The sequence below is a fragment of the Euphorbia lathyris genome, chromosome 4 (assembly GCF_963576675.1).
Source record: "Euphorbia lathyris chromosome 4, ddEupLath1.1, whole genome shotgun sequence".
Taxonomy (NCBI): Eukaryota; Viridiplantae; Streptophyta; class Magnoliopsida; order Malpighiales; family Euphorbiaceae; genus Euphorbia; species Euphorbia lathyris.
Genome location: NC_088913.1, coordinates 89,241,166 through 89,313,254, shown reverse-complemented (window position 1 = coordinate 89,313,254; position 72,089 = coordinate 89,241,166). Strand labels below are relative to the sequence as shown.

At 36.3% G+C, this 72,089-nt stretch overlaps 1 protein-coding gene and 2 long non-coding RNA genes across 4 annotated transcripts; 2 read left to right on the top strand and 1 right to left on the bottom strand.

The window, feature by feature from the left end:
• The first annotated feature begins 24,800 nt into the window (after positions 1 to 24,800).
• LOC136227393 (uncharacterized) lies at positions 24,801 to 28,051 on the top strand. Its single transcript, XR_010688039.1, has 4 exons — positions 24,801 to 25,048; positions 25,207 to 25,344; positions 25,458 to 25,621; positions 27,919 to 28,051. It is a non-coding gene; the product is annotated as an uncharacterized lncRNA (long non-coding RNA).
• LOC136227392 (vegetative cell wall protein gp1-like) lies at positions 25,628 to 27,860 on the top strand. The gene has a single exon (XM_066016043.1). The coding sequence runs from the start codon at positions 25,661 to 25,663 to the stop codon at positions 27,575 to 27,577; it is 1,917 nt and encodes a 638-aa protein (XP_065872115.1). The 5' UTR covers positions 25,628 to 25,660; the 3' UTR covers positions 27,578 to 27,860.
• Positions 28,052 to 37,931: 9,880 nt separating the features above from the next.
• Positions 37,932 to 41,733, bottom strand: LOC136226528 (uncharacterized). 2 transcript variants are annotated; one of them, XR_010687759.1, is made up of 4 exons: positions 41,075 to 41,733; positions 39,578 to 40,107; positions 39,372 to 39,461; positions 37,932 to 39,151 (listed from the first exon to the last, which is right to left on the bottom strand). It is a non-coding gene; the product is annotated as an uncharacterized lncRNA (long non-coding RNA). The 2 variants fall into 2 exon arrangements; XR_010687760.1 differs by lacking the exon at positions 41,075 to 41,733 and adding an exon at positions 40,190 to 41,067.
• Positions 41,734 to 72,089: the final 30,356 nt, after the last annotated feature.

The window sequence follows — 72,089 nt, the reverse complement described above, 5'->3', positions numbered from 1 at the left end:
AGGAACTATTTGACCTTTTTAAATGATTAGGGCAAATTTCTTTTTCTTAGGAAAAAGATTATGTGACAGCGGCGCTGAGCAATCAGCAAGACACTGGCTTAGTCAACTAGTGACTAGGTCAGTTTCGTTGCTTAAGTCAGGAAATAGCACTTAGAGTCTATTCCCGAACTAATTCGTTTGCAGCGCACAACTCAGTTTGACCTCTTTTACTTGGTCAGTTTTAGTTTGTTTTAAGCAAGCAATATATTAAGGAGTTAAGGATTAGAAATACTTCACTCAGCGGAGTTATCCAGGTTCGGCTTCTTCTAAGCCTACGTCCTGTCCCCGGAACACGTTCCGAGATTTCCAATTCACTACTGAGCTCTTTAAAGGTAGAGACTCGAAAACCCTTTACAAATCAGAAGCTGAGTATAACAAGAGTACCTTCCTCTATACCTCTACTCACTTCTATTCTAATTCACTAAGTACTTAAAACCGAGTACTCAGCTTCTCCTTTCTAATTCTAGAAATGATCAAGATTTGTCCTAAACAACAATTGCTAGAACACCTTAGATGATTGAAGATCAATCACTCTAGACTTTTACACAGATATGAAATTGTTGTGTAAGATTTGCTTTGCTTTTGTATGCAGAACTTTTGTATGCTTTTGGTCAGCGTAACGGCTATTGCTCAAAGTTCTGATTGAATGAGGATTCTGAATGCTCTATTTATAGAGAGCTGTGAGAGCTTCTGGTTATTTCGAATTTCAAAATAACCGTTGGAGGGAAACGGCTTCATGTCGCTTTCACTCAGTCTGTTCAGCAGTTCTCTTAGCCAATCAGATTCCAGCATCTTCTGTTCTTCGGTCAGTGTGGCAGTATGTTCCTCCAAATCGGGTAATGTCAAACAGACAGCTTCCTACATCTTCTGTTCTTTACCAAAAGAGGAAATACTTGGTCTGGAAGTTGCTTTGTGGTCAGCGGCTGTCTTGTACGTTTTGTCGAGACAGCTCAGCAGCTTCATACCGAAGTTGTCTACATGGATCTTCTCGATCCTTCATTGCTGAGCTGCGTTTCAATACTCAATGGCAGCGTTTTGAAACACGCGGGCTGAGTGGCCTTGGCCTTGTTTGACTTGGGCTTTGACTTTCATATAGGGCTTGGGCCTTATGATCTTTATATCTTATAACAATTATAAACTCAACATTGAACAAACACATTAGTAACAATAAATCAAAGCATTTAAACTTAATGTGTTATAGAATATTTAATTATACTTAAATAATTTTGTCAAATCAAAATCTTGTGGAAAGGTGTTTCAACAAACTCCCCCATTTTGATGTTGGCAAAACTATTTAGCAAGGAACTCAGCTTTGAGCTCCCCCATGATAGTTGACCTATTTGATTAAGTAAACTCCCCCGTCAGGGCTGAGCTACTGACTTAGTTTAATTCTAAACATTTTAAGGTTTAATTGAATAAGTCTAAGATCAGTTTTCAAATATAGGTCAGCTTATGGGATATATTCTATTTTACTCAGTATTCAGCGGAAGTAATGTATAGTAAAAGAGCGCTGAGTAATTAATTTGTTCAATGGTTTATTTTAGACAAGTTCAAACATTAATTTTTACGCAGCATGCATTTAATAGGTATTCTACTCATTTACTGAGTTTAATTTGTACTTAGAAGATGCATTAATGATACTTAGCATGGTATGATAAATAACACAAGTTGAATTGACAATGCAAGTATTATATTAGATAACATAGATAGTCAGCATACATAATATATGTTACAATAAGAAGGAAATAAACTAAGTATAGACTAAGTTTTAATGAGCTATCTATTTCTTCTTCTTTTGCTGACTGCCTTCAGCTTGAGTTCTTCGCTGATCTTTCTTCTCCCCCGTTTTGCCAGCACCAGGTGGAGGCAACTTGAAAGAATCCAAAAGAACAGCTCTGGAGAGCTCAGCAGAGAAGGTCTTCAAACGATCAGCACTTTCGTCTAACCCATCAAAAATAGGAGCACCGTTGCTGAGGACATCAGGATGAATGCCAATATCAGCAGCGCTAAGTATACTGAGCACATAAGCTTGTCCTTTTCCCAGCCATGTGATTATGTCTGTCAGCGCAGCAAAAGAGTTGTGGAAGGTTTTTAGAAGTGAAGTATCGTAGTGCTCGCGCTGAAGATTCGTATGTCTGACATGGTCAAATATTTTCTGGGAAGTGGTCAGTATTTCATCCTGTTTGAGCTGATCGGTGTCCATTTCCTCTTTGTGAAGGTTGAGTAGACGAACTGCCTCACTGAGTTGCTCCATTGAGCATTGAGATGTGTTTGCAAGCTGAGCATTGGTCTTGTGCTGTTCAGAATGCAGCTAAGTAAACAACATTTTTAACTCAGAAGAAGTGGCGAGATTGGGATTCACAGCTGACAGGTTCTGGATCTGGGTAGATAAAGAAGTGAGGCATTGCACCGTGGTCAGCTGGATCTCAGCCAGCTTAGCAATCGAATCCTGCCTGGCGTGTTGTGCTTGCGAAGATAGGAGAGTACTTAGCAGGTCTTTTAGTTCCTTAACTTCATTGAGAAGTTGAGTTACTTGAGAAGGCTGAGTAGACTCAATGTGAGAAATGGCAGCAGTAGGAGGAGTTGAGTGTTGAATGTCTCGAATCAAGGCCTGTACTGAGTCAATGATTCTTTGACTAGACTCAGTGACATTTGTTGTGACCTGGGGGATATCAGTTTGACCAGATAAAGAAGAGGTTACTGGGTCAGGGACTGGAGTTATTGTTGGGTTCTGCCCAAGTGTTTGTTGTTCAGACGTTTGGTGAGCAGGGTCAGCTTCAGTGGAATGGTCAGGTTGGATAGGTTCAGAGCTGACTGGTGCTATGTTTTCTTCGAGAGTTTGCTCGGTTTGGATTGTTGGATTTACAGGGTTAGGTTGTTCGGCGTGTTCCTGAGTAGAAACAGAGGCTTGTTTTTCTAAGGCCTGGGAAGGCTGAGGAGATGGTGCAGAAGGAACTGGCTTCCTAAAGAAGGTTATTTTGATCTTTGAAGGATCATTTACGGGAGCACTGACTGGTTGATCTAGAATGGTTGTCTTTACCATTCTTCTTCTTCTTGGCTTTTGTACAGGAGGAGGATCAGCCTGATTTACATCAGCTTGAGATGGAGAAACTTGTATGTTCTGATCAGCAGTTTGTTCTTGATGTTGTTCAACTCCATCGACTGACTCAGTAGTAGCTTGGTCAGCTTGATTATTTTCACTGGCTGTCCTTTCAGAGTCAGCTTCCTCCGCTTGCTCCTGTGCATTCCCTTCACCCTCAGTATCTTCATTTTCGAGCTCTTCCTCGAGCTGAGTGACGAAGTGTTCGTCTAGGTCTACCTCATCCTCTTGTTGCTCAGTTTCTCCAGCATGATGCTGAGCAAAGTGTGAGTCCGAAGTGACAACGAAGTCAAGTGGAAGAGCTTGGATGGGTGAAAGGGCAGAAGCCTTTTGCTTCTTCTGAGGAGCAGCAGCTATACCCTCAGTTGCAGGCTCATCTTGCCTGCTGCGCTTTTCAGCTGACTGAGTAGTTTCTAGGTTTGACTCAGCAGCTGATTTGGATTTCTTGGACTGAGGCTCAGTTTCCTTAGATGGGGTGCCAGTAGGCTTCCTTTTTTGGGTAGCAGGAGCTTTTGTCCTTTGTCCTTTTGTTGGAACAATCACCTCAGCAGGTAGCGCTTCTTCAGCTTGTTCTTCAGGCTGCTCAATGAACTTTCCCTTCTTTAAGGGCTGATTGAATTTGAGAGCACTTAGGGAGGCTGCAGTGATCTCAGATCCCTTAAAGCAAGTTTCTCCTTGAAGGTCAACTTTGTGATCAACTAGTATCTCAGTGATTAGTGAGCTGAGGCGAAGATTGTTTGTGCTGCGTAGAAACCCAGCTACTAGGAACACCGACATGTTAATTGGTTTGTAGTTCAGCATATGCCAGATGAAACACATCTCAAAATGTGATGCTGAGCTGGAGCAGTGAATCTTTTGATAGATCAGGTGGATCAACAAATAATGAGCCATTTTCTGATTCTGACCCATTGACGAACTGGATACTTCTCCAACGTACCCAGCAGGTTTACAAAAGGTTGGGTCATAGAAGATGTCCTCCTGATCACCATTCTTCCTCAGCTCCACACCCTCAGTTTTGAGGCTAAGTAGTGATCCCAAGTATTTTGGGTTGATGAAGATGGTCTTACCCCGTACCTCAGTGACTAAATAGTCATGATTCTTGGAGTCAGCTTTAAGGTTATGGTAGAATTCCCTAACTAGGTCAGGATAGGTTGGAAATCGTAGTGAGAATTGCTCGGTCCACCCATTTTTCTTTATCCATTCATAGAACGGTTGTTCTGAGTCGATGAAGGTCTGAGATACCCATCGAGAGGGTTCCACTTTCCATTCCCGTACATTCTCGAATACGCGAATGTATTGTCTCTGTTTAGCTTGTTTCTCCTGAGGTTGAGTGGTTTGTTCTTTACCATGTCCAACAGCTTTGGAAGGTGAAAGCTGAGTCGAGGGATTACTGTTAGATGGTTCATCGGTGGTGTTCTTGGAACGACCGGCACCGGAGATGTTGAAGGAGGCTTTAGTCATTTTAGGAGTTCTGAAGTTCTTAAGTGTTTAAGGAAAATCTGAAGCTTTCTGAAGTTCAGTCCGCGTAAAGAGAAGGTAGTGGGGAAATACCCACTATTTATAGATTTTTAACTTAGGTTTCCGTTTGAATTTAGGTCGGTTTTGCCCTTGGGTTGTCCAATCGGCAGAAACCCTGACATTTATGACACTTTAAGACGTATTCGGCGCATGCGTTGTACAGGTGTCATGACGCATGCATTTGCATTGAATGCTAATGATTACCTTTACTCAGCATTTGTTGGTACAAACGTTCCACATTTTGAGTAGTCAGTTTTATGCAACGGATAGTGAGTGTAATTAGCTACTCAGTTTGAGATAACTTACTCAGTATGCATGTGATTTTGAAAAAGAGTCAGCATATTATCATTCATTCAGCATGCATCATATCATATTTTCACTTAGGAATTTAAGGCAGTGGATTAAACATACCAATGGCTTCTCTCAGTATGCTGAATTGCTCTCGTGCTAAAGGCTTTGTAAAGATATCAGCGAGCTCCTCATCTGTTGGCACATAAGTCAGCTTAATTTCTTCCTTGAGTACATGATCTCTGATGAAGTGATGTCTTATGCTGACATGCTTCATCTTGCTGTGCTGAATTGGGTTCTTTGAGAGGTCAATTGCACTTTTGTTATCGCATTTGACTTCAATTGTCTTTGTTTGAACACCATAATCTTCAAGCTGTTGCTTAATCCATAGGACTTGAGCAACATAGCTTCCAGCAGCAATGTACTCAGCTTCAGTTGTGGACAGGGCTACTGACGCATGCTTCTTGCTGAACCAAGATACAAGACAACTTCCTAAGAAATGGCATCCTCCAGAGGTGCTTTTTCTTTCCAGCTTGTCCCGTCCATAGTCAGCGTCAGTGTATCCAATGAGTGTAAAGTCATGGGTATTTGGATACCACAAGCCTGCATTTACTGAGCTTTGCAAATATCTAAGGATCCTTTTTACAGCTATGTAATGGGATTCCTTAGGGTTAGCCTGATATCTAGCACAATAACATACTGAGAACTGAATGTCCGGCCTACTTGCTGTTAAGTAAAGTAAAGAGCCAATCATACCTCGGTACAACTTGCTGTCTACTGATTTACCATTTTCATCAGCACAGAGGACAGTGTCAGTGCCCATAGGAGTGGATATTGGCTTACAATGTTCTAGTTCATATTTCTTCAATATCTCCTTGGCATATTTAGCTTGACTGATGAATATGCCATTCTTTCCTTGTTTAATTTGAAGTCCAAAAAAGAAGTTGAGTTCTCCCATCACTGACATTTCGAATTCAGTCTGCATTTGCTTGCTAAATTCCTTGCACATAGATTCATTAGTAGCACCAAAAATGATGTCATCTACATATATTTGTGCCAGCAGGGTATCTTTACCCTTTCTCTTAATGAATAAGGTTGTATCAGCTTGACCCCTGACATAGTTTCTAGTCAGTAAGAAGTTGGTCAGCCTCTCATACCAAGCACGTGGTGCTTGCTTGAGGCCATACAAAGCCTTTTTGAGTTTGTAAACGTGGTTTGGGAACTTAGGATCCTCAAACCCTGGAGGCTGATTGACATAGACCTCTTCGTTTATTACTCCATTAAGAAATGCACTTTTAACATCCATTTGAAACAGTTTAAAATTCATATAAGACGCATATGCACATAAAATCCTAATTGCTTCTAGCCTTGCCACTGGGGCAAAGGTCTCACCGTAGTCAATACCTTCTTGCTGACTGTAGCCCTGAGCTACAAGTCTTGCCTTGTTTCTGACTACGTTTCTTTGTTCATCCAGCTTGTTCTTGAAGACCCATCTCGTTCCAATGGTCTTTTGGCTCCTTAGATGTGGCACTAGCTCCCATACATTATTCCTCCTGAATTGGTCGAGTTCCTCTTGCATGGCATTCATCCAGAATTCATCATGCTCAGCTTCGGCAAAGTTCTTCGGCTCCTGAACTGAGACGAAAGCTACATTGCCGAGATACTTCCTGAGTTGATTCCTCATCATCAGCGTATTTCCAGCTGAGTCAAGAATTGCATTTTCTGAATGCCCTCTTGGGACTCTTATCTCCTTGGGTAGATTTGTGTCTTGTTCTATTCGTGTTTCAACATTCTCTGCAGAAGTAGATTGGTCAGTGAAAGTAATTTTAGGTTCACTCTTACTCTTGGTCAGCCGTTTTGTGAAGGACTCAGTAGCTGGTTCTTGATCAGCAGATGCTGAGTTTGGTTCATCTTCTATCAGCGGCTGGTATCTTCCTGCAGGGTCAGTTTCATCGAATTGCACATGTATAGATTCTTCTAAATACTTGGGTTCTCTTATTAAAGACTTTGTATGCTTTGTTGTTTGTTGAGTAGCCTAGAAAAATAGCCTCATCAGCTTTTGAATCAAATTTAGCTAAGCTATCTTTGGTATTTAAAATGAAACATCTACAGCCAAATGCACGAAAGTATCCAATGTTGGGCTTTCGTCCTTTCCAAAGTTCATAAGGGGTTTTCTTAAGTATAGGTCTAACTAGAGCCCTATTCAGAATATAGCATGTTGTGTTAACAGCTTCTCCCCAAAAATACTTTGGAAGCCTATGCTCATCCAGCATTGTCCTGGCTATTTCAACCAAAGTCATGTTCTTCCTTTCTACAACCCCATTTTGCTGAGGAGTTCTAGGAGCAGAAAAATTGTGGTCAATGCCGCTGGCTTCACAGAATTCAACAAACTTTTGGTTTTTGAATTCTCCACCGTTATCACTACGGATATGAGCTAATTTTAGGTCTTTCTCATTTTCAATTTTTCTAACCAAGTTTGAAAATGTCTCAAAGGTCTCATCCTTGCTGGTCAGCAAGATAACCCACGTATACCGAGAGAAGTCATCTACAATGACCAAGGAAAATCTTCTTCCATCCAGACTCAGCGGCTGGACTGGACCAAAGAGATCCAAGTGTAGTAACTCTAACGAACGTTTAGTTGAGACAATGTTTTTACTATGAAAAGATTGTTTGGTTTGTTTTCCAGCTTGGCAAGCGTGGCATAGTTGATCTTTTTGAAATTTAAGTTCAGGCAGTCCCTCAACCAATTGCTTTCTTGCTAATTTGGCCAGGAGGTCCATGCTTACATGACAGAGTCTCCTGTGCCATAGCCAGGAATTTTCTTCCTTTGTGACTAAGCATCCAGTTTTTGAAAACTTCTTTTCTAGGTTCAGCATGAAGACATTGTCTATCCGAGGGGCAGTTAAAATTAACTCATTTGTTTTTCCCTCATATATTTTACATCCAGTATCATCAAATATAACTTTTCTCCCATTATCACATAGCTGAGCTACGCTGAGTAAGTTATATTTGAGTCCGCTGACTAGGGAGACAGATTCAATAGTGGGATTACCTCCAACGGTGCCTGATCCTACTATCTTACCCTTTCTGTTGTCTCCAAAACTTACGCTTCCTCCTCGTTTACGTTCAAACGTGATGAACTGAGTTTCATCACCCGTCATATGCCTTGAGCATGCGCTGTCAATATACCACATTTTTTACCTCTCGGCACATCTCAGGCTTACATGCATTGTGATCAGTTTCCTTTAGGTACCCAATTCTTTTTGGGTCCTGACTTGTTAGGTTCAACAGGTAAAGCATCATATTTTATTTTGTGGCGACATATATTAATAGTATGGCCACTTTTTCCACAGAAGTCACAACTGACTTTCTGTTTAGGATTCTTTACTGACTTATCAGCACCCCAGTGCTGAGCGTGCCAGCACACCTTAGTGGTGTGTCCTAACTTCCCAGAGGAAAATTGTTTTTGTTTGGAACCTTTAATTGGTTTTGAATGGTTGTGACATCCTTCCTCAGTTTCTTTGAAACTGACTGGACTTCAGAGACAGACTCATGAATGGTTTTCATATTTTCATGCAAAACTGAGTTGTCTTGAAGAAGGTATCTGAGGTCACTCAGTTTGACCTCTTCCACCTCATCACAGCGCCGGCTGAGTGCTTTAATCTTCTTGTTACACTTTTTGACAAGTGTATAAAGATCACTCAGGGCATTACCCATTTCATTTCTGAGTTGAGAGAGTGAGATTACCTCATTAGATTGCTCTTCATTATCTGACTCATCAGATTGGTCAGCATGCTCAGAAATGCATGGTTCAGCAAGTTCGTCAGCCATGAAACATATCTTTGCTGACTCTGTGGCCTCAGCTTCAGTTGATGAAGAATCATCACTGTCACTCCATGTTTCCACCATTGCCTTCTTCCCATTCTTTTTGTCTTTCCTCAGCGTTGGGCAGCTTGACTTGATGTGTCCGGTTTGATGGCACTCAAAGCATGTAATGGGCTTTGAGCTGTCCTTCTTGAATTTGCTGTCACTTGAGTCAGCCTTATACTTGTCAAATTTTCTATAAGGCTTTTTGGAGTATTTGTTATTTCTTTTGAACAGCCTCTTCATTTTCCTCGTGAACATAGCCATCTCCTCATCGTCAGTTGAGCCATCATCAGTTGAGTCAGCTTTCATGACAAGTGATTTTTGCTTCTTGTCTTCGGATTTTTCTTTCACCTCGAAATTCTTCATGGATATCTCATGGGTCAGTAGTGAGCCGATGAGTTCATCATATTTATAGGTGGTTAAATCCTGAGCTTCTTCAATGGATGTCTTCTTGGCTTGCCAGTCCTTAGGAAGACTTCTGAGTATCTTCTTGACTTGTTCTTCCTCAGTGAAGATTTTTCCAAGTCTTTTGAGCTCATTTATGATGTTGGTGAATCTTGCATTCATCTCAGAAATCCCCTCATCATTGTTCATTTCGAACAGCTCATACAGTCTCATTTGCCGGTTGACCTTGGACTCCTTCACCTTGTTGGTTCCTTCGTAGGTCACCTCCAGCTTCTTCTAGATCTCCTGTGCTGACTCACAACCTGATATTTTGTTGTATTCTGCAGCATCCAGCGCACAGTGAAGCATATTTATAGCCGAAGCATGATTTTGTAGCTTCTTTAGATCATCCTCTGTCCATTCAACCTCAGCTTTAACAACTGACTGGCCAGCAACAACTTTCACAGGTACAAACGGGCCTTGGACTATAGATAGCCAGGCACTCATGTTTGTAGCTTGAATGAAGTTCTTCATCCTATTCTTCCAAAAGGTATAGTTTGACCCGAAGAATAGGGGAGGCCTAGTAATGGACAGCCCCTCAGGTAATATCTGAGTTGTCTGGTTTCCAAGGAGAAACCGAGTGCTGTTTTCACCCATGGTATGGATCAACTCAAGGTTGTTAGACCTTTAGTAATGAGCTTTTAAGCTCTGATACCACTTGTTGGTCCCTTGTAAGGTTGCAAATATAGTTCCAAGGGGGGGGGGGGTTAGGAACTATTTAACCTTTTTAAATGATTAGGGCAAATTTCTTTTTCTTAGGAAAAAGATTATGTGACAGCGGCGCTGAGCAATCAGCAAGACACTGGCTTAGTCAACTAGTGACTAGGTCAGTTTCGTTGCTTAAGTCAGGAAATAACACTTAGAGTCTATTCCTGAACTAATTCGTTTGCAGTGCATAACTCAGCTTGACCTCTTTTACTGGGTCAGTTTTAGTTTGTTTTAAGCAAGCAATATATTAAGGAGTTAAGGATTAGAAATACTTCACTCAGCGGAGTTATCCAGGTTCGGCTTCTTCTAAGCCTACGTCCTGTCCCCGGAACACGTTCCGAGATTTCCAATTCACTACTGAGCTCTTTAAAGGTAGAGACTCGAAAACCCTTTACAAATCAGAAGCTGAGTATAACAAGAGTACCTTCCTCTATACCTCTACTCACTTCCATTCTAATTCACTAAGTACTTAAAACCGAGTACTCAGCTTCTCCTTTCTAATTCTAGAAATGATCAAGATTTGTCCTAAACAACAATTGCTAGAACATCTTAGATGATTGAAGATCAATCACTCTAGACTTTTACACAGATATGAAATTGTTGTGAAGATTTGCTTTGCTTTTGTATGCAGAACTTTTGTATGCTTTTGGTCAGCGTAATGGCTATTGCTCAAAGTTCTGATTGAATGAGGATTCTGAATGCTCTATTTATAGAGAGCTGTGAGAGCTTCTGGTTATTTCGAATTTCAAAATAACCGTTGGAGGGAAATTGCTTCATGTCTCTTTCACTCAATCTGTTCAGCAATTCTCTTAGCCAATCAGATTCCAGCATCTTCTGTTCTTCGATCAGTGTGGCAGTATGTTCCTCCAAATCGGGTAATGTCAAACAGACAGCTTCCTGCGTCTTCTGTTCTTTACCAAAAGAGGAAATACTTGGTCTGGAAGTTGCTTTGTGGTCAGCGGTTGTCTTGTACGTTTTTTCAAGACAGCTCAGCAACTTCATACCGAAGTTGTCTACGTGGATCTTCTCGATCCTTCATTGCTGAGCTGCGTTTCAATACTCAACGGCAGCGTTTTGAAACACGCGAGCTGAGTGGCCTTGGCCTTGTTTGACTTGGGCTTTGACTTTCATATAGGGCTTGGGCCTTATGATCTTTATGTCTTATAACCATTATAAACTCCACGTTGAACAAACACATTAGTAACAATAAATCAAAGCATTTAAACTTAATGTGTTATAGAATATTTAATTATACTTAAATAATTTTGTCAAATCAAAATCTTGTGGAAAGGTGTTTCAACATGTAACATGCCCAAAACCCTAACATATGAGTCTTCCCACATTTATATATATTTTCATGATTGAATACATACATTTTAGATTCATCTCATTGGCATTGGAAGTTTCGTATGCATAATGCGATTATCATGCAATTAGTACACGATTAGTGTGTCGTTAAGATGTAACAATTGGTTAATTGAATTAGGACTTAAATGAATGAATGAATATGTCCTTAATTGATTAAATTAGACTTATGGAGGGCTGGAAATGAAGTTAAGTAATTAAGCACCTCACAAAGCATGATGTCACCCAATATGTAAGACAAATTATACCTCTTCATTTCAAATGGATGTACACAACTCATTCTTTATGCTTTCCAGCCACAATTTCGACCAAAGCTTCAGCAAACCTTCCCTTTTCATACCCTAACATCCTCTAAAGAAAACTCTTCCAATTTCTTTCATTTTCAAGCCAAACAATTCAAGTTAGGAAGCATACTAGGTGATAGACACAAGTTGAAGGTTAGTATGTTGTTTTAGCTTGTTTTCTATGAGTTTGAGATTCTGAAATACCTAGGTATGATCATAGGATTTGTTGTGGGTGAGTTTTTATTGAGTTTGTTGAGTTTTGGTGTTTTTTGAATTGGTTTTAGGCTGTCCAAATGAAAGATATGTATCAAGTGCCCTAAACAGAAATCTAGGGTGCTGCTTTCAGTCATTTTGGAGCATGTTTTTCATATTGATATTGTTCGAATTTGAAGATACATAAAGAATAAACTATGTTCCTATATGTGTTATGAAACCCTTTGTAAAATATGGGACTTTAATTCCATATATAGATGAAGAAAACCTAGAAGGAACATAACTGCCCCGAAATTGAATGTCATGTGAGTCAACCATGTTGATGTAGCATTTTGAGGACTTTAGGATCATAATTTGAGAATGTTTATCTATAAAAAAAGTGTTCCTAACTACTTGAAGTATATGTCTGTAAAAGGATTTGACAATCCATTGTGTTTAGTGTGAGCTAGGTTGAGTGAATTTTGGTAGATGCAAATCTGGATAGTCTGTTTCTTGGCTGGAAACAGGACAGAATCATTTTGCATGCCATATATTATGTAGAAGTGATATTAAAGTGAATTTGGATATGTTATACCCATATATTTCTAGTTTCAGTAGGTTCAAGAAACAGGGCATTTGGATTCATATAGAGAAAGTTATGGCAGAATGTGTGCAAGTAGGTCATGTGATGATTTAAGACAAAAGGATTAGATTGCATGAACTTTGTGGAGTTAGTGTCTTGTAAATCATATAGCATTCATTAGTTTATATTTTTATTAAGTTTATATTAAGGCTAATTGTATAAATGTTATGTGACATTAGGAGGGAAAGGTGCAATTAAACGCACACCCGATCGTGTTGAATAGATCGAACCAAGTGCGACGGTAAGCATATTGCTTATATATGTGTATGAATGTATTGTGCCTTGTGACTTATTGAGTGTGAGATGTGGTTGAATCTGATGTGAATGATGTGGATAATGTTTGAGTGTTTGTGATACATTATGATTGATACGAAAGTGATATGATTGAGTATGTTGCAGTGTAATGAGTAAATACGGCATGTTGAGCCTTGTGCACATACTAGAACTGGATAATGGTTGGATTATAAATGAATATGAGCTTGATTAGATGGATATGTGAAATGGTCCAAGTTGAGAGTGCTATCCGAATATTGTGATCCAGAAGCACATGTGTTGAGATATATGAGTACGTGAGTTGAGTTTAACTCCTCCGTAGCGTAGATGATTGTATTCCGAATTTAGTGAGCCGAAATACAGATTGGGCCCAAGGACCATTTTACATATATTATCTAAGTACATCAAGGCCTTTCTAAAATAAGTATTACTATACTAAGTGAAACAACTAACTAGGTACTGATGAGATATTTTGATCTATGTTCTTTACATTACTTTTGTATATACATATATGCGTAATATGTTTATTGAGTAGGCATCTCACCCCTTGCCAATAGATTTTACAGGTTAGGTGGAGTTCTTCTTGCTTAAGGTCGCACCGGCAGTGTCAGTCGATTCTCATCTAGGCATTTTGGAGTCTTGTGATGTACTTTTATTTTGTAAATCCTCTATGTAGGATAATGACGTAAACGTGTATTGTAAATTGTAAATGCTTTCTCTTATGTATAATATGTAAAGTTTATATGAGATTGAAGTTTATATGATTGATAATTGAAAGCATGTCTATAACTGATATTGTGTGAGATATCATGTGATCCTAGTGAGGGGGTTACATTTTAGTGGTATCAGAGCGGGTCTACTTTCCTAGGGATTAGGTTGTGTATGACTTGTTTTGGATTCCTAGGTTAAGACCACATAACCATGTTTTCTTATTCTAAAGCATGTTGTCATGGTCATGTTTCATGTAGGGTTATGGAGTCTGATGGTGAGAATGGATAAGCCGGTAATGTGTCTATTAGTGGTTCAGTTGGTCATATTCATGTGTCTGGGAGCTCAGAACATATAGGAGCTTCAGAACATGCAGGTTATCCTCAGGGTTACAACCAGTTTGAACAGATGATGGGAATCTATTTGGCTCAAGGTCAGCCTCAGCCACGTGTTCAAGCTCGTCGAGATGCGCCAATCTTTGATAAAAAATTTGAAAGGCTTAAAAAGATGGGTGCAACAAAGTTTGAGGGTAGTACACATCCTGATATAGCTGATAAATGGTGGACCAAGATTGAAGATATACTTGAGAACACACAATGTCGGCTAGACTCAATGGTCAAATATGTTTCGAATCTTTTCACTGATGAAGCTTTAGAATGGTGGAGATCTATAAAAAGGACAAGAATTAGAACTGAAATGACATGGGCTATTTTCAAGAAGTTGTTCACTAATAAACACATGTCAATGATATATAAAAATAGGAAACAAACAGAGTTTTTAACCCTTATGCAGGAGGATATGTCTGTGGCTGAATACGAGCTTAAGTTTAACACTTTAGCCAAATATGCACCTGCAAATGTGTCTACAGAAGAAGCAAAATGTTGTAGGTTTGAACATGGTCTACACCCAGATGTTAGAATTGGGATTCATGCACATGAAACTAGCTTTAGATTGTTAGTAGAATCTGCACTCAGAGCTGAGGAAATTGTGAAAGATAGAAAACAACTTTTTGTAACAAAAAAGGCTCGATTTGATACAGAGGGCCAGTCTAGCAGGCCATCAAAGAGAGGTGGATTCTCAGTTTCTTCTAGAGGCTATTCTCAACAATTTAGAGGTAGTAGTAGTATCCATCATGGTGGGACTAGATCACGAGGCGGATTTGGAGATGTTTTGAGTATTGCTCCATCTGTTGGTAGTAACAGATTTTCAGGTGGTCGGTTTAATAGTGGGTATAGAGGAGCGAGAATAACATCTTTTCCAACTTGTCAGACATGTGGATGGGTACACAGAGGTGAGGGTTGGGGACCTTCCCTGGTTTGTGGCAGATGTGGTCGATCTCACACAGGAGAGTGTTATGGTTCATTTAAGAAGGGTACATGTTTTGAGTGTGGAGAAACATGCCATTATCATAATGATTGTCCCTTATTAGTTGATAGAGGAGAGAGAGTTCAACCTCAGTCTAATATAGGAGGTGGTGCAGCTGGAGTGGATAGAGGCAGAGGCAGAGGTCGAGGAGGAGGTAGAGGGGGTAGACATGATGCTCCTATGGGTGGACAGACACAAAATGTACCACGAAATAGAGCCTTCAATATGACGAGGGGTGAAGCTCAAATAGCACTAGAGGTTATATCCGGTACAATTTCTATCCTTGATACCTTGACTTTTGTTTTGATTGACCCTGGATCCACTCATTCATACATAACACCTGAGTTTATATTGAAAATAAATGGGAAGGTAGAACCATTAGGATATGATGTGGGAGTTATCCTACCAGTTGGGAATAATGTTATTGTAAATCAAGTTCTGAGAGATTGTCCTATAAAAGTGAGGGGAAGTGAGTTCCCTATAGATTTAGTAGTTATGGGCTTTAGAGAATTTGATATTATTTTGGGGATGGATTGGTTATGTAAATATGAAGGTAAAGTTGATTGTTGTTCAAAGGAAGTTGTGTTACATTTTAATTCAGAATCAACTGTGTTATTTGTTGGGGAGAGAAAGGTTGTGCCGTCTTGTTTAATATCTGCAATTCAAGCAATCAGATGGATTAGAAATGGGTGTGAGGCATATTTAGCTCATATTGTGGACACTAGGGAGGATGGAGGCAAATTGGAGAATATTCCAGTGGTGAGAGATTTTGTAGATGTATTCGTAGATGAACTATCAGGATTACCACCTCATAGGGAGATTGATTTTCCTATTGAGACCATGCCAGGAGTATCTCCTATATCAATTGCTCCATATAAAATGGCTCCAGTGGAATTATAAGAATTGAAGAAACAAATAGAAGAACTACTTGAGAAGGGGTTTATACGACCTAGTACTTCACCGTGGGGAGCACCTGTATTATTTGTGAAGAAGAAAGATGGTAGTATGCGACTGTGTATCGATTACAGATAATTAAACAGGATGACAGTGAAAAACAAGTATCCATTGTCTCGGATTGATGATTTGCTAGATCAGCTTAGAGGAGCTCGTCATTTTTCAAGGATCTGCCTAAGGAGATGGATTGAATTATTAAAAGATTATGATTGTACAATATATTACCATCCAGGAAAGGCTAATGTTGTTGCAGATGCTTTGAGTGGAAAGAGCGTTGATATTGTGGCTAGTAAGAAGAGTTATAGTTTGAATTCACTAGTGGAGATGCGAGCCATGGATGTGGAGTTAGAAGTAAATGAAGTAACAGGTTTGATGGCTACACTATGGGTAAAACCAGATTTGAAAGAAATGATCCAAGAAGCACAATGGCATGATCCTTACTTACAGAAAATGAGAGATCGTGTACAACAAGGTAAAAAACCTGATATTTCTGTGGAAGATGATGGAACTATGATGATAGGTAGTCGATTATGTGTTCCAGATGTAGCAGAGTTAAGATCAGAAATTCTACAGGAAGCACATAATTCTCCTTATGCTATGCACCCAGGAATGACAAAGATGTACAGAAATTTGAGACCTTTTTACTGGTGGCCTACAATGAAGAAAGATGCATCTGATTTTGTTTCCAAATGTTTGACATGTCAATAAGTTAAAGCTGAGCATTAAGCTCCCATAGGAAAACGAAAACCTTTAACCATATCAGAGTGGAAATGGGAGAGGATCACTATGGATTTTGGGGCAGTTTACAACACTCCTTGGGAACAAAATTGAATTTCAGTACAACTTTTCATCCACAGACAGATGGACAATCAGAAAGAACTATTCAGACCTTAGAGGATATGATGAGAGCTTGTGTTATTAATTTCCAAGGTGAGTGGGATATACATTTACCTCTTATGGAGTTTGCTTATAATAATGGTTATCATTCGAGTATAGGCATGGAACTTTATGAGGCATTATATGGAAGACCGTGTAGAAGCCCTATATGTTGGGATGTTGAAGGAATGAGGCAATTAGAAGGACCTAAGTTAGTCCAGGGAACTGTTGAGAAGATCAATGTCATAAAGAAGTATTTAAAAGCTGCACAGGAACGTCAGAAAGCCTATGTGGATCAGCACCGGAGGGAGATGGAATATAAAGTTGGAGATAAAGTGTTCTTAAAAATATCCCCATGGAAAGGAATAGTTCATTTTGGCAGAAGAGGGAAGTTGAATCCAAGATACCTCGGGCCTTATGAGATCATTGAGAGAGTTGGACCATTGGCTTATAAGTTAGCTTTACCACCAGAATTGTCTTTAATACATGATGTATTTCACGTGTCAGTATTAAGAAGAAGATCAGACCCAAGTCATATGATTCTTGAACCTGGGATTGCAATAGTAAACACAGACTTGACTATTCGTGAGAAACCTTTAGAGATTTTGGGAGGAGAAATAAAACGACTCAGAAACCGTGAAATTCCGATGGTTAAGGTGAGATGGAGTCATAATCAAACACTTGATGAGGCAACTTGGGAGGTAGAAGAAAATATGAGGACACAATATCCTTACCTATTTGAAGCTTCTGGTAAGTGAATTTCGGGGACGAAATTCTTTAAGGGGGGAAGAACTATAACATCCCCAAAACCCTAACATATGAGTCTTCCCACATTCATATATGTTTTCATGATTGAATACATACATTTTAGATTCATCTCATTGGCATTGGAAGTTTCGTATGCATGATGCGATTATCATGCGATTAGTAGACGATTAGTGTGTCGTTAAGATGTAACGATTGGCTAATTGAGTTAGGACTTAAATGAATGAATGAATGAATATGTCCTTAATTGATTAAATTAGACTTATGGAGGGCTGGAAATGAAGTTGAGTAATTAAGCACCTCACAAAGCATGATGTCACCCAATATGTAAGACAAATTATACCTCTTCATTTCAAATGGATGTACACAACTCATTCTTTATGCTTTCCAGCCACAATTTCGACCAAAGCTTCAGAAAACCTTCCCTTTTCATACCCTAACATCCTCCAAAGAAAAATCTTCCAATTTCTTCCATTTTCAAGCCAAACAATTCAAGTTAGGAAGCATACTAGGTGATAGACACAAGTTGAAGGTTAGTATGCTGTTTTAGCTTGTTTTCTATGAGTTTTAGATTCTGAAATACCGTATGATCATAGGATTTGTTGTGGATAAGTTGTGATTGATTTTGTTGAGTTTTAGTGTTGTTTGAATTGGTTTTATGCTGTCCAAATGAAAGATATGTATCAAGTGCCCTAAACAGAAATCTAGGGTACTGCTTTCAGTCATTTTGGAGCATGTTTTTCATATTGATATTGTTCTAATTTGAAGATACATAAAGAATAAAATATATTCCTATATGTGTTATGAAACCCTCTGTAAAATATGAGACTTTAATTCCATATATAGATGAACAAAACCTAGAAGGAATATGACTGCCCCGAAATTGAATATCATGTGAGTCAGCCATGTTTATGTAGCATTTTGAGGACCTTAGGATCATAATTTGAGAAAGTTTATCTATAAAAAAGTGTTCCTAAGTACTTGAAGTATATGTTTGTAAAAAGATTTGACAATCCATTGTGTTTAGTGTGAGCTAGGTTGAGTGAATTTTGGTAGATGCAAATCTGGATAGTCTGTTTCTTGGCTGGAAATAGGACAGAATCATTTTGCATGCCATATATTATGTAGAAGTGATATTAAATTTAAGTTTGGATATGTTATACCCATATATGTCTAGTTTCAGTAGGTTCAAGAAACAGGGCATTTGGATTCATATAGAGAAAGTTATGGCAGAATGTGTGCAAGTAGATCATGTGATGATCTAAGACAAGGATTAGATTGCATGAACTTTTGTGGAGTTAGTGTCTTGTAAATAATATAGCATTCCTTAGTTTATATTTTTATTAAGTTTATATTAAGGCTAATTGTATAAATGTTATGTGACATTAGGAGGGAAATGTGCAATTGAACGCACACCCGATCGTGTTGAATAGATCGAACCAAGTGCGACGATAAGCATATTGCTTATATATGTGTATGAATGTATTGTGCCTTGTGACTTGTTGAGTGTGAGATGTGGTTGAATCTGATGTGAATAATGTGGATAATGTTTGAGTGTTTGTGATACATTATGATTGATACGAAAGTGATATGATTGAGTATGTTGCAGTGTTATGAGTAAATACGGCATGTTGATCCTTGTGCACATACTAGAACTGGATAATGTTTGGATTATAAATGAATATGAGCTTGCTTAGATGGATATGTGAAATGGTCCAAGTTGAGAGTGCTATCCGAATATTGTGAGCCGGAACCACATGTGCTGAGATATATGAGTACGTGAGTTGAGTTTAACTCCTCCGTAGCGCAGATGATTGTATTCCGAATTTAGTGAGCCGGAATACAGATTGGGCCCAAGGACCATTTTATATATATTGTCTAAGTACAGCAAGGCCTTTCTAAAATAAGTATTACTATACCAAGTGAAATAACTAACTTGGTACTGATGATATATTTTGATCTGTGTTCTTTACATTACTTTTGTATATACATATATGCGTAATATGTTTATTGAGTAGGCAGCTCACCCCTTGCCAATGGATTTTACAGGTTAGGTGGAGTTCTTCTTGTGATGTACTTTTGTTTTGTAAATCCTCTATGTAGGATAATGACGTAAACGTGTATTGTAAATTGTAAATGCTTTCTCTTATGTATAATATGTAAAGTTTATATGAGATTGAAGTTTATATGATTGATAATTGAAAGCATGTCTATAACTGATATTGTGTGAGATATCATGTGATCCTAGTGAGGGGGTTACATAGTAACCACTGGCCACCAAGTCATATGCCATAACACCCTGTTTCTGTGATCCCAAATTGTCTTCAAAGCACAGCAAATCCGGATTATGATATCCTGGTTTGGACCATATAGCACCTGTAACAGCCAATCAGCAAAGTTCAAACCATCAACTTGTGGCATTGGTATTCCAGCTATTCACCAAACATCACCTGCAAAGCAACATTCAACAAATAAATGGTTATCTGTTTCATCCTCCTCAACACACACCAGACACTCAATAGTGATGGGAACTCTTCTTTGGGCCAAACGCGCTTGAGTGGGTAAGCAACCTGAGTAGATACGCGAGATAAATTGTTTTAATTTAGGAGGTATCTCCAGTTTCCACAGTCTTTGCCATCCCTCCTGCACCACACCTTCCTCCATAATCCCCATCCATACAAGATAGCCGGAACGCACATTGTAAAACCCATCGTTTGACTAATGCCAAATTCTCGTATCCTCCCCCACACTGAATGGTAGTATAATATCACTAATAGCACACACTTCAGCTTCACTGAAGCAACCACTAAGCCTATCCAGATCCCATCCCTTACCATTCTCGAGCAACAGGTCTGCTACCTTCAATTCCTCCATCCTAGGGACCATAAAAGAGTTTATACAAAAATCTTCTAGTTGAGGTACCCATACATCTTTCCAAACTCTAATAGATCTACCATTCCCCACCCGCCACCTTAGCCCTTTTCTAAGTATGCTAAGTCCTTCCCAGATACTTATCCAAACCATACTAGGATTATTGCCTAATTTAGAGAAAAGTAAGTCCTCCATTGGAAAATATTTAGCTTTAAACATTCTACTTACTATAGTATTTGGGTATTTAACTAATTTCCACCCATGCTTCCCTAACATTGCCAAATTAAACATATGCAAATCTTTGAAACCCATTCCACCTAGGTCTTTTGGCCTACATAATCTTCCCCAATCAAACCAATGGATATTTCTTTTCCCCTCAGGTTTCATACCCCACCAAAAAGAATTCATTAGCTTTTGCAGCTCATCACAAATAGATAAGGGTAGAAGGAACGTACTCATACAAAAAGTAGGCAAAGCCTGAGCAACTGACTTGAGCAGAACCTCCTTTCCCGCCTGAGATAGGAATCTGAAACCCCAAGTGCCAAACTTCTTTCGTAGCCTATCAACCAGGAATGTGAAAATCTGACGTTTAGATCGACCAATTGGTGAAGGCAGTCCTAAATAGCGACCCGTGTCTAAAGGTGTGCTCACCCCTAGCAACCATTGGATCTCAATTTTCAGATCGTCTTTCACATTTGCGCTGAAAAATATGCCAGATTTGTTCAAATTCACAGCCTGTCTAGAAGCTACCTCGTACTCGGACAGAATACTCATCACCTTCCTAGCTTCATTTGTCGTTGCTCCAAAGAACAAGAAACTGTCGTCAGCAAAGAAAAGGTGTGTAATAGATGGATCCCTACGGCAAATTCGGCATCGAGTTATTAACCCCTCACCTTCTGCCTTTCTTATCAACTTAGATAGAACCTCTACACACAGAATAAACAGGCATGGGGATAGCGGGTCTCCTTGTCTGAGCCCCCTACCTGGGACTATTTGCTCGGTGCATTCTCCATTCACTGCCACCCTAGATTTCACTGTTGTTATGCATAACATCATCCAACTGACCCATGTCTCGTGAAAGCCCATGCAGATCATTACTAATTTCAAGAAATCCCAATCTACCCTGTCATAGGCCTTGCTAATGTCAATTTTGAGAGCAACATATCCGTTCTTTCCTCTATTCTGCCTTTTCATGAAGTGTATACTCTCAAAAGCCACCTGCACATTATCAGTTATGGATCTTCCAGGGACAAAAGCAGATTGTGTTTCTCCAATAATTTGTGGGAGGACCCCCTTTAAACGATTGGCTAGAGCCTTTGCAATTACCTTGTAAATCACATTATATAAGGATATTGGGCGAAAGTCTTTCAACATTCTAGGATTGTCAATTTTAGGAATAAGGACAATTGTAGTGTCGTTGACCCCCCATAGGAAACTCCCCATCCTTTAGCCATTTTGCACATGCCAATCCCAATTCTGCGCCCATTGTGTCCCAAAAGGTTTGAAAAAATCCTGGATTCAGTCCATAAGGGCCAGGGGATTTGTTCGGGCTCATTGAGAACAGGGCTTGCCTAAATTCCTCCTTCGTAAAAGGTGCCGTGAGTAGTTCATTTGTCGCTGGATCAATCACTGTATCAATAACATTAACCATTTCAGTACCATCCATACCCGACGCAGAGAATACAAACCAGAAATACTGCTGCGCTAGACCCAACATCTCACCCTGCTTATCAAATTCTCCCTCCAACTCATTGATTAGAGAGGAAATCGAGTTCTGTTGTCTTCTTGCTTTCACGCTAGCATGGAAAAACTGAGCATTTCTATCTCCCTTTGTCAACCAGAAAACCTTAGCCCTCTGTCTCCAGTATCTCTCTTTTGTTTCCAGGATGTCATTAAGTTTTCTTTTGCATAAGAAATACTGAGCTATTGAGTCCCTATCACTTTTACCATGCAGTTTCTCCATTTGATTTCTCCATCTCCTAATCTGGCTCTTGAAACGTACATTCAAACCCTTTCCCCACTCAGCCATCTTATGCACACAGTCCTTCAACTTTTCAGGAGCAAGCATGCGCCCCTGCCCCTCCCAATTTCTAACTACTAGCTCCTTAAATTCCTGCTCCTTTAACCAACTATCCTCAAAGTAGAATCTTTTTGCTTTGTTGTTTACTTTCTCCTTCTCCAATTTAAGTGAGATTGGTAGATGGTTCGAATACCCGGCCATGCAAGATTGGAAATGGTAGTTAGCAAACCGGTTCAGCCACTCTACCGATGCAAAGCCCCTGTCAAGCTTTTCTCTCACCCACAACTCAGAACCCCTCCCTCTTTCCCATGTAAATGGGTTGCCTTTCAGCTCCAGTTCACTCAATCCACACTCCTCAATTGCTTTAGAGAACTTATGCCTCAAATGGGTAGGGAAATCAGCACCCCCACTCTTTTCATCGTCTTTCAGGATACAATTAAAGTCCCCCAACACCACCCATGGGATCTGGGAGTCTCTAGCAAGTCTCCTCAACAACTCCCATGATTCACCATGTCTATTGAGCTCTGCAAAACCGTAAAACCCTACCAATCTCTAATCTCCTCGAACATTATCAGATATTATCACATCAATATGATGTTCAGAGAAACTTTTAACAACCACCTGAATTCCTGCTCTCTATAACATTGCTAGTCCACCAGTACGACCTCTTCTGTTTACCGAAAAACCCCCTTCAAAATTCAATTGTTGTTTTATACTACACATACGCTGATCATCTACAAGTGTTTCCATTAAAAATAAAATTAACGGTTTTTGGGACGAAACTAACTCCTTTAGTGAACGACCACAAATATAGCAAAAAATTCCGAAACGTTTATATTTAAATGTAGCCAACGACCAAACATTTCCTGCGCTCTTGAGTTTCTTAAACCTCTTCAATGGCAATCTACTATCTAGGCTCACTCTAATACACATAAACTGCCTATGGAATCCCAGGTTATTGTTTAAATCATATTCCTCAAATTCTCCCAGGAAATTCTCCAACTGCTTCCCTACTACTTCAGATATAGTCCCCACTGGCAAACCATAAATTTGGACCCAAATTGAAACATTTATCAGTGTAACATCATCCAGATTAACCCCGAAGCTCCACGTATTCATAATTAGATTATAATTGTCAAAAGACCAAGCCCCCCAGCAATCACTCTATCCCTATCAATAGGATGGAAGAACTCAAAAGAATACAGATTGGGACTAACCTCTTGAATTTCCACTCCCCTGCCCGCCCTCCACAGCACTGACAAGCGATCCCGCATACTCAGAAAATTTAGCGGCCTATCAGCCGCGAAACGTCCTAGGAAACGTAATCCCGAATCCTCCATCCCCTCGGCAACCGGCGACAATTCCAGTTCAAGATGGCTGGCCTCATCTCCCTCAATTCTCAGCCTCGCCATTTCCTTCTCCATCTCACAATTAATGTTTCTAGAATAGGATACCAGCACTAGAAACCCAAATGCAAAAGAAGACCCAAACCACCACAAAACCGATGTAGGAACAAAAGTTATTCAAACCCGAGGAAACAAATCCCAACCAAAGACCAGCGAATAACCAGCCCCAAACGAAATTTGTGGATCGATTACATTCAAGAAAGACTGTGAGAAAAGCATCCAAACTCAAAACTAGCAGATAAACGCTAAACAAATCGCAACAGCCAAGAAACTGTTCTAAACAACGAATAAAAGACGATCACTCAAAGAGAGCTTGAGACTAACCTTCACTCTGGCGGAAGGACGCTCTCACCGGCAAAAGAAGACTAGGAACGGTGGCCGACGGCACGACTTCGTGCAAGTGGAGACGACGGCGACTCAGATCTATAGTTTAGTTGGTAGTACTTTTTGTGTTTTTATATATTATACGAATCAATCGATATATTCTTAAAAATAATTATATAATTTTTTTAATTTGTTTTCGTAAATTTTTTAGTCTTTTTTATTAGTTTACATTTATAATTTTATGTTAATATTTATCTTCTAATTGTATAATCGGATCATTATTTCATTATTTTTATATAATTTTACTTTTCTTTCCATTATTTCATTATTTTTATATAATTTTACTTTTCTTTCCATCAGTATAAATTGTCAAATTGTATCAAACAAAATATTTATTAAATACTTATATAGTCGAAATAATTGAAAAGATAATTAAAACACTTTTTTTCTAATTCTACTGATGAATTTGGATGTTATTTTATGGTTCAAAGAATTATCCAAAAAAATTACCAAAAAGAATTATCCAAAAATATATACTCGGACGAAATAATTGCAAGTTAAAGCTCTAATTTCAACAGAATTCAGCATCCCTCTAAATTCTATCTTAAATAATTGCAAATTACAATAAAAAAATAAAAAAATAAAAAAGAAAAGAAAAGGTAGTTATGATATTTCAAATCATAAATATCTGCCAGAACAGAACCCTAAGATATATTTTTATTATTATTTTTTTTAATTTAAAATATTTTATTTGCCTAAAAAATTAATAAATTTTTTTTAACAAAACCCAAAATATACAAAACGTTTGACAGAACAGAACCCTAAGACTCTACCTAAAAAAGAACAGAACCCTAAGATCTCAAATCGATTACCCAGCCCCTGTTTCATCTTCCCCATTGCCGCCACCCTCCTTGCTTCCTCCGCCTGAAATCCTTGATTCCGCCGCCTGAATACCTTGCTTCCAGCGCCGCCTCAAAGCCTCCGATCGGTTCGTGGAAATTTCTCCTACTGCACGGCTACTCCTACACCGCTTCACAGGTTTGTGGACATTTTTTTTTTTTTTTTGAGGAATGGTTTGTGATTTCTACTTTACTGTATATGTTGAAAGTTTTTAATTAAGTAGAAGAAAGATGTTTGCTGTTGGGTTTGTTGATTTCATTTTAATATACTTAGTTTGTTGATTTCATTTTCTACAGGTTTGTACTGTAGTTTACCGACCCTCCGGCCCTCCGGAAAACCCCACAGTAGGGGTATTTCGCCCCTGGTTCGAACAGAAACCGCCATGGCTGGGAGCCCCTAGCCATGCCGATGTAGAAGATGGAGCCTCCATCTGTGTAATTTCAATTTTCTTTTTTTAAATGTCATAAGCAAAACGTTGTAGTTTTAGGTGTATGTTAGGGTTTTTTAAAATTTGGGGAAATCACTTAATTGCCCTTAAACCTTGCAGCAAAATATTTGGCCTCCACACCAACTTTTTCGCGATTTGCTCCTGTGTGCGAGTGGAGAGATTGCTGCCGGCGCCGTTGAACCTGCTGCCGGCGTTCGTCGCTGCCGGTGAGGGGGGATTCCGCTGCCGTTGCTGCCGCCGGAAGTTGGAGAAGAGAGATAGAGGTAAGTTTTTAATTTAATTTTTTAATTTAATAATTTTGAATGACAAATTATCATTTCAGTCCTTTTGTTTTTCTTTTATTATTTTTTTACCTTTGTGGTATAGTTACGAGAATGAGTGGGTGTGTAACGGTCAAGGTCATTTTTGGCTCATTTGGCTCTCCTTCTCTTCTCTTTCTTTCTTCTCCTCCTCCTTTTTCACCACCACCACTTTCTTCTCCTTCTCCTTCTCCTTCAATGCCATCATTTGGCTCTCCTTCAGCTCCACCACCACCACTTTCTTCTTCTTCTTCTTCTTCTTCTCCTTCAATGCCATCATCTGGCTCTCCTTCTACTACTACACCCACACCTCCACCTCAAGCAGCTCCACAACCACCACTTTCTTCTTCTTCTCCTTCAATGCCATCATCTGGCTCTCCTTCTACTACTACACCCACACCTCAAGCAGCTCCACAGCCACTACTTTCTTCTTCTTTTTCTCGTTCAATGCTATCATTTGGCTCATTTGGCCCTCCTTCAGCTCCACCACCACCACTTTCTTCTTCTTCTTCTCCTTCAATACCATCATCTTCAATACCATCATCTGGCTCTCCTTCTACTACTACACCAACACCCACATCTCAAGCAGCTCCACAACCACCACTTTCTTCTTTTTCTCCTTCAATGCTATCATTTGGCTCATTTGGCCCTCCTTCAGCTCCACCACCACTTTCTTCTTCTTCTCCTTCAATGCCATCATCTGGCTCTCCTTCTACTACTACATCAGCACCCATACCTCAAGCAGCTCCACAACCACCACTTTCTTCTTCTTCTTCTTCTCCTTCAATGCCATCATCTGGCTCTCCTTCTACTACTACACCCACACCTCAAGCAGATCCACCACCACCACCACTTTCTTCTTCTTCTTTTCCTTCAATGCCATCATTTGGCTCATCTGTCTGTCCTTCAGCTGCACCACCACCTGGCTCTCCTTCTACTACTACACCAACACCCCCACCTCAAGCAGCTCCACCACCACCACTTTCTTCTTTTTCTTCTCCTTCAATGCCATCATCTGGCTCTCCTTCTACTACTACACCAACACCCCCACCTCAAGCAGCTCCACCACCACTTTCTTCTTCTTCTCTTTCAATGCCATCATTTGGCTCTCCTTCTCAAGCAGCTCATCTTCCTCAATGGCCTCAAGTTTTTTTTTCATCAACTGCTGACATTTGGTGTGCTGCATATTGTGTTGGTTCTATTATTTTTAATATTGCCTGGAGTTTATTGTTCATTCTTAAGGCTGAAATAATTCAGTTTGAGAAATCAACAACACAAACAGCTGTTCTATTAATTGCTGTTATTATAAACTTCTTTTGGATTTGGGTAAGTTTTTATATCTTTAAATCTAAAGATGTCCAGAGAAAACTGAATTATGAAGCTGAGACATCTGGGGTTATAATTTCTGTTGTGTTGGTGATTGAAATATCCCTAAGCGTTGGATCTTCATTTTTCCTAAAATACTTAGGTTCTGTGTTGGATTATTACTTAATGCTGTGTCTTTTCCTTTTTGCACTTTATTCCCATTGCATGTCTAAATGCATGGGCAATCCCAATTTCGGTGTGACCATTGCTGCTGGCCAAGTAGTTATTTCTATTGGTGTGACTATGGGAGGCACAGTTGGTTATTTATGTGGAATTTCCTTTGGAGCTGTCATATTTGCTTTGAACAGTTACCACCAATGGAGACACGTTGTTTTCTTGAGAGAACTTCAGCGAATTAATTCTATGAATGAACAACAACCGAATGCAGTAGGAGGAGAAAATAAAAGTGTAGGAGAAACAATTACAAGGCTCGGACTAGAAATTACAAGGCTGGCAGAAATTACAAGGGTGATAGAAGAAAATAAAAAGCTGATGGAAGGAAAGCCAAACTGCAATGTTGAAAGAACTAATTGGAAATTTGGAAGAACGAGCTGATTTGGATGAAAATAGAAGGCTGCTAGAAGAAAATAGAAGCCTGGGTCTAGAAATTACAAGTCTTGGAAGACAAAATGAAATGTTGGAAACACAAGCTGAAGGTTTGGAGCAAAAAACTGCAATTCTTCAACGCAAATATAGCAATATCTTTAACTTTATTCAGACCATGCCATAATGTAATTAGTTTTTTTTTTTATTTTCTGATTTAGCAGTTATTTTATTGAACTGGGTTTGTTTTTACATTACTGTTTAAAACTTTTAATATAACTTTTGATTGTTGTTTTACACTACTGTTTATCAATTTTCAACATTCTATTTGGTCTGGGTTTATCAATTGTCAGCTCAACATGGCAGAATTTTCCATCTTCAGTTGTGATAGAAAAGGATCCATCTGTTGGAGACACTACGGTTTCTTGTAGCTGGGTTGTGATTTGGGGGCTTGTGATCTTACCAAGCAGAAAAATGAGGCTTGATGCAGTGTTGGGAGGGGGTCTTTATGCAGTGTTGGGAGGGGCTTATTGGTATTTATTTGGTTGCTGTTTGTTTTAGGCTCATTCAAACACTTGTTCTTTGCAATTTCAAGACATTTATATGCACTTACAAAATTAGCCAACCAATTATGTAAATTTTTATCGCAAAAAAAAAAAATTATGTAAATTTCAATCAGTAACCTAGTTTATATATATAGTTATTGATTAGTTTTTTTGACGTGTGATAAGATTATGTTCTGCTTCTGCACAATGAAAGAATATATAATTGGCATAAAGCTCATATTAGCCCTTAAACTATATTTTAAAAATCAATTAGGTCCCTAAACTATTAAAATCACCAATCAAGTCCTTAACTTATTTAGAAATTAACAATTCACACCCAATTTTTTTTAATAATCTTAAGAATTAATAATAATCTAATCCTAATCTAACAATTAAACACATAATTAGGACTCTTTACGATTTTTACATTTTTCTCTTCGTTTTGGGGTTTACTTCCTATTTTTCATTGGTGAAAGAGATCTCTTGCTTAATAAAATTTCTAACCTTGTTTCCTTTTTCAAATTTTTTATTTATATTTTATCTTGGATCCTTTTTGGAACTTGAGATGAATATATCTCATACCTCTACAATATTACTTATGTGTTGAATTGTTGAATTAGAATTAATTACTATTAATTTTTAACATTATTAGATAAGAGGGTGAGAATTGTTAATTTCTAAATAGGTTAAGGGCTTGATTGGTGATTTTAATAGTTTGGGGAGCTAATTGATTTTCAAGGTATAGTTTAGGAGCTAATATGAACTATATGCCTATATACTTACATTCATAATAATATTTTATTTTATGCTGTGTTGGTAATTTACGTGGTAAAAGACTTGAAGTCGTTTAAAATAGAGCTCTCGATTGTGAGTGTAATGAAGTCTAAAATAGTATGTAATAAAATAAGGGTAATTAATTTATGGGTAATGATATATACAGCCCTTAGGGTTGTATATAAGCATTTATTAGCGAACATATTTACGTGTATTTCTAATATTTATAATATATTATTGCATTGAACTTTTAAATAAATTAAATATAATTGTATACTTCCAATATTTACATTAATAGATTTTGTTGTATTTAGAACTTCAATGTAATAATAAATGTAAATAATACAACAATAAATATAAATATGTTCCCTATTAAATGCTTATATACAGCCCTAAGGGCTGTATATATCATTACCCTTAATTTATTAGTCTCTATATTTTGATAAAACACACTGTTTAGTTCCTGTGTTTTTAAAAAACACACGGTAAGGTCCCTAACGTTTTTCTCATTGAACTATTTAGTCCTTCCGTCTGTTTGTTAGATTTTTTTACCGTTTATGAATTCGGAAATGACTAAATTATCCTTTACTATTTATCAGTCAAAAGCAATTCACGTCTCTATGTCTTTCTCTCACAACTGGCACTTACAAAAAAAATGGAGAAAGGATTGAATCCCTAACCTATAAATGAAAGGAAAATAAAGGAAAAGAAAAACGCAGATATAAGAAACAATGAAGACAACGGTCTTATATATTTGATTTTGTGATAAAGGGTAGTTAAAACATTACATTTTTATTTTAAATAGATTTGGACTCAAATCCAAATTTACTAACAGAATCTTCATGAGAGTCTAACGGAAGGGACTAAACAGTTTACCGAGAAAAACGTTTGGGACTAAACAATTCATCGAGAAAAAGATTAGAGACCTTACCATGTATTTTTGAAAATACAGGGACTTAACAGTATGTTTTATCAAATTATAGGGACTAATAAAATAATTACCCTAAAATTACTTAGTAATTATTTCATACTTATAAACTCAATAGTGCATATATAATAATTAGACTGAACAAGTTGCACCAATAACGAAGTTAAAACAATAATTTCAAGAGAATTCATCATCCCTCTAAATTTTATCTTAAATAATTGCAAATTACAACAAATAAAAATAATAATCTATATTTATTAAAAGGTAGTTATGATATTTCAAATCATAAAAATCTGATTCTACCTCTAAAAATAGAATTAATACCTCTAAACTTGTTAAGGTTGATTAGACCCTGAACTTTTAAAGTGTTTCGATAATCCTCTGAACTTATATAAAATGTTTAGTTAGCTCCTAAACTTGCATAAAATGTAATCAATTGATCACTCGATTGTATAAAAATAAATTAAATGCGGAAGATGTATTCCACGTGTCTTACAATGTTATTACATAATTCAAGAATAGAGTAAAAATGAAGTTATTACTTGCTCAATTATAAACTTTGTATTCTCTAATATTACAATCGCAATACCCTGATCTTGATTGTTTTACTTTTTTTTAAGACGCGTTCAACACATTTTCCGTATTCAACTTGCTTTTTTTTTTTTTTTTTTAACTGAGTGATCAACTTATTACATTTTATGCAAGTTCAGGAAACTATCGGGATACTTTAAAAGTTCAGGGGGTCAATCAAGCTTTTTGGATAAGCTTACATCACTAGCTCTCTGAACTTGTCCATAATAGTAGATTAGCTCCCTGAACTTTGTTAGTGTCTAATCAGCTCTCTAAACTTGCTTATTTCATGTAGGAATGTTTCTAAACTTGTCCATAAAAGTAAATTGACTCCCTACACTCTACAAATATCTCACCAGCTCACTGAACTTGCTTATCACATAACAACTAAATACATTAGCTTATTAATTAAACATTTTCTTGTCAAATTAGTTAGTAGTGAATATCTAATTCGGTTAAATTAGGGCTTTTATGGTTTCTTTATAGTCATATTACAGTTTGAATTAACATTTTCAAATAAGATCAATTTTAGCTTTAAGTTTCTGAAAATTGAAAATATTGGTTTGACTGTTATTTAACTGTCACATCGAACCATCCAAACGAGTTTTACTTATTTATTTTAACTGTTATTTAACTATTACATTAAACTTTCCTAACGAGTTTTATTTATTTATTTTAACTGTTCATAAATAAATAAATAAAACTCATTTAGAAGGTTCGAATTGACAGTTAAATAACAGTCAAAAATAAATAAATAAAACTCGTTTGGAATGTTGGAAGTGACCGCTACTATTATGTGGTTGGAAATAGAATGAATGACAATCATAAATTATATCGGGACTTACAAAGTATCTAAAGGGTGAGGTACTAAATTAAATTATGCTTATTACCCAATTGAGTCGTTCAACTATTCACCCAAAATTAATTGGATGCATATACTTTCAAAATCATCAATCACCTCCCCATCATCCTCTCAAAATATCAAATTAAACATGCAACTAACACGGTTCTGTGAAAAGGAATTGGCAACAAATTTTTAGTATCCATTTCGATACCTAAACTAAAACTTTAAAGTTAATTAGAATCTTAAACTATTAAAATTATCAATCAAGTTTATAAATTAATAAAAAATCATCAATTGAATCTCCATTTTAAACAAAAATCTTCAATTGAGATCTCATAAAAAATCATTCGGCTGAACAATTTTATACTCTCTTGTCTAAACCCATTTTGAACCAACATAAAGATTATTACAGTCTATGTCAAATAGTCACAGTTTCTGACTTTAAGATATGATGAAGACTCAATTGATGATTTTTGCTTAGTTTATGAACCTAATTGATGATTTTAATAGTTTCTAATTAGCTTTGAAGCTTTACTGTGGGGATCCAAATGGGTATAATGTCAATTTTTAGCCTTTAGCCTTTATCATTACTTATTACGCCCCCTTTTGGACACTTTTGTTCTTTTTATTTTTTAAACTCAAAAACTGAAATTCTTTTAGAGGTTTGAATAGTTTAATTTGGACGCAGTGAATAGCAAAACCCGTTTTGGTTTGAATAGTTTATGACAAATTTAAACCTCATTTATCTTTAGTGTACATGTAGTAATTATATTGAAAATAATATATTTTAATAATTAGATTATAAAATAAAGTAATAAGTAGTAATTATTTTATTAAAAAATGGAGCATAATGATTCAAACAACATTTTACTTCATAATACATTTTGTTTCAGGCAACATTTTACTTGATAGGTAATAAACTTTATAAATTCCACATTAAAAAATCGTATGTGTGAGTATTCATTATAAATAATATAATATTTAACTGAATTTTTTTAAAATAGTTTATAATAATCTAAATAAATTTATATTGTATTAATATTTTTGTCCATTTTTACATGAGAACTCATTTATTATTATCCTAATGTAATTAAATACCTTTTTAGTAACATTTTTTATATAATAATTAAAAATGTATATAGATAAATTCATGGATATAAAAGTTAATTTAAAAATTTGTAATAATTAAATTTTTTTAACAACCAAATCTTATAAGATCTTAATTTTTTTTAAGGGAAAACTACCAATAAATAAATAAATAAACCTTATGGTTACATCTGTTTTCGATCGGCACCTTTATAGTTTAAAAATTTATAAAATGGTACAATATACTTCAATCCGTTAGCAACATAGACATTTTTGTCTTACGATATTAAAAATGATGAGGTGGCAGTCAAAGTAAAAAAGTAAGAGGGCATTTTTATCATTTCATTTATTTTCTATTTTATTATATTTTAAAATTTTAAAGTTTACCCGATACCCAACCCACACCTCATCTCTCCTCGTTCTCTCAACTTTATCCTATATTGTGTTGAAAAGCATATAAAACTGCTTTTTCTTCTTTCTTTCTCCTCTCTTTTCTTTTTTATTTTCATGAAAAAGCAAACCTGAGAATTAATGTTCTTGCAATCCGGTGACCGTCTCCGCCACAATCCAACTGATCATTTTTTCTCAAAAGTCCATGGATCTAACGAAGTTAATGATTAAAAAAGTCAGTTTCTTCTCAACTGATCATAAATTGTCGACTATTCGTCTATGTCAACTACTCTTCTCGATTCTAGCGGGATAAACGTAAGATTTCAATCTAAAATACACATGTTGTTTAATGATTTTTGCTTAGTTTAGGAATCTAATTGATGATTTTAATAGTTTAGGATCTTAATTGATTTTGAAGCTTTGACTTTGAAGCTTTACTGTGAGGATTCAAATGGGTATAATGCCAATTATTAGCCTTTAGCCTTTATCATTTAATATTCAGTATTTTACTTTTGTGGGAAGAGAAAGTTAACTACGTATGAGGGAGGGGGCCAATTTGGAGATTGAAGAAATAACAATGGGGTGGGGTGTTGATTGATGGTTCTGAAAGAATGGAAATCGAATTAATTATGAGAGGATACGTTAAGGATCAAATCAGACTTTAAGCCTTAATATAAACTAATATTGTTCTCATGTGTTGCGTGAGTCAATTAAATTTTTGTACAAAAATTTAATATTTTTTAATTATATATAATATTTAACTGATTTTTTTAAAATAGTCTATAATAGTCTAAATGAACTTATATTGTATTAATATTTTTATCTCTCTTTTATATGGGAACTCATTTATTATTATCTTAATGTAATTAAATATCTTTTTAGCAAACATTTTTTATATAATAATTAAAAATGTATATAGATAAATTCACAAACATATTTATGGATATAAAAGTTAATTTTAAAAATTTGTAATATTTTAATGATAACTAAAATTAAAATTTTTTAAACAACCAAATTTTATATATTTTAATGATAACTAAAATAAATCTTATGGTTATACATGTTTTCGATTGGCACTTTTGTGGTTTAAAAATTTACAAAATGGTATAATGTACTTCAATCCGCCAGCAACATAAACATTTTTGTCTTACGGTGTTAAAAATGATGAGGTGACAGTCAAAGTAAAAAAGCAAGAGGTCATTTTTGTCATTTCATTTATTTTCTATTTTATTATATTTTTAAAATTTTAAAGTTTACCCAATACTTAACCCAACCACACCTCATCTCTCGTGGTTATCTCAACTCTATCTTATACTGTGTTGAAAAGCATATACAACTACTTTCTCTTCTTTCCTTCTCTCATCTTCTCTTCTATTCTCTTTTCAATTTTCATGAAAAAACAAACTAGGGAATTAACATTCTTGCAATCTGATGACCGTCTCTGCCACAATCTAGCTGATCATTTTTCCTCAAAACTCCATATATCCAATGAAGTTAATGATTAAAGAAGTCGGTTTCTTCTCAACTGATCATAAATTGTCAACTCATTCGTCCACGTCAACTACTCTTCTCGATTCCGGTGGGGTAAACGTAAGATTTCAATTTAAAATACACATGTTGTTTAATTTTTCAAAGTTTTTTCATGGTTTAATACTATTTATTTGCTACAGACAGGACTGAATCTGCTCATGACTCCCAGCAGAGAAACATGAATTAAACTGCCAAACATGAATCTGATCACTTGGTATTATTTTGTAAATTTTTAAACCATAAAGGTACCGATTAAAAATAGATATAACTATAAGATTTATTTTTGTATTTTTCTCATTTTTTAATCACTAATGTAAGAGTTTAACAAAGTAATACCGAGTTGGGTATAAGACATGCAACATTAGTACAATATATTAGGTTTTACAAATGAGTTTCATTTTCCATTGAAGATCAATTGTATATCTGAAAATTAGGTACATGATGGATCCTGGGCCTAAGCTAGGAATGTACTGCATCTAGGACCTATAGCTATGGGGGGCCCAAATTTTTTTTAATTAGATATATGTATATATTTATGCTGTAAATTATTTATATTAAAACTAATATTCACAATCCCCATTAAAAGGGGCTATAAGTTCAACCTTCTCTCACTGTATTTTTTTTCTAAAAAATAATATTTTAAATTAGATTAAACTAATAAAATCATTATTTTTAATATATTTTTAAGATTATTACTTATAAATTAAGGGTCTAGAATATATTTATTGAGATTTAGAATTTATGAATTGGAGCCTAATTTTTTTTTAATTTGAATATAAAATTATACTTTATTTCTTATATATAAAAATAATAATATATTTAAAAGTAATTTTGATGATATGATTTAATTGTAATTTTATAACCAATTGTGATATTTATGTAAAAAGTCCTAAAAATTATTTAAGTTTTAAAGGGTCAAATTGTCACACCCGACCCTAAACGGCATCGGGTATGAAAGGAAAACAAGATAATAATCTACGAATTTGACTCATCAATTATTAACTCGTTAAAAACTTAATTTCCTAATAACTTAACTTAATTCCCAAATAGACCAAAAACGCTTATTCATACCGCCTAACATTTATTTATTTCTTTGGCTTGGACTTGATAATTCTATCAAGTTTCCTACGTATCCCGAATTGTCTTTGAATCTTTAAATCGAGAATCAAAGCCACGTAGTTCTACCAACCTTTTACTGTACACTATTTCTATTTCGTTTATACTTGTATCTTCGTAAATAACAATAAAAAAATTATAATTTACATCTTTAACTATTAAATTTGGATAATTTCACTTATGATCCTACCAAATTTTTATTTTATTTAATAATGCCAAACAATTAATTTATGTTAGAAAATTTACATAAAGAACAATTTTAACGTTGCGCACCACATCCTATAATGAAAGGTTAATATCAATTATGAAGCAATTTTATATTTAACTTTATACCGACTCTAATTGAAAAATATCAGTATTAATCCTTTATAAAAAAAATTTAATTCGACAAATTAAAATCACTTAATTATTATATAAAACTAAATTTTAAACCAACACTTTTATCAGACTATTTTTATATCAATATAAATATAACTTGTAACACTAAACTGATATCGTTAATTCCGACCGAAGGTTCAGTTAGACTCGTGACACTGTTAGGAGTCTATCCATACAAATTTTATTTTCAATTTCTTTTTATTATTAACATCTGATGAGAATTTAATAATTTACTAGCGTTAATTTCTTCCGTGATCAAAACCTCTAAATAATCGTTTAATTTAATATATAACCGTCTAATTAGAACCCTATTTAATATTACCTCTTGAATGTTACAAATTTCAATCTGTCCACACGAAACCGTTTGCTTTAACTCGGGATCAATCAGAACCTTGATCCAACATTTCCTTTAATATATTTTTTTTCATATTGAAAGCACTCTAAACCATATATATTCAGCAAAAAATAAACCAAATCCTCACCTTCTCTTCCATATATTTATATTGATTAGAAAAGAATATATATTTTTATGTTAAGTAGATTAATCTTGCAACATGTGTTTTTATATTTAACCATGTGTTTTTATATTTAACCAGTATGTGCACGTTTTCTTTCTGTTTATTATTATTATATTAATTATTCCATCTATACATCACATTCCACTTTAACCATAATTATCTAATAAATATAATTAACTGTACAATATTGAAATATGTCAAAAGCTTTAAATAATCCTTCAAGTTTATATTTTATTTAAAACATTTCCCTTCAAACTTTTGATTTACACTTATAAACATAAAATTAACCTTAGAACTATATTTATAATATTAATCAACTACAAATTAAAGGCACAGATGTGACACAAATAATTAATATTTTAAACTTAAAAGAGGTCCAATTGATATTTTAATATAGATTGAATGTTAATTTAAAAATTAAACTCATATTTAGCCTATGTGAATGTGGTATGCAAAATTTTATCATACCATTTTGTAACCTTTTCCCCAAATATTTCTATAAGTGACATTTAACTTGGATGAAAAATTAATTGATTTTATTAATTTTTTTATTAAATGATACAATTTTTGACATGTGATATATAAATATTAATATTAAGAAATTTATATAAAAATTTACTTTTTAAAATTTATTTACAATTATGTCAAATAATACTTTAAATTAGGTCAAACTAATAAAATCATTTTTTTAATATATTTTAAATTGAGCTTATAAATTAAAGGTCTAAAATATATTTATTGAGGTTTAAAATTTATGAATTGGAGTCTACTTTTTTTATTTGAGTATAAAATCATACTTTATTTCTTATATATAAAAATAATAATATATAAAAAGTAATTTTAATAATATGATTTAATTGTAATTTTATAACCAATTATAATATTCATGTAAAAGTCCTAAAAATTATTTAGGTTTTAAGGGTCAAATAATTAATATTTTAAACTTAAAAGAGGTCCAATTGATATTTTGAGTATAGATTGAAGGTTAATTTAAGAATTAAACTCATATTTTGCAACATTTTTCTCTTAAAATATTTCTATAACTGACATTTAACTTGGATTAAAAATTAATCAATTTTGTTATTTTTTTTTTTTTGCCAAATGACATAATTTTTGGCCTGTGATATATACACGTCGCAATTGATTTAATTTCTTTTTACCAAATAGATTTAATATGTAGATAAATAAGGAATTAATGAAATATCTTTCTGTTTATCATGTACTGAATATTTTGTACGTAAAATATTTGTATTAAAGGGGCTCTTATATTTTTTTTTTGACAACTAAAAATGGGCTCTTATTTATTATTTCTGCCTGGAGCTCATGAATTATCACCGGCCTGAGTAGTAGACGTCACTAGAGGTGGCAATTTCAGACACGAAAACACGATTACAGATCCAACCAGACTGACACAACACGATTGACACGAAAATCATTTTTCTAGCATTTATAACATATAAAACCATATTGAACATAAATATGAGATACCACGATTCACTACAAGAAATCTGCTCTATAAAGAGAGTAAGTCCCGTCGTTATTAACTTTAACGAGAGTGTATACCGTCGTGGCTCCTCGTTAAAACCTTTGAAATTAAACGTTAATGTATACATGGTCCCGTCATTAAAAACAAACAACGACCGCCAATGAATCGTCATTACAACTCAATAAATAAGATAGTACTTACTGTCGTTAAATGAAATTTATAACTAAATATCTTTACAGCAAAATACAAATGTACTAATTTAACCATAAATTCAATAAATTCAATGAAATATAAACCAATTTGTCTTTTTAACAAAATTGAAAACAAAAATGGATAAAAGTGTATAACTATGAACCGAAATGGTGGTTCTTCTAACATATCAAAACAAGTCATCAACTTTTTTTTTTTTTTTTGAAAGAAATAGGAATTTATTTATTGATCGTCACAAATTAAATTACACAAAAAATCAGGGGGTGAACTAGTCCACTCTGCCGGACCAGACATAAGAGTCAGCCGCCTTTGCTAAAGCGTGGGCACACTGATTCGCTGATCGCCGAACAAAACTGAAACAACAGTTGTCAAGGCTTAACAACATTGCCTTACAATCTTCAATAATAACCTCTGAATACGAGGTATGGACCTCCCTGCTACTGATGGCAGTGACGAGGAGCAGAGAGTCGGATTCAAAGAACACCCCCTACCATCCGGACTGTTTAGCCCAGGTAAACGCTTCTCGACAGGCTAAAGCTTCTGCCAGCAGAGGATCTTGTAAACTTGCCAACCTTCCACATCTCCCTGCTATGAATTCACCTTCAGAGTTCCTCGCAATCCGACCATATGATATCGCTCCACTTTCCTTCCACAGCGCAGCGTCCATGTTCAACTTCATATGGCCAGTAGGCGGTGGCACCCACGAGTTGCTGCCTCTAGGCTGCGGGTTCCGGCATATGACACTGCCTGGCAGCCTTGGCATTATGCCATTGCAGCAAGAAAGATGAAGCCTTCTGGAAAATCAACTGAGGTGGCATAAAATTCTGGTTCCAATACCAGTTATTGGGATCACCCCAAACAGCCCAGCAAATTGTAGCGGACATCTGCACTTCCTCAGTCGAGTTCCTCGAGCAGATAACCTCCCAAAATTCCCGGAAGCTATCAGCTAAGCTGCTGCAATCACCCATTGTGGAGAAGTTCCAAACTTGTTTTGCTTTCCTACACTTGATCAATGCGTGAAATGCCGATTCTTGCTCCTCACACCACGGGCACAATGTACAAACATTAATCTTTCTACTGTTTGTACATAATATGATATAGTATCAAAGGATAGTCAATCTTCATGACGTTTTTGTAGTTACTTCAACACAATTGTTCCAAATCCCATCTTACAAGAACACTCCAACTGAACCAAACAAAATTACCTATCACTGTTACAAATGTAAACATACAACAATTAGGACATGGATACAAGAGAAAAGAGAGAAAAAAACTATATGTACAAATGAAGTATTCATCATCGCCAAGCATTCAAAATACACCAATATTACGTACAAATTCTATCTTAGAGATATACAAATCAACATAGTTAAGGAGTTTATATAAGTTAAAATCACTTAATCAAAAAGAGGAGAAAAAATATATAGTTACCCGAAATATTGAAATGTAGTTCCCTTGATGAGCACCAATTGAGATGTGTGCAAGCTCATGGATAGGGTTTCCATTAGAGACTATGCCCCACTGTTAATACATGGAAAGGAAATATCATTGAATTGTTTTAAATCTTTAATTATGTTCGCAGACAGACAAACACAAACATATGTTAATGTAGAAATTGATTATAGGATGCAGAATACCTGAATTCGTGTTTTCGCATCCTTGAAGAAACTGAAAACACTCAGAGATGGGAGTGGAAGCCATAGAGAAGTAGCAGCACTGACAATCATGGCATGAACTAGCCTGATTCGCAGCTTGTGTAGACAGATACTGGAACTCCGCTATTGTTTGCTTCAGACATTAGAGGAATCCAACTTCCCTGACATGCTCAACGTTGCACAAAAATTCCTCACCATCCTGTGAGATAGTTTCATGATGTTTCTGTTACCTCGCGTTAAGCTAATCACTGAACCATAGCACAATGTACTAAAGCAAAATCATCGACCAATAAAAGAACTGAAGGGAAAAGAAATGACAGAATTAAGCAGATAGAGCTTGACAAATCTCCAATTTCTCTAGTAGGCGAAGTTTCCCGAAATGAGAAAGCTAATCTTTCACACATCCTCTCAAGGGTAACAATCCATCTTTTATCTCCATATGCAGCATTACCACAAATTAGATCTCTGTAGAGTCTGAGTTTGAGCCTTCTCATCTACTTCCACAATTCTACCTAAGTTACATGTCATGTATTTTAATGGGTTACGAGTTAGATCAACAAATATCTGTTAAAATGTAAATTATATGGACCCAACCTTATAAACTTCATCAACTATCTGCAAGGTCAAATCATTACAAACAAATAAGAATCACCAACATCTATAGTTTAACTATTAATTGTAGGGTCTTCATGAATTTTATTTCAATGATGCAAGCCACATGGCATTAAAATTAGATTGAAAGGAGATATTATGACTAAAAAACTCCAGCATATATGAAAGTGATTCATTTGTGCTAATGGTGTGAAATCTTCTGTAATTTCTCCAAGTTTCTCAAATTTCCATTAGAGATTTTAACATGTAACTTAGAAACCTTGGTACATCTACTGATCGAAGAAAATAGGCACTTAGATGGAAGAAATTAAGAGGAAAAAAAAAAAAGACAATCTAACAACAAATAAAGCAGAGATAGAAGCTGGGTCAAACTAGGAAGACACACAAATTACACATATTAAAAGCAAAACAGAGCCAAAAAATAGTAAAGAAATAAGTATATAATTCAAAGTTGCAGCTTATTTTTTGTACCCATTATCACACTGGACCATGGATAATGCCTTCAACCATAATAAAGCCACATTTACATTTCAAAACGAATGAATAAAAGATGTAGAACCTTGATGATTGAAGTCTAAAAAAAGTAATGGAAAAAATTAGAATTTCCGAGGAAATCATTAGACTTGTATTGACAAAAATATAAACAATTTATCTTGAATCATCTGATGCATGCAAAACTGGTATGGGGTCGACCCTCACAAAAATGGGAACTGTGTTAGGATGAAAGGGACTGTTTCAGGATGAAAGACATAGATTTGAATTCTCAATCTCTCTTGGCCTCATGTGGTTGCTTCTATATGTGTTTTGAATTTAAAACATAGAGAGGAAAAAATCAAAACGCGAATTAGAAATTGATTAAATAAATACCTCTGTACCAGTGATTTCGTCATTAAACTATAGGTGGTAGAGAAAACCCTTTCTTTTATCCACGCAAGAGATGAGATAAGGTGCTTGTTAGGAACAAAGAAAGAGGGTTAATCAGCTCTCTCTCCTCACTACCTTGAAAGGCTCTTGCCTCTATCAAGAAGAAAAGAATGTGAAAAGGCAGGGAACCTCACAAAAACCGGAAAGTAAAGCATATTAAATGGAAGGTACTTGGACATTTTTTTAGTTTTATAGATAGTCACACATTAAAAAATAGGAAAACAATTGTAACACGTAAGAACTCAAAAGTCGGAAGTGAAAGGAAGATAATTTTTTAGTAAGATAGAAAATAAGTAGGGAAAATTTTAGAATTATAAAGTTTTGAAAGCATGCCACACTTACACACAGTGGAGGTTTTCAATTAAAAGTATAGATTACAATTAAAAGTAAGTGTTAGTTAAGTAGTTTGGAACATACACCGGAGGTTTTCAATTTCTCTTTGACTAATCAATTTGTGTCATGTATCTAAATTATCAATCATTTAATTGAAGTTAGTGTTTGCAAGGTGAATCTCTAGGGTCACTAAACATGTTGAACTAAGGCATTCAGGTTAGACATTTCTTAATTAACTCATGACGGTCCTTCTACAAAATGTATTGTTACTTAACTCCATAGGATCCTTTTACAAAATGTATGTTAGCACCAGTAATAGCTTCTTTCAAGAATTCTAGATTAAAGCCAAAACCATGTCATGCCGGAGACATTTACTTTAAATTGTTCCAAATTCAACAACTTATCTTCACACCTACAACAACAAAACAAAAATACAGGACATCACAACTAATCCTAATCTCTTCATTCCAAATGCTATATAATAGTCATGTTCAAATTTATCACATCAAAAAAGAAACCCACCATCCTAACAAGCCCAAATACTCCTTCAAACCATATAGTTCAAACCTCCCACAACAAACTCAACTATTTCACCTGTACATATTTAAAAACTATTAAGGCACCCAACCTTAAGCAAAATATATAACAAACAAAATATGAATTAGACAGAAAGAAACAATGTAATGCCACTTGAGGATATGCAAGCACTTCTTGTATAACAAATGAAATATGAATTACATATTAAGTAACAATATAATGACTCAAGAGGATAGGGAAGTACCTCTTGAAATTACAATACAATGACACTAGAGGATATGAAATATTGTCATTTGAGCGTTCCACGCATTCATTCTCCCTTTGCACTTCACACGATCATGCACTGGATTAAGGAGAAGAAGTTCTAAAAGTGATTCAATCCCTACAAAAGAAAATTGATAATCTGACAGTAGCAGCAGATGAAAGAGAAGCCAAAAATAAGAAGAATCACATAATCATACTAACTTGGGAATCATGCTAGTTACAGCCACTAAACTGAGAAGCAAAATTTTCAAGCTGATGAGCATGACATTAGTAACTAAAATACAATATCATAAATTGAAATTGATATAACGTAATAAACAGCCTCTTTTTCGTGCAGAAATAACTGGTGAGCCGCTAGAGAAGTTTTCAGCTAATCGAGAAATCCTTTCTGCAATACTAAGACTCCTTATCTCAACCTTGCATTAAAACTCAGACTATAAGCAAAGGAAACCCAAATACTAGCAAATAGCAAAAACGACGATGGATGCAGACCTCAAAAGACTGCTCCCCTGTTACAGCAGCACACGTAAGTGCTTCATTATGCATCAAATTCTAGCACATGACAAAATATAGAAAAACTAAAATGAAAACGTAATGGAAAATGAACAGAAAATAAAATTGTATTGATCGATTGAGTCGTAAGTACAAAGAAGGTTACCAGTACATATCAACGCATAAAGGAGTTAATCCACCATTCTTTCTTTACCTCCAAATTAAGAATAAAACGGACTTCAAAAAGTAACACAGAGATAAATTGAGAGAAATAAATGGAATTTAAAGCAAGAATTGTACCTGCGTAGGATAAACAATGAATACACCTAGTTGATGCGCAATTTTGAGAATCAAATCCCTTCCCAATCAGATCTTTGGCCACTGAATAGCTTGAATCGAGATGTGGCGGTCAATTACGAATCCATGGTTGTTAGAGTTAGGGTTAGGGTAAATGTGCTTGACGGAGAAGGAGTAGGAGGATGTGAGAGGGTTTTGCAGGGCCTAGTAGAGGCGGATATACAGCAGAGGCGATGTTGAAGAAAAAGGAGAGAGACTTTAGATTAGACACCATTGCAATTGCAATTGAGAGGACTCTTCCAATCCTTTTTTCCTTCATTGCGAAGCCAAATATTTGGGGGTAATGAATGGCGATATATTTTTGTTAAAGGGAAATATGAGAGCCAAAACTCCAATTAATAATGGGATTTTTTTTGGTAGAAACACAGACGGAAAAAACAAACAAAGAACAACTAATCTCGGATTAGTCTAGAAAAACTAACCTTAATCCTATCCTCTAAAAGAAGAGAAGAGAGGAAGATAGGGGATCAGGAAGGGTAGTAACACCTAACATCTCCTCATGGCCTGCCGCAGCCAAGTGATCCGCAACTCAGTTCTGCACTCTGAAAATGTGATTGAACTTTAAGATCTCAAATGAAGAGCAAAGCCTTTTAATAGCTTTAATAAGGTTGCGGCTATTAAGACCAATAACATGATTCTCAGAAATCATTTTGATGGCCTCCATGTTATCAGACTCCACAGAAAGCCTCTTCCTGGCACAAAGATTCAACATGGCCTCTGCACCTACTGCAAGCTCCTGAGTCCGCCAAATGCCGTCTGTGCCTATCCGAATTAGTAAGCAACCTGTCCTTAACTCCCAGCCACAGAAAACTCCTAATACGGTAAGGGATTTTGAGGGCCCAAATGGATTTCCAAATATCCGAGGGAGGATCAGATCTGTTGAGGGTAAAAGCTTCAAAGGCAGACTTGCAAGAATAAACTCCATTATTAGTCAACGCCCAGCAATGCCTATCCATGTCCTCCTCTTGATTACTAACCTTCACTCCCCGAATTCTAAGGAGAGTCTCCATGCTAAAGAAGGTATCAAACTTTGACCAGATCCAGTCCCCCTCAGAGTCCACCACATCGGCAATCCTCCAGTTACGGATATCACTGGGCGGGGGGGGGGGGGGGGGGGGGGGAAGCTACACACATCAATTAACAGTTGATCCCCAATCCAGGTGTCAAACCAGAAGCTGATGGTCTTACCATTACCTACCTCCAGACCAACCCCCATGCAGAACTCTGCAAACACAGCGTTAAGCCTTTTCCAGAGGAAGGAACAATTGACAACTCTCTCCTTAGGGCCCCCGAAGATTTTGTCTTTCCGATACTTATCATAGAGAAGGCGAACCCAAAGAGAGGAGGGGCATTTCCACATACACCAAAGGATTTTCATTAGTAAAACTTTCGCTTTCCTAATGCCCAGACCACCAGAATCTTTCGGCTGACAAACCTCACTCCAAGGCACTAGATGGATCTTTCTTCCCTCCGCAGCTTCCCCCCACAGGAACCTACGGTTAATCTTATCAAGATCATTAAGCACAGGATCCGGAAGCTGACAAGCCTGCATAATGTGATTGGAAGCTGCACAATTAACTGATTGAATTAACGTGAGACGGCCAGCGAGAGACAGAGTCTTGGCTTTCCACGTGGCACACTTCATATTAGCTTTGTCCAAAGTATCTTTAAATGAAACTTTTGACACTCTCTTACTGTGGAGCGGAATACCCAGATACTTCCCAAGAGAATCAGTAAGAGGAATACCTGAAAGATCACTTAATCTTTTACAGACTCTCGGTTTCATATTCTTAGAGCACATCATTCTAGATTTCTAGATATTAAGTTTCTGCCTAGAGGCCGAACAAAAACAATCAAGAATATCCATAATAATACTCAACTGCTCCTCATTACCTTCCAGAAAGATAAGGACATCGTCTGCAAAGAATAAGTGAGTCACCTGGGGATAGAAGCTATTGATAGCTATCGGGTGGAAACTCCCATTATCAATTGCATCTTGAATCAGGTGAGATAACCTCTCCATAGCAATAACAAAAAGGAAGGGACTCATAGGATCACCCTGACGGATTCCCCGACCCGGGTAGAACTCCTCCGACATATTCCCATTAACCATAACTTGAAACACAAGAGAAGAGATACATACCTTAATTAACCTTCTCCAGCTGTTCGGGATCCTAGCTCTCTCCAAACTCTCCATCAGGAAATTCCAGTTGATATGATCATAGGCCTTCTCCAAATCCACCTTCAAAACCACAATGCCTTTCTTCCCCTTCATAATCTTCATCATGTGGACCATCTCTTGGACAATCACCACATTATCCATCATTTGTCTACTGGGCACAAAACTACCTGATTCTGACAAATGATCGCAGGAAGAATGCCACGGATTCTATTAGCCACAATCTTTGTAACCATCTTATAAAGAACATTACAAAGACTGATACGTCTCATATGCAAAAAGGAAGAAGGCTTATCAATTTTAGGAATCAGAACCAGAATGGTTCTATTAACCAGCTCTATATCTTAAGAACCATTAAACACACCTATGATAAAATTATAGATACCTTCATTCACAACTTCCCAATGCTTATGGTAAAAGCCAGCAGACAGACCATCAATCCCAGGAGCTTTAGAAGCCCCAATGTTGAAAATGGCTTGGTCTATCTCTATACAGGATATAGGGTTAAAGGCATCCTGACTGCTTTCCACACTAATCAGAGGAAAGGTAGCGATAGAATGAGCCCTCTCCAGCTGGACAGGTTCCTCTTTAAACAAATCCTTATAGAACTCCAGGGCCAATTTCCGAATCTCCTCATCTTCATACACCCAATCACCATTAGAGTCCTTAATGGCATCAATTCTATTCCTCTGCCTCCTGATCATGGTAGAAAGATGGAAGTATCTGGTATTACAATCCCCATCTCTAATCCAGGACTTCCTAGATTTCTGAAACCAGAGAAGCTCCTCCTGCCTGAGCACAGCTTCCAACTCCTTCTGAAAGGTTCTGAGGAGGCCATCCAAACTGTGATCAAACCTCACCTCCAACCTACGCTGAATGCCCTCCATCCTATTTAATAACTTATTTTTCCTTCTAATAATATGCCAAAAGACATTTCTATTCCACCCCAGCACATTATTCCTGAACCCTTTAGCAACTTGAAGGACATTCGAATGAGGTTTCCAATTCTCTTGCACAAAATCCTTGAACTTAGGATGGGACTCCCAAGCCAACTGATACCAGAACGGTCTCTCTCCCCTAGGACGGTTACCTCTCAAAAGCCTAAATAAAATAGGACAATGATCCGAATGATGGAACGGGAGATTTAACACAGAACTCTCAGGGAAAGAAGTCTGAGCTAAAACATTAGCGTAGACCTTATCCAAGCGAACAAAGGTATTGTTACGTTTCCAAGTGAATTTATGACCAGAAGCCCCCAGATCGGAAAGCCCACATAAATCCATACTATTCTTGTGGTGAAGGCATCGATTAACATAATGATTAGAACCCCCTATTTGATCACTCATAAAGGCGATATCATTAAAGTCACCTGCCACGAATGTCACACCCGATCCAAAACGACATCGGGTATGAAAAGGAAACAGGATAAAGATCTACGAATTCGGCTCTTCAATATTTAACTCGTTCAATTCTTAATTTAATTTTCTAATATATAAAAATTTTATTTTTGGACTACCTAAAGTTTTATTTAATTATTTGGCTTGGACTTGATAATTCTATCAAGCTTCCTACGTATCCCGAACTTTTAATTTTTAAACCGGGAATCAAAGCCACGTAGTTCTACCTATTTTAGGTAGTTCTAATAGGTAGTTTTCTTAACTTATTGATGAAATTAATATGCTTCACTTTATTGCTGTTTAGTTTTATTTTATCACTGTTACTATTCACAATAGTGTTAATGACCGTAAGCTAATATTTAGTATCCCGAATTTATTCGATAATTCGTGTAAAATAATATTCTTAAACTATAACATATATATACAAATATTTTATTAAAACCAATAATATAAACTTTAAAGTGTACAAATCACGTACTTTATCAAATCAACTTGTATCACAATTAAATATCGATATTTGATCCGACAATATAAATTTTTAAACTTGGAAATCATATTATCAAACGAAATCAATTCACAAGTAAATACCGATATTTTTGAATTACAATTTTGTTTTCAAAATAACCCGTGATCAAATAAACACTTTATCAAACCGAATCATAAACAACTGAACGCTTTATCAAAACAGCTTGTAATCAAACAAACGTTTTATCAAACCAACTCGTAATCAAGCAAACGTTCATCAAACCAGCTCGTATTCCAAATAAACTTAAACATCATATCCATCCTAGAGTTTCTCCCCTTAAGCATCAACCCATAACCACATATATAATCGAGACGTCTCTTTAATATTGCCTATCCCGCATGGTCTTACCCAACACTTCTTTGCGATACCCGATAGGTCTTTCAACTGTGTACACAGGCCATGTCCCTCACTGAACATGGTCTTCAAATATAGAAACCACCGATCCGGATTACTCTAGATGGATATAAAAATCATAAGCTCAAATTTTTTTTTTACAATCAAATTTCCAATTTATTCGATAACCATAAATCATTTGGCTTCAATCAAGTCTTTTGCACAAATAACCGTAATTATTCAAACATTCTCTTAAAGTTGCTCAAAATAGTTTACAATCAAAATACAAAATAATTTAAAATCAAACATTCTTTTAATATAACTAATTTTTTTTTTAAATCAGTATAAAACCACCAATTCATAATTTAATCCAACTTCATAATCTAATCCAACTCCAATAATCAAATTGCTCAAAATATTGTATTGATAAAATTTAATATTGTTTAGAGTTTAATATTCTTATTAAGCTATTTTTCGTTTCTTACTGGAATAGTAAGATGTAACACTAAATTAGTATTGTTAATTCCGATCGAATGTTTAGTTAGACGCGTGGCACTGTTAGGAGTCTATCTGTATAGATTTTTATAAATCTATACTCGAAGTATTGTACTAACCTTTATATTACGACTTTGATTGATAAAGATCGGTCTGAGTCCTTTTAACTTATAACTTATTTGAACTCTAAAATTTAAATTGCTTAACATATTTTACTATAGAATTTCAAATAATTAAAATATTCTTAGTGGATTATTTTCCATAATTGAGATAGGCATTTTAAACCGACTTAGTTAATTTCGACCAATTATTCCTTTAAACTCGTAATGCTACTAAAAGCTCATTAATACCAATTATATTTTTAAACTCTTAACAATTTTCTCAATCTTTAAAAATTTAACTTTCGAAATGCCTAAAATCAAAAATTACTAATTAGCACCCATTAAATTTTCGGTACTCTCCCCTTTGTTTTGTTTTATTTTTTTTTTTTTTACCAAATATATATCTCTATTTATATCTTCCCATTAATTGATTGTATCATAATTTCATATGACTAAACATATTTAATTCTTTTTGTTTCTATAATAACACGTTTGTCTTTTACTCATGACATTCTACCCATGGCATTCTACTATCTTATAAATTGTCTATATATATATAAATATTGATATATTAATTTTTAAATAATATAATATAAAATTTACACATTAATATACATTAAGTACAATTTTCTTTAAAGACATTAAATCAGTCCATACACTATATCCATTATACCCAAACTAATTAATCGATTATCTGATTATCTAAAATAAATAGTAGAATTTAATATTAAATAATCACACTATAATTTAAGGGTAATTTTAGTCACAAGAATCGTACCTCTCAATTAACAGGGTTTCTTTAGATCGGTAATACTGTTAAACTCAAGACACTGATATCGGTCCACTAGATCATTTCGACCACCTTTACGAAGAATTCAAAATCCTTGCTTTAAAATTGAAGGACTAAGATGAGATTAAGACCTTAAAACCTTCTTTTTCGTTTTTCGTTTTTTTTTTTTTTCCTAAAAGAAAATCCACCCCTCTATACTTATGTATATATCTAGATAAAAATTGGCTAGAATCAAAAGATGTCACCACATGTATGCATAATATAACACATGTCCTACATGTAAAACAATTTCTTAAATGGAAGACACATGTCCTACTTGCTACACATGTAAAATGATAAATGACACATGTTTTTTTTTTTTTTTTTTTTTTTATAAAATACTAAATGTTTGGAGGGATATGAAACTTGGACTTAAATTATCTAAATATAAATATTTTATTATTATTTATTCTTTTAAGCGATATTTTAGCAAACTTTTAGTTTAATCGAAAATAATTAAACATATGAATAGTATTTTAGCATGAAAATACAAACTAAATATGCATTTTACAAAATCTTTAAAACAAGAAAATGATTTATATGTTTATTTACATTTATACTCTAACTTAATTTTATTCATAGTACCCTAAAATCAATGCATCTTTTAAAATATATGATATCTTTTAATACTAAAGCATAAAGATCGTAAAATTAAGACGCGGACGTGACAACGAACCAGGGCTTAAAAATGTTGACACTCATAGAATAGAGAACCTCCCAAAGCCGTTTTAGATTAGCTAAGATAGGGTCAGCATATACTAGGGAAATAAAAAAGGACTATTACCGGAGACACTCACTTTACAGTGAATAAACTGCTTATCCATGCTAATAATATCAAAATGAACTCGATCTGGCCTCCAGAAAAGCCAAATCCCACTAGCCCGACTAGTTGCCTCCGATCTAACACAGTTCCAATTTTTAAACTTTTTAACCACCTCATCTCCCTTATCTCCACTAATCTTAGTTTCCAATAAAGCAAAATAAAAAGGATTAAACTGTTTAATAAGATCATTAATATGGATACGGGTAGCCTTGCTAGCCGCATCCCTAACATTCCAACACAACAAATCCATAGAAAGGAGGAAAACTGACCGCACCCACACACCTAAGCCAGGTATTTACTAGGGGCTCCTGAGAGCCTCGCCGAGGTACCTGCCGACCCTCTCTTCTCTGGTAAGCCCAAAGTATTCTGAATACTTTAATTAACAATGGGATTTAATAATAAATTATTATATTCTTTTTAATCGTGAATAAGTATATATTAATAATCTTTGTTGTAAAAAAAATAAAAAATAAAAGAGTATATATTAATAAGGGAAAAGCGCAAAAATAAACCTTGTGGTTTGGATCGTTTTCAAACGTGTACTATGTGGTTTAAAAGTTTGCAAATTGGTACATTGAGGTTGATTCCGTTAGCAAACAGGGTCCAAATACACTAACGATGTTAAAAAAGGTGAGGTGGCAGTCAAAGTCAAAAAAATATGAACGGTAATTTTGCCATTTTATTTATTTTATATTTTTATAATTTGTTATATTTTTAAAATATCAAAATTACCCAATTGGAAACAGACACCTCACTTCCCCTCTTTCTTTCACAACTCTCCTGCATAAATCTGTTCTTCGTCTTCAACCTTGTCTGTCCTGCAATGGTGAAATTTTTTCCAAAAATCCACAAATCTCTTTGGGTGAAAAAAATCTAAGTTTTTTTCATGTGCTAGATATCGAGAAGAGAAACAAAAACCAGAAATCTCTATTATCTTTTTATTACCGATAACCTGCTGCTGCTCCTTACCGAAAAAATTCCACCATTGCAGGACAGACAAGGTTAAAGAAGAATAACAGACTTGTGCTACTCCTTACAGAAATCTCTATTGATCTTCTACTACTCCTTTCCATCTTCTTTGGAAAATGGAAGCATCAGGCGTGGTTGGAGGAGGTGTACCCTCTATTTCTGCTCGCTTATCTTCAGGGACAACTCGCCGAACCACTGCCGGTCATTTAGCCTATGCTCCCGGCAAAAAACTTAGCCCAGCCTCTACCCACCTTGCAGCATTTCATTCTACATCGCACCTTTTCTCCTACCAACCTTCATCTCTCTGTCATGCTAAATCTCGCGATTCACTGAAAACCCATATCTTCCTTCCTCATTTGGTCGCTTCCATGGTATTTACTCTCTTTCTCTTCATTTTTGCTGAATTTGCTGTCTGCCATTGCTCCGTTGACTTTTACTTCTAATTGAACTCTGTCGATTTTTTTTAATTCTACTGCTTTAAGCTAGATGGAGTTCAACGGGGCCTTGTAAGCTATCTATTTTTGTACGCACTATAATTACTGTAAAATTCATTCTTCGGTTGCTGAGAATGTTGAAGAACTGTTAGGAAATTTCACCATTGCAGCAGGAGTAAGGAAGAGTGAGATGCCAGAGAAAAAATACAGATGGAGCGATTGAAGAAGGTTTACAATTTTAAATAATAAATTATAAAATATAAAATAAATAAAATGGCAAAATTACCCTTCATATTTTTTTGACTTTGACTACCACCTCACCTTTTTTTAACACCGTTAGTGTATTTGGACACTGTTTGCTAACAGAATCAACCTCAATGTACCAATTTGCAAACTTTTAAACCACATAGTATACGTTTGAAAATGACCCAAACCACAAGGTTTATTTTTGTACTTTTCCCTATTAATAACAACGAATTTTATTTACGGTCGTTAATAATGTAATTTTCAACTAGAGTGGTTTTTTACTCTTGTAGAAAAGCATTTTTAACGAGAGTACCAGATGTACCGTCGTTAAGTTTGGTCGTTATAGAACAAATTTCTTGTAGTGATTTTGACACGAAACACGACAAGTGCCAGGTCTAGATGTCACGACCCATTCTGCGGACTGTGACCGGCGCTAGGGAACGGGCAGGGGCAGCTACAGTATTTTGGAGGCCCTAGGCAGATGTTATAAAAAAATTACAAATCTAAATTTAATAGATATGAGATTTAGTATTGTTTGAATAATAAATGATAAATAGTTAAACAATATATATATATATATATTTTTTTTTTATGAAAATGTGTATATTTATTTCATAGATAAAAAACCAACAAGTACAATAAGAAAAGTAAGGAATAAAACCTTACATAAGTACAGACTATGCCTAGTACAGAATCTACAAAGGTAAGAAAATGACTACAAAGAGCAAAACAAACCATTAAAGGTACAAATAAAACAAACAACAGATGAAACATATACTTCTTGAAACTCTAAATTTGCAGAGAAGCATCTGTAATCAAATCTTCAACATTTAAACCCTTATGAATCTTCGGATCTGGATCATTTCTTTTGCAACCACGTAGATGTAGTGATGTACAAATAAGATATATCATTTCTGCTTTTGCTGAATCAGAAAATATTACAAATGAAAATATAATAAACAACAGATGCAATTCAAGCGGAATAAGAGATTCAGTAAAATATATGCAATCCAACTGAATTTATTGAACAAACAAGAAGAAAAATAGAACAACAAAATGGTATAAGGAGGAAAAAGGAAGACAAACTTCCTTCTTACTCCTCAAATAGAAGACTGCAATCCGAAAAAGAAGAAAAACCAATCAACGGGAAGATGAATTAATGAAATTGGTGAAGATTGGATGAAAATTGAAGAGAGGAAGAAGCAGTTTGAAAGTTTTTTAGAGAGAGCAGAACGGTTTCTTAGAAAAACTGGTTAACAGGAATACTAAACAATATATTATTAAGGTTGAATACATCAGTTGCACCTAAACTTGTTCAAAATACTTGCTTGGCACTCTAAACTTATATGATATCTCATTAGCCACTAAACTTGCTTAAAGCGTCATGATTACATCCTAAATCTATAAAAACGTTATAAAGATATATAAAATAGAAAGTTAATTTGTTTTAAAGACTTTGGATCATGAATTAGCCCTTTATTTTTTAAGTTTTGAATTTTTCTACGGATTTAGATAAATTGAAATGTATTATCACATTAAACAAATTCAAGGAACAATTGAGTCACTGTAAGCAAGTTTGGGAGACCAATATGTCGCTTTAAATAAATTTATGTGGCTAATAGGTTATTTTAAGCAAGTTAAGGGAGACAACGAGACATTTTATAAGTTTAGGAGGCAATTAATGTTTTGGGACAAGTTCAAAGGGCTCCTAATACATTAACCCTATTATTATTAACTAGGCCTAATGCTCCTCCAGCCCCCTTAACTTGTACAAATTGTTCATTTTACACCCTCAACTTATCGAATGTCCAATTTACCCTCTTAACTCCATAAAAGTGCTATTTCTTACCCCCTTAACTTATCCAAAAAACCACTCAACTCATCAAATGTTCAATTTACCTCCTTAACTCCATTAAAGTGGTATTTTTCACTCCCTTTAACTTATCCAAATACCTCTCAAACTCACCGAATGTCCTATTTACCCTTCTTAACTCCATAAAAGTGGTATTTCTCACTCCTTATGATCATATGTGGCAGTAACTTTGTGTGTGTACAACAAAGACATGAATCGCGTGGATGTGAAAAATTGGACACTAACAGTAACAAAAAAAATTATAAAAATTCCTAAAATCTAACATCCAAATCCCTAATTCATATTTGGGAACTAAAAGTAACAAAGACATCAACTGCTAGACATAGAAAAATAACTAAACAATTATAAATAAAGATTCAAAGCGTTAATAAAAACAAGTCTAAACTAAATTAATAATATATATTTTTTTTATAAATTAATAATATATAAAAACAAAGATGCAAATCATGGTTGAATCACATGAAACAATTTAGAAAATAAGTGAATCAAAGAAGGATTTAATTAGTAATGTACAATAATGATTTGGGTAGGTGGACTTGTCAGTCAGTATTTGATAAGTTATACACTAGTCAGTCAGTATTTGATAAGTTATATGAAATTGTGGTTGTAGTTGTAGATGGACTTGCCAGTCAGTATTTGATAAGTTATACACTAGTCAAAGCTAAGTCACAAGTGTTTCTTATTAAAAAATAATACTATTAACAATCAATCAACTTAATATTACGAACATTGGAGGCCCTAAAATTCTCCAGGCCCTAGGCTTGTGCCTAAGGCAACTCCCACGAGAACCGACTATGAGAACGGGTAAATTCAAGTTATCGGAACCCGTAGCAAGCCTTAATAATATACAATTAATTTCATCAATAGTTTTAACATAATTTAATATTACATCTTTCGTAAAACACAATATAATCCTTAAACTGGTACTGCGGTCTAGAATATAAATTTTAATATAATTCTTAAATATCCGTACATAACAAGATAGATGTGCTTCCCGGAGAAGGTTGTGGGCTGCAACAGACTTTTAATCACTTGAAAAATTAAAGGAGTCAAATCTCCAATAGTGAATTAATTATATGCAACGCATGAGTAATTTAACACTATGTCACACACAATAATAATAATAATAATATATAATATAAGTGATCACACAATATGCTTTTCATAAAATTGTTTTATAAATAAATAAATATGTGGTTTAATACGTGTTGGACCCTAAACCTCAATACCCAGTCTAATAATCCATAAATAATCACAATTTCACTTATATCCAATAACTGGGAGACCGAGCCGACCACACGCCCAGTAGCTGGAGGATCGAGAATAACTCAACCGATTCCGTTCCCAGCCTCACTTAAATCCAATTTCACATATCATATAGCCCAAGAATATCTCAACCGAACTTATCCATATATTATAACATTCACAAAATTAATATCATCAATATCCAATAACCCGATAGTACCCGTGTGCACAAGGTCCTGATGCCGCTCACCATGAAGCATGTCCACAACACGTATTTATCCATAAATAATTACGTATAAACTATTATAAATAATAATACACTTTTATAAGTGAAAATAATACTTAACTTGAAATATCATGAAATAATTTATTATGAATGCAAATGCTAAATTAAAAATGCATAACATATAATTAACTCACTTGGTGACTCCTAGCTGACAATCCTAGCTCTCTGGTGGAGCTCCTCCTCCTATCAGATGAGTATCTAAAAGGTACAGAATATGTTTAGAATCTATGTATGTTTAGACAATATAATAATTGAATTAATTAATCGTGTTTTACAGAGATTCTACTGAAAATTCGGCAGAATCTCCTCTGTAATACGAACATTCCCCCTAGTAATAACTAGATCAACCCTGCAATAAAATACACTTCTATATTCAAGAATATCCAAAGTCCGAACCGGGAATCCATAGACTGCAATTTATCAACCCGGTTGGACATCAATCAACCAATAACTTATAATTAACTATACATTATCAAACTAATTCATCATCAAATAAAATCTCAATCTATAATTCTGAAATTTATGTAATTTAGACTCTAAATATAAATCTCCTATTCTAACAACACTATTTTATTAACTTTTAATCAACAATTTCACTTCTATAACTTATAGAGACCAAACTATACATAATTTGGTGATGGTCCAAGAATTAAAGTTGTTTTAAAAACTATTTAGAGTGTTCTGAAATAAAAGACAAAATTTTCTGTCAAATTTCGTACCTCACCAGAGTCGTTCATCGGAATCTGCCGATCGAAAAACTCGAGTTTAACAAATGAAGAAACCGGCTACGTCACCTTACTCCTTACACTATCATTGACCTAGAAACACATTCAAAACGTCTGATTTAACCAGATAAGTTGAAAATTGGAGAAGATTGTCGGTTTCAGCGAGTCTCCGATCAACGGAAAATCACCCTTGCATGCCCCAATTACCGACCTACTCAAAGGTTTTCTGACCTTCTGAGACTGTTTTTGGGGTCAGAATCGCGAAAAAAAAGAGTAAAAAATGAAAAAATAGGAGGGGCAGCCAAATTAACGAATCTTCTTGCCTTGACTGCTCTTGAAACACATAAAATAACTTCCTAAACCTCACCTAAACTTGAACTGGATGATGAGAGCTTCGTTTCGGTATAAGGAACGCATAAAACGGTTAAGAATTGAGGGAGTTATGATGATTTGAAGATTGAAGGTTAATGGATTTGAGTTTAATGAGAGGAGGAAGAAGAAGTGTGCGATTCAAATTGACACTACTTCCTTAATATAAGCTAAAATGCTGCTTAGTCTCTCCTTAATTAAAAATATAAAATTTGTTACCCAAAACTCATTATAACGTACAATTTAGCCCCAAATTAAATCTTAATTTAGTTAAATCATACTCAAACTTAGATTCAACATATTGGGTATTACAATTCTTCCCCCCTTAAAGAAATTTGTCCTCGAATTTAAAATTGAAGGACTAACCTCATGTTTGAAATAGATATGGATAATTGTTCTTCATATCCAATTCGGATTCCCAAGTGTACTCTTCCATGGAATGATTACTCCATAACACCTTCACCATTGGGATGACTTTTGACCGAAGTTGACAAACTTGACGTTCCATAATTGCCACTGGTTGCTCCTCATAAGATATATCTTCTCTAAATTCTATCGTTTGAGGATGAAGAACATGAGAAGGATCAGGAACATATTTCCTCAGCATTGATATATGGAACACGGGATGAACCCGTGATAAGTTAGGAGGCAATGCTAGTTGATATGCAACTTCACCTATTCTCTTCAAAATCTCAAACGGTCCGATGTATCTAGGTGTCAACTTTCCTTTCTTTCCAAATCTCATGATTCCTTTCATTGGTGACACTTTGATGAAAACATAGTATCCTTCCATGAATACCACGTCCTTTCTCCTTGGATCCACATAGCTTTTATGCCTACTAAAGGCAGTTTGTAATCTTTGACGAATGATGTGAACCTTTTAAGAAGTTATTTGTATTATATCGGGACCAGTGAGCTTCCTTTCACCAACCTCTTCCCAACATAAAGGAGATCTACACTTTCTACCATATAATGCTTCATAAGGAGCCATTTGAATGCTTGAGTGGTAACTATTATTATATGCAAATTCAATGAGATGCAAATATGTATCCCAATGACCACCAAAGTCCAACACACACATTCTCAACATGTCTTCCAGTATTTGGATTGTTCTTTCAGATTGACCATCTGTTTGTGGATGAAAAGCTGTGCTAAAATTTAATCTAGTGCCGAAGCACTTTGGAGTTTTCCCAAAATTTTGAAGTAAACACCGAGCCTCTATCTGACACAATAGACACTGGTACTCCATGTAGGCAAACAATTTTATCCATGTACAACTGTGCCAATTTTGCCACTGAATATGTTGTCTTTATTGGAAGAAAATGCGCTGACTTGGTTAATCAATCAACTATGACCCAAATCAAATCATATCCGGTTAATGCACGGGGCAATCCAACTACAAAATCCATGGTTATTCGCTCCCATTTCCATTCCTGAATAGGTAACTGTTGTAATAATCCTGAAGGCTTCTGATGTTCGAGTTTCACTTGTTGACAAGTCAAACATCGAGATACAAACTCTGCTACATGTCGTTTCATACCATTCCACCAGTACAGCTTCTTAAGGTCTTGATACATTTTTGTAGAGCCTGTATGCACATTATAAGCTGCAAAGTGTGCTTCTTCCATTATCTCATTTCTCAAATTATCTACATTCGGAACATACAATCGTTCTCCATGCCGTAGACATCTAACATCACCAATTCTAAAATCTCGAGCCTCACCATCATTCAATTCATCAGCAATCTTACACAACTGAGGATCTCTTGATTGAGCTTCCTTGATTCTATCAAGTAACACCAATCTTACCTTAAAGTGAGCTAAGAATGTGCCATGATGATTCAACTCTAGTTGCACTCCAGAATCATACAAATCGTGCATTTCTTTAATCAAAGGCCTTCTTTCTAAGCTAATATGAGCTAGACTTCCTGAAGATTTCCTGCTTAGAGCATCTGCCACGACATTAGCTTTACCAGGATGATATAAAATGGCACAATCATAATCTTTCAAAAGTTCCATCCAACGTCTCTGCCTTAAATTCAAATCCATTTACTGGAATATGTATTTAAGACTCTTATGATCAGTGTAAATTTCACAAGCTTCTCCATACAGATAGTGCCTCCAGATCTTTAGTGCAAATACTACTGTTGCCATCTCTAAGTCGCGAGTTGGATAATTTTGTTCATGTTTCTTTAATTGTCTCGAAGCATAAGCTATAACCCTGCCATTTTACATCAAAACACATCCTAAGCCAACTCTAGAAGCATCACAATATACAGTGGATCCTCCTGATCCAGATGGTAAAGTGAGTACCGGTGCTGAAGTCAAACATTCCTTTAGCTTTTGAAAACTGTTCTCACATGCTTCTGACCATACAAAAGGAATATTTTTCTGAGTTAGCTGAGTTAAAGGTGCTGCTATCTTGGAGAAATCTTGAACAAATCTCCTATAATAGCCGACTAAACCCAGAAAACTACAAATTTCTGTCACTGTAGTAGGTCTCTTCCAATTGGTGATTGCTTCTACCTTTTTAGGATCTACTTGAATTCCATCTTTGGACACTACATGTCCTAAGAAAGCCACACTTTCCATCCAAAACTCACATTTAGAGAACTTATCATAAAGTTGATGTTCTCTCAAAGCATGCAATACCATTCTCAAATGGTTGGCGTGTTCCCTCATGGCTCCGTGAATATATCAAGATATCATCAATGAACACAATCACAAAGCGGTCTAAGAATGGTTTGAACACCCTATTCATTAGATCCATAAAGGCCGCTGGTGCATTGGTTAAGCCAAACGACATTACCAAAAATTCATAATGGCCATATCGTATTCTAAATGCTGCCTTGGGTATATCTTTGCTCCTGATTCTCAACTGATGATACCTAGACCGCAAATCAATTTTGGAGAAGTGACACGCACCGTGCAAGTCTATTCACGAACTCAAATACTCAGTATGCACAACTCAGCGTGACCTCTTTACTTGGTCAATTTTGTTTTAAGCAAGCAATTTATATATTAAGGAGTTTAAGGTTAGAAAGATGTTACTCAGCAGATTTATCCAGGTTCGGCCTCTGAGCCTACGTCCTATCCTCGGAACACGTTCCGAGCTTTCGAATCCTCTACTGAGCTCTTTAAAGGTAGAGCCTCAAACCTTTTACAACTTAGAAACTGAGTATGACAAGAGTACCTTCCCCTATACCTCTACTCAATCCTAATCTCATGCTGAGTACTATAACCGAGTACTCAGCCTCTCCTTTCTAATCTCTAGAAATGATAAGTGTTTGTCCTAAACAACAATTGCTAAGACACCTTAGATGATTGAATAATCACTCTAGACTTTTACACAAAAGATATGAAATTAGTGTAAGAATTTGCTTTGCTTTTCTTCACAGAACTTTGAGTAGAATTTTGGTCAGCGTAATGGCTTGATCAAGTTTTGTTTGCAATGAAGTGTGTGAGGGCACTATTTATAGAGACGTCTGAGACATCGGTCATTTCAAATTTCAAAATAACCGTTGGAGGGAAACGGCTTCCTGTCGTTGTCACTCGGTCTTGCTCAGAGCTCTCAGCCAATCAGATTTGAGTATCTTTTGTCTTCGGTCAGTATTGAGCAGCTTTTAGTCAATCCGGCAGAATGTCTCTCCATTTGTGGTAATGTCAACTAGACAACTTTCTGTGTCTTCTGAACTTTACCCAAAGTGAAAATACATTGTCTAGAAGTTGCTCGTGCTCAGCTGTTGTCTTGTACTCTTTGTCGAGACAACTCAGCAGCTTCATTCTGAAGTTGTTGAACGAAGGTCTTCTCGATCATTCTCATGCTGAGCTGCGTTTTGATCACAATGGCAGCGTTTTACACACACGGGCCGAGTGGTCTTTGATTCATTTGACTTGGGCTTTGACTTCCATTTTGGGCTTTAAGCCTTTTAGTCATTTTGTCTTATAAACAATTTAACTCAACATTGAACAAACACATTAGTGGAATAAATCAAAGCGTTTAAACTTAGTGTGTTTAGAATATATTTAATTTTACTTAAACAATTTTGTCAAATCAAAATCATGTGGAAAGGTGTTTCAACAAACTCCCCCATTTTGATGTTGGCAAAACGATTCAGCGAGGAACTCAGTGTTGAGCTCCCCCATGATAGTTGACCTAATATTACTTAGCAAACTCCCCCGTAAGGGTTGAGCTACTGACTTAGTTTTAATAGATTGAGTCTAAGGTCAGTTTTCAAACATAGGTCAGCTTCATGAAATATATTCTACTTTACTCAGTATTAAGCGAAAGGTATTATCATTCAGAGGGCGCAGAGTATTTTATTGTTCAATGGGTCTTAAGACGGTGTTTAATGAGCATGCAAATTAAAGTCAAACATTTGAACAACTTAGCATATCAAAAACATAATAACATAATACTCAACATCAAATTAAATAACTCAGATTTGGATAAGGATGCAAGTATTATAGAGTAGAAGTAGTCAATGTGTACAGCAAAAGATAAGCATAAACATAAAGACTACAAACTTAGTACAAAAACTGAGCTAGCCTATTTCTATTTCTTTTTATTTTGCTTAGACTGACTAAGCTCATGATGTGTTCTAGCTGATTCTTTCTCCCTCGTTTTGTCAGCATCAGGAGGAGGTGGAATTCTGAAAGCGTTGGTTAAGACCGCGTTGGCCAGTGTGCCAGACAATTCCTTGAGCTTATCAGCGCTTTCATTTATGCCGTCAAAAACAGCAACTCCATCATCTAAGATTTCTTGAGGTATACCGATGGTAGCTGAGCTGAGCATACTCAGGACGTAAGCTTGAGATTTGCCTGTCCAGGTAATTGTATCCGTCAAGGCAGCAAAAGCCTGATGGAATGTCTTCAGCAGGGCTGAGTCGTAGTATTGGCGCTGGATATTGCTGTGACGCACATGAGTAAACGTTCTTTGCACAGTGTTCAGAATCTCATTTTGCTTCATCTGATCAGTATCCATCTCTTGCTTGTTCAGGTTGAGCAGACGAACAGCTTCGCCTAGTTGCTCCACTGAGCATTGAGAATATGATGCAAGTTGATCGTTGGTCTTGATTTGCTCAGTGTGAAGCTGTGCAAAGAGCATTTTGACTTCATCAGAAATTGCATATCATGTGTTCGCAGCTGATAGGGTCTGAACTTGACCTTGAAGAGTGTTGAGATGTTGAACCATTGTCAGCTGGAGCTCAGCCAGCTTTGTGATGGAATCCTGCTTAGGTTGTTGTGCTTGAATGGAAACTATGACACTCAGCAAATCCTTGAATCCCTTAACTTCATTGAGAAACTGAGTTACGTGAGAGAGCTGAGTTGTCTCAACAGTAGAAGACCCAGCAGTAGGTGGAGTGGTTTGATGAAGGTCTTTAATTAATGTTTGCACCGAATTGATGATTCTTTTACCAGACTCGGTGGCATACAAGTAGCTGAGGGAGCCTTCATTAACTTGTCTAGTTTCCTCAGTATGACCGGTTGGAAGAGGAGTTAGAGGAATAACATAGTCAGTGATTGGAAGTGTGTTTTCAATCAGCACTTGAGTCTCGGGTAGAGCTGATTGATCGGCAGAAGTGTTGATTAGAGAAGAATTAATCCGAATGTTGTCTGTGCTGACTGGAGCAGGAATGTCCTGAGTCAGCACAATGCTTGGAGTAACAGCATTGATGGGTATTTGCTCCAATTGGCTTGTAGAGTTAGCGGAAGCATTCAAGTCGGCGTGTTCCTTTGGTGAAGAAACAGAGGCTTGATTTTTAAGAGAAGCCGGTGGAGTAGAAGATGTTTGTTTTCTGAAAAATTTCAGCTTGAGTGTAGAAGGATCATTGGTCAGCTTTTGGATAACAAGATTTTGATTTGACAAAATCATCCATGGTTAAGAGGCAATTAAATTTAGATGCTTTGATTTAATTGTACTAATATGTTTGTTAAATGTTGAGTACAAAAGTATATACATAAATAAAGACAGGATAAAAGTCAGCATGTACCAAAGCTGAGTAAAACAGAACTCAGCACAAACGGATAAACGATGAAGTAAAGCAGAACGAAGCTGACTAAATCAGAAAACAGTCCCATCATCCAAACAGGACCTCAGCATGAACGATTGAACATCTGACAGAAAATGAATAAAGCTGAGTAGAGTAAAAACGAAGCTGAATAGTCATCAGGACAGCATGAAGGATCCGTTCTACTAAAAGACAAAGTCTGCCATTCATCTGCACCAATAATTGGAACCTCGAAGATACCTAAGAAGACTGATTCCGAGAGTCATGGGACGTTGGATTATTGAAAACAGACAACTGTCACAAACAAACAAAACAGACGCTAAAAGACAACCTGACACCTGAAGTAAAACAGAAGCAGAGAATGGTGCCCAGTCTGAAGATTTCCAGAAAATGTTCCCTAAAAGAGCCGTTTTGGTTGCAACGGTCAAGACATTTCAAACAATCAAGTCCACAGTTTTCCGTCTATAAAAGGACAATCGAAGAACCAGAATAGACACAACATAGAAGCATAAAAGAAGAAAAACACAAGAGAGAAAGTTTCAAAAGTACTCAACCACAAAAAGAATCTTACACCCACGTTTCTATTCTATGTGTAAATGCTAGATTGAGTTGTAATCATCTAAAGTGTTCTATAGTTCAAAAAGGAACAAGTCTATGATCAATAGCAATATTGAAAAAGTAAAGCTGAGTGCTAAGTTGTAAGCATTTCAGTAGTAAAGAAATCTAGGTGCTGGGTTGTAGCACTTAGTAGGAGTTGAGTAGACGAATAGAGGAAGGTACTCTTGCATATTCAACTGCCTTGTAATTGGTTTGTGCTCTACCGTTAAAGAGCTCAGTATTGGATTCAAAAAGCCCGGAGGACTGGACGTAGGCAGAAAGGCCGAACCAGGATAAGTGATACTGAATAATCTCTGAACTCTCTCTTATATTGTATGTGTTGTTTGTTAAATTTACTCAGCATATAAATTGCCTAAGCTGACCTTGAGTAAATAAGTGGTGCTGAGTTAGAAGCTGACCTCCAATAGTGTTAATTCTCAACTAACGAGAAGACAACTTTAGTCAACACCTGATTAAATCTGTCTTCTAACATATCTCACCAAGCTGACCAAAAGCAGAGTTAACAAACTCTCAAAAATTACTTCCAGTCAGCATAAGTAAAACTTGAAAAAGTTATATTAGTTCCTAACCCCCCCTTGGAACTAATCATCAGGGACCAATAAGTGGTATCAGAGCCCAAAAGCTCACTACTCAGAGATTTAACAATCTTGAGCTGATCCCTAAAAATGGGTGAGAATAGCACTCGTTTCCTTCCTGGAAACCAAACAACACAGATACTCCCTGAGGTATTATCAATCACTAGACCACCCCTATTCTTTGGATCGAATTATACATTCTAGAAGAATAGGATGAAGAACTTTATTCAAGCCACAAACATGAGTGCATGGCTTGCAATTGTTCAAGGTCCACATGTGCCATACAAAACTATTAACAATGAGAAAATTGTTAAGAGTGAGGCTGAGTGGACAGAGGATGACCTCAGAAAACTACAAAATAATGCTTCGGCTATAAATATGCTTCACTGTGCGTTAGATGCTGCAGAGTACAATAAGATTTCAGTTTGTGAGTCAGCACAGGAGATCTGGAAGAAGCTTGAAGTAACCTATGAAGGCACAAGCAAAGTTAAAGAGTCTAAAGTCAATCAACATATGAGACTCTACGAGTTGTTTGAGATGAAAGAAAATAAAGATATCTCAGAAATGAACGCAAGGTTCACAAACATTATAAATGAGCTAAAAAGGCTTGGAAAGAGTTTCACTGAAGAAGAATAAGTGAAGAAGATTCTGAGAAGTCTGCCTAAGAGCTGGCAAGCAAAGAAAACGGCCGTAGAAGAAGCTCAGGACTTGACGACCTACAAATATGATGAGCTGATAGGATCCTTGCTGACCCATGAAATCTCTATGAAAAACTTTGAAGCCAAAGAAAAAGAAAAATCAGATGATAAGAAACAAAAATCCATTGTCATGAAAGCTGACTCAACTGAAGCTGAGTCAACCGATGATGAGGAATTGGCCATGTTCACCAGAAAGATGAAAAAGCTGTTCAGAAGAAATGATAGAAATGGCAAAAGACCATTTAGAAGAAATGATAAGTACAGAGCTGAGTCAAGCGACAAGTACAAGAAGGACAGCTCAAAATCTGTCACATGTTTTGAGTGTCATCAAACCGGGCACACCAAGTCAAGCTGTCCCAATCTCAAAAAGGAAAAGAAGGGAAGCAAAAAGGCTATGGTAGCCACATGGAGTGACAGTGATGAGTCAACATCATCTGAAGCTGAGCAAAATGAAACAGCCAACATATGTTTTATGGCAGATGATGGAGCTGACCAATCCCAGTCTGAGCATGCTGACCTTTCTGATGGAACTGACCAAGAGAACCACAACAATGAGGTAACATCTTTACTTTTACTTAGAAATGAAATGGTGAATGCCCTGAGTGACTTATATACACTTACCAAGAAGTGTAACAAAAAGATTAAGGCACTCAGCAGGCGCTGTGATGAGATTGAAGAGGTCAAGCTGAGTGATCTCCGATATCTTCTCCAGGACAACTCTGACTTGCATACCAACATGCAAATCTTACATAAGTTTGTCACGGAGGTTCAATCTGAGTCAAAGAAACTTAGGAAGGATATCACACACCTAAAAAGTCAAGGGAAAGGCTTAAACAAAGCCCATGCTGAGTACACAAATAATAGTCAGCATAAGCAAATCACTCAATGTGAATGTTGTGGAAAACGTGGACACACAAAGGATGTGTGTTGGCATAACAAGCGGACTGTCCAATGTGACTTCTGTGGAAGAAAAGGGCATACCACAAAAGTATGTTGGCATGCCCAACACAATAATGCTGACTATACTCAGTTCAACCCACAAAAGGCACCTTTTTGTGACTTCTGTGGTAAACCAGGCCACACCATAAAAGTATGCCGTCATAAACTGAAACATGATTTTGCACCTGTCTACACTAACAAGAAAGGACCCAAAAGAAATTGGGTACCTAAAAATGAATAGTTTAAATTGCAGGTCAGCTTGACATGCGTGGAGAAGTCAAAACTGTGGTATATAGACATCGCATGCTCAAGGCACATGACAGGTGATGAAACTCAGTTCATCACACTAGAGCTTAAACGAGGTGGAAGTGTAAGCTTTGGAGACAACAAGAAGCGTAAGATAGTCGGCTCAGGTACTATTGGAGGTAACCCAACCATTGAGTATGTCTCCTTAGTTAAAGGTCTAAAATACAACCTGTTGAGTGTAGCTCAGCTTTGCAAAAGCGGCAGAAGGGTTGTATTTGATGATACTAAGTGTCAAATACTCGAGGGAAATACAAATGAATTGGTTTTAACTGCCCCTCGTGTAGAAAATGTATATATGTTGAACTTGGAAAACAGCTTTCTAAAAATATATGCTTAGTATCTAAAGAGGACAACTCCTGGCTATGGCATAGAAGACTTGGGCATGTCAGCATGGATCTTCTTGCCAAATTAGCTAGAAAGCAATTAGTTGAGGGATTACCCAAATTAAAGTTTGAAAAAGATCAGTTATGTAAAGCCTGTCAGCAAGGAAAACAAACTAAAATGTCATTTCATAGTAAAACTGTCGTCTCGACCAAAAGGCCATTGGAATTACTACACTTAGATCTTTTCGGACCTATCCAGCCACTCAGCTTGGGAGGTAAGAAATTTTCTTTGGTTATTGTAGATGATTTCTCTCGGTATACTTGGATCATCTTGCTTAGTAGCAAGGATGAAACCTTTGAGATGTTCACCACATTGATCAGAAAACTTGAAAATAACAAAGACCTAAAAGTAGCACACATTAGAAGCGACAATGGTGGAGAGTTCAAAAACCAACAGTTTGATGAATTCTGTGAAACCTGTGGTATTGACCACAACTTCTCTACTCCAAGAACACCTCAACAAAATGGAGTTGTTGAAAGGAAAAATAGAACCATTGTTGAAATAGCTAGGACAATGCTGAGTGAAAATAGGCTCCCAAAGTACTTCTGGGGTGAAGCTGTTCACACAGCATGTTATATACTGAACAGGGCTCTAGTCAGACCGATACTTAAGAAAACCCCATATGAACTTTGGAAAGGCCGAAAGCCCAACATTGGATACTTTCGTGCCTTTGGTTGTAAATGTTTTATACTCAATACAAAAGACAACCTTGCTAAATTTGATGCTAAAGCTGATGAGGCGATCTTTTTAGGGTACTCAACAAACAGTAAAGCATATAGAGTATTTAATAAAAGAACTCAAGTTGTAGAAGAGTCTGTACATGTTGAGTTCGATGAAACTGACCCTACAGGTAAGTCAACTCAGCCTGAAGAAGAAGAATCAGGCTCAGCTTCCGCTGATCAACCAGAAGCCACAATGCCTAACATATAGGAGCTGACTCAAGGTAAGCAAGAAATTGAAATATCATTTGCTGACCAATCCATTCCTACAGAGATTGTAGAAACACCTCTTCCAAACAACTCAGCACTGCCAAAGGAAATAAAGATCCCAAGAGGCCATACAGAACAAGCCATTCTTGATGCCGCTAACTGATGACCAGGGATCAACTTAGAAAATACCTCAGCAATGTTGCATTCGTATCAATACATGAGCCAAAGAATTTTGCTGATGCTGAGCAAGATGAGTATTGGATCAATGCTATGCAAGAAGAGCTTGATCAATTCACCAGAAATGAGGTATGAGATTTAGTACCTAAACCTAGGAATCAAAAGCCCATAGGAACTAAGTGGGTCTTTAGAAATAAGCTAGATGAACATGGGAATGTGATTAGAAACAAAGCCCGACTTGTAGCTCAAGGCTATAGTCAGCAAGAGGGTATAGACTATGGAGAAACATTTGCCCCAGTTGCTAGATTAGAAGCCATACGAATATTGTGTGCCTATGCCAGTTACATGAATTTTAAATTATACCAAATGGATGTAAAAAGTGCATTTCTTAATGGCCTTATAAACGAAGAGGTATACGTCAATCAACCTCCTAGATTTGAAGACTCAAAATTTCCAAATCACGTTTATAAACTCAAAAAGGCTCTGTACGGCCTAAAGCAAGCTCCAAGAGCTTGGTATGAGAGGTTGACCAACTTCCTGCTGACCAGAAACTATGTCAGGGGAAAAGCTGACACAACCATGTTCATTAAGAAAAAGGGTAAACATACCCTACTTGCACAGATATATGTTGATGATATAATCTTTGGTGCTACTGACGAATCTTTGTGCAAAGAATTTAGCCAACAGATGCAAACTGAGTTCGAAATGTCCATGATGGGTGAACTCAACTTCTTTCTTGGACTCCAAATCAAACAAGGCAAGAACGGCATATTTATAAGTCAATCTAAGTACACCAAGGAAATGTTAAAGAAGTTCAGCATGGAAGAATGCAAACCAATATCAACCCCCATGGGTACTGATACTGTCCTATGCAAGGATGAAAAGAGTAAGTCGGTTGATAGTAAACTCTATCGAGGTATGATAGGTTCATTACTCTACCTCACTGCTAGTAGACCAGATATTCAATACTCAGTATGCTATTGTGCTAGATATCAAGCTGACCCCGGGGAATCTCATCTAACTGCTGTAAAAAGAATTTTTAGATACTTGCAAAGTTCAGTTGATGCAGGTCTATGGTATCCAACCTCAAATAACTTCACACTCATTGGATATACTGATGCTGACTACGGACGAGATAAGCTAGAACGAAAAAGTACTTCAGGGGGATGTCACTTCCTTGGAAGCTGTCTGGTATCTTGGTTTAGCAAAAAGCAATCATCCGTAGCTCTGTCTACAACTGAAGCTGAGTACGTGGCTGCAGGAAGCTGTGTTGCACAAGTCCTATGGATAAAACAACAGCTTGAGGATTACGGAGTCAAAACAAAGACAATAGAGATCAAATGCGACAACAAAAGCGCCATTGATCTATCCAAAAATCCCGTCCAACACAGTCGGATGAAGCATGTTAGTATAAGGCATCACTTCATCAGAGATCACGTATTAAAAGATGAGATCAAGCTGACCTACGTGTCAACAAATGATCAGCTTGCAGATATCTTCACAAAACCCTTGGCCCGAGAGCAATTCAACACACTAAGGGAAGCAATTGGTATGTCAAATCCACTATAACTAAATTTTGCATTAAATAAGCATGAGTGGAACTTTGAATAACTGTACGAATGCCATGTTGAGTGAAATATCTATTCCCTACTAAGCTTAGGTTGAAATAGCCACCCTGCGTACACATAGTAAGCAACAATACTGAGTCAGGCATAAAGGTTAAGTAAACATCCCATGCTGAGTTGATAGACAAATCACTTCATGCTGAGTAAAGACACATGCTGAACATGTAACCTATACTGAGTTAATAGGAGATAGAGAGATCGTCTTAACAAACGATAGGCACTCAATATTATTGACGTTTCAAATTTCGGCAATAACCCATTCGTATAAAATAAACTTACACGTGTAACTTCTGACACATTGGGAAGACACACATTAATGGCAAAAACCCATGCGCCAAAGATGTTATAATTAACAGAGTATCTGACGCCTGAACATCCCTAGGAGAAAAATGGCAAGATAATGATTCAGGATCCTCATTGATTTATATAAAATAGTTGAACTCCCACTCGTTCCTTCTCATTCTTGCAATCCCTAAAACTCAAACCTCTTCCGCTCCAAAAATCTCAAATTCGTCAAAATGTCTCCTAGCAAAAGGAAAACCCCAGAAGCGCAAAACACTCTCACTGACCACGCTAGTCCTTCAATGGAAAAGGAGAGGATAATGCTGAAAGTACACTCGAAGGTTAACAACATGGAGGTGTTAAAATGCCGGTGGTTCTCTTCGAGCTTCGTGTCGACTGAAACACCATTCTGTGAATGGATTGCGAAAAACAACTGGACAGGTCTTTTTTCCCTTCCAGGAATAGCCTACCCAAGGTTAGTTCGAGAGTTCTACTCAAATTTACGAGTTGATGCAGACGACTCAGATTACTTGGAGACAAATGTGAAAGGTCAGAAAATCGTTATTACCCCTGCCTATCTAGCCACACTATTAGAGATACCGAACGAAGGAATCCAATTTCGAACAACAAAGGAGAAGATACCTAAAGCCACGTCTGAAAAGTTAAAAGGGTTCTGTAAACCCAAAGATCACAAAGGAGAAATACCAAGTACTTGCATGGGTAAGGATCAAAAGATGGTTCATTTCATGCTGACTAACTTTATCTTTCCCAAACTTAGCTCTGCCTCCTCCGCATCTAACTTCGAACAGTGCTTTATATGGCACATGTTGACTTCAACTCCATTCAATCTCCCTGTATTTCTAGTTGGAGCCCTTCAACGAAGTGGTAGGAAACTACGTTTGGGTTCACTTATCACAAAAATCATACAGGACAAGCAGATAGAGACAGTGGACGAGACAAGCTCATTGGGAAGTGAAATCACTGCAGTTTTACTAGATGGACTGTTGTATAATCAACCCTTGAAGGGGTATGAAGGAACAGGAGAAGCCGAGGAAAATGAGGAAGAAGAGCAAGCAGAAATGGAACATGAAGCTGAGTTTGAACAAGAAGTTGAGGCTCATACTGAGTCACCCAAGACAGTTGAGCCTGAAAAAGGGAAGAAGAGGAAGGCTGCAGAAGTTGGCTCCAAAGATATTCATTCTGTTCCAAAGAAAATAAGGCTTTCATCAAGACTGAAAGCTCAAACTGACAAGGATGATAAGCACATTGGGAAAAGAAAGAGGCCAGAAGTGCATGAGGATGAAAACGAGGAAACTCCTGAGACCCCGTTAAAGAGGAAGAAAAGAGGTCACTCCTTGAAAATAGTGGAAGACGTACCACTAACCTCTCCTTAAACTGATGGTCATAAGATTAACCACGAAAAAGAAGATGTGGAACATGTTGAGCAACAAAAAGGTAATACTGAGGAGGAAGCATGCCCTCGTAATGATACTCAGCAAACAAGGGAAGAAGGTAATATTGAGCATCTCATGGAGGAAGGATCTGTGGCTGTTGAGTCAAGTGAAGGTCTTCAAATTGATCAATCTCCACTTAAAACTGAGACCCGGCATAGATTAAAGAAGAAAGCGCAAAAACACCTTGATCTCATGAACGACTTTCCCCTTGACGAGCCAGAAACTGACCTGTCTATAATCCAGTTCAAATATTTCTCAACTGCCACTGAATCTCCACCAGAAGATCTAGCGGAAAAACAAGCCACTGTTACTCAACATGAGGAACATGCCAAGAACCCTACAAATCCAAGTCAAGCTGCACCAATTGAGCCAACCCATACCTCAACTCCACCTCCATCACAACATGTTGATAACTCAGCTCAACAAATTCATAACAGTCCAGGTACTCAGTCTGGCAAGGAACCAACACCTCCACCATCAGAAAATCCCACACCAGCCTCTGAGTCTAATGCTGCAAAGTTTGCATACCTGAATGCAACTGAGTCTGGCCGTAGGGTCATTAATTCAGCTCAGTCTCTACTTCAAGACTTTCATTCTACTCACGCTGAAGGTTGTCAGTCCACTCAAGAGTCCTCTCACCTAACCAGTATCACTCAACTTCTACAAGAACTCCGTAGCCTGAAAGATTTGGTTAGTATTATCACTACAGTGCAAACCCAGCAGCCAAACCAAGAGCAAATGGCCAAACTGACTGAAGCAGTGCTTACCATGGCTACTCATCTGAACTCTCTTGAAGGAAAAATTCACCACCTATCTGAAGTCAATCCAGGGTACGTCACTTCCTCTGAGCTTCAAAACTATTTTGTTAAGCTAGCAGCGGAACTGACCCCCTCCAGAGCAACTGTCCACACTGAGTCTGCAACATCTGCTGAGTTGTAAGATTGCTTCACTAAGCTATATGCTGAGCTAACTAAATCTAGTCCACCAAGCACTACAGAATCTGTCACTTCCACTGAGCTTCAACAATGGTTTACTAAGATTCAAGTAGAGCTGACAAGTACCCGTGACCTTGTATCCTCCTCCTCTCAATGCACGATTGATCAACTGAGTGAGGCAGTGAGACTCTTGAACATTGATCGGGCCCAGATGGACATTGATCCAGTATCCAACACCGAGCTAAAGACCTTCTCGCAGGCGATCATGAAAGCCATGAGGATTAACAATGCACAACGAATGTTCTATGACTCTGCTCTGTTGAAACTATTTCATCAATCGTATGGTCAGGTCACCAACTCCATTGCTTGCCTCAGCAAAGCTCATGAATGTCTTCTTAGCATGATAAGCAGCTCAATTCGAGTCCCCAGGCATGTCCAAGATGATAGCATTCCTGTCATTGATAGTTTGGGAGAAAGCACAAAGAGGCTTCAGCGCTATTCCAACTACCTCTCCTCGGCCGCCCGAAATAAAACCTTCCTTTATCAACCCGATGATGGCAAAACGGGGGAGACTAGTGAAAGAGGAACTCAGCCTGGAACTCAGCCTCTGACTTTAGGAACTGCGTCTGCCTCTAGGAGCAAAGGAAAAGGCATTGCTTATGTTGACCTCTCAGCCCAAAAGAAGAAGAAATAAATCTAGCCAGTTTTGTCTAGAGTGTGTGTTTAGAAACTTGGCATCTTGTTATCCGTTTGTTCTGTCATCTACTGTTTAGGTTGATGTACCTTGCTTTGATGCTGTTGTCCAAAATCATTTCTTGTTTTGTTGTTGACTGTTATTTAAATCCAACATCAGTTTCTTTTCTCTTCCAGTCAAGATCGAACAAACAATTCAAAAAGAGACAGCATATTACCAAACGCAAAGCCAGTATACATAAATATAACAAACATAATAAAATTAGACCTTAGAAGGCTTAAGACAAAATGAATGCAACCCTTACGGGGGAGTCAATTCAGAAATATCAATCATGGGGCAACTTAAAACTGAGTTCCGTAATTATGTATTTTACCAACATCAAAATGGGGGAGTTTGTTGAAACACCTTTCCACAAGATTTTGATTTGACAAAATCATCCATGGTTAAGAGGCAATTAAATTTAGATGCTTTGATTTAATTGTACTAATATGTTTGTTAAATGTTGAGTACAAAAGTATA

Coding starts and splice junctions, on each gene's coding strand:
- LOC136227392 (XM_066016043.1), top strand. CDS start 25,661: ATGACAAATTATCATTTCAGTCCTTTTGTTTTTCTTTTATTATTTTTT.